Source organism: Coturnix japonica, chromosome 12 (genome assembly GCF_001577835.2).
Source record: "Coturnix japonica isolate 7356 chromosome 12, Coturnix japonica 2.1, whole genome shotgun sequence".
Lineage (NCBI taxonomy): Eukaryota > Metazoa > Chordata > Aves > Galliformes > Phasianidae > Coturnix > Coturnix japonica.
The window spans coordinates 16,031,956-16,104,044 of NC_029527.1; the positions used below are offsets into that span (position 1 = coordinate 16,031,956).

At 41.8% G+C, this 72,089-nt stretch overlaps 2 long non-coding RNA genes across 17 annotated transcripts; both read left to right on the top strand.

Annotated features, from left to right (window-relative positions):
* Positions 1-4,676: 4,676 nt before the first annotated feature.
* On the top strand, positions 4,677-11,335 carry LOC107319765. The gene is made up of 5 exons (XR_004308797.1): positions 4,677-5,083; positions 5,441-5,504; positions 5,708-5,757; positions 10,421-10,545; positions 11,105-11,335. It is a non-coding gene; the product is annotated as an uncharacterized LOC107319765 (long non-coding RNA).
* A 34-nt stretch (positions 11,336-11,369) lies between these two features.
* Positions 11,370-52,881, top strand: LOC107320017. Of its 16 annotated transcripts, none has more exons than XR_004308807.1 (16): positions 11,370-12,903; positions 13,598-13,701; positions 15,518-15,630; positions 15,722-17,597; positions 18,877-19,063; positions 21,067-21,210; positions 26,571-26,675; positions 27,929-28,073; positions 34,089-34,196; positions 37,906-38,044; positions 39,638-42,145; positions 44,375-46,883; positions 48,153-48,232; positions 48,585-50,211; positions 50,356-51,617; positions 51,961-52,881. It is a non-coding gene; the product is annotated as an uncharacterized LOC107320017 (long non-coding RNA). The 16 variants fall into 16 exon arrangements; XR_004308808.1 differs by having other exon boundaries at positions 48,153-48,213; XR_004308810.1 differs by lacking the exon at positions 44,375-46,883 and having other exon boundaries at positions 11,371-12,903; positions 39,638-41,195; positions 41,767-42,145.
* The last annotated feature ends 19,208 nt before the right edge of the window (positions 52,882-72,089 follow it).

Here is a 72,089-nt window from a genome sequence, read left to right on the forward strand (position 1 = left end):
TTGAAACACCTGCCAAAAACCACTGAGTAGAGATGAAGCCTCGTGCTATTCCAGCATTCCCCTTTGTCAAGCATTCAGTTCCCTGTTTGATCTCCAGGACCCAAATAAATGAGAGTTTACCTGTTTTATCCAGTATCTAAATTAAATATGATGATTACAGATGTACTCAAACTGAAAAATGAATGCTGGTATTTTTTCATTGAGATCTGGATTTATAATGAAATGATTTATTACTTTCAAATTAGGAGAATTAGAAGTTACAGTGTTTGTACTTGTGATTGCTACCAACTGCTTATATTTGCATCTCATGTTTTTAACACAAATGCCAGCCTTCTTTTGTAGAGAATTACTCTGAGTTGACGATGGTACCCTTCTGAGGTTTTGTTTTCTGTACCTTTCTGACTGAGCACAATGCATAGGGGAGAAACTGAGGTTATTATGTCATGTTTCCAATTCTAGGAACTGATCAAAATTTGAAGTCTCAAATGCCTTAAGATTTGGGCTTGTTTGAGCTGCCTTCTTGCCTATAGCTTTAATTTCTAATGCGTTTCATAATCTCAACGTAACGTTTATATATACTTTGATATTTTTCTTTTTGATAATATTTTTTAGTCATTTCTGAGGCTTAGAACATCTGGGGAAGCCTTTAGTGATGTTCTTCCATCCAAATGGTTGCTGATAAAGGTAGGGTGAAATGATAACGATCTGCAAAAATCCCCATTCCTCTGAGAAGAGGGAATAATGGAGAAAAACTGCCACCTGGTAAGCAGGGCTTCATGTACTGCCACTGGGATAACCAAGCAAGGGAATCATAGAATCACTCAGGTTGGGAAAGGCCTTATAGATCATCAAGTCCAAACACAATCTAATCATGCTACTCTAACTAACAGCCCTCTGCTAAACCATGTCTCTGAGCACCACATCCAAACAGTTTTTAAACACATCCAGGGACAGTGACTCAACCACCTCCCTGGGGAGCCCATTCCAGTGCTTAACAACACTTTCTGTACAGAAATTTTCCCTGATATCCAATCTAAACTTACCCTGGTGCAACTTAAGGCCATTTTCCCTTGTTCTGTTACCTGCCACCAGTGAGAAGAGACCAGCCCTGTGGTAAGCACCTTTAAAATGAATCACTGCTCAGCTGCTTTTCATGGTTCTTAAGGCAAGAAAGCATTGAGGCAGATGATCTTTAAGTTCCCTTCCAACCCAAGCCGTTCTGTGATTCCATGGAGGAAAGAGAAATAGTTGCAAACAGTGATGGAAGATATTCACTTTGGTGATTCACTTCGTATGCAGAGCCTGGAACAGCTGAGTGTGAGCAGAGCACAGTGGCAGATGGAGCTTTGTTTCCTGGAGATGAAGCAGAATAGCAGAGAAGGAAGGCTGTTTGTAGGCAGAGCCCCTTGGTTAGAGTGTTGGCTGCTACTGTGAGCCTTTATTTTCTTCCAGGAGACCTTGGGTAAACTGCAACCAGAGTTACTGGCAGTAGAAAAGACTTTGCAGGCAGGTTTGTCTTGACTCATGCACGTTATCTTCAGTACTGAATAGATATTTGACAAATTAATGAAAGGAAGAAAGAGATCTTGTTCATTTGGTTAAGACTTCTATATATAGAACATCGTATTAATATGGGGGGAAAATGTCTGTCATCTTTATTGCAGGTTTACCATAACCTGGCATAAGAATAATGTGCAATATTAATGTGTTTATACATTAGTGTATCTTGTTAAACTATTTAAAGTTAACTAATGTTTGGCCGTTTTGAAACTTTAATTAGCATTTAACAAGAAAGCAACAGTATAGCCAATTAGAGATCTAAGCAATAACACACACACACATACTTCAATTTTCTAGCAATTAATTGATAACTAGTTTACCGTGGGCTAATAATTAAATGAGAAAACATTCTGAGCAAATTGAAAGCACTGATGCAAATGAGTTCTGCATTTATTCCTTTCAAATTCACTGACCACATTATCTAATCTGTCGGGAACAGAGAAATCCTGAATTATGCTGAGCGTACGCTCGAGCTGACTAACCAACCCTTACAGCAGCGCTCGCCACTTTCTGGAAGCTTTCATTGCCCTCCTGAAGGAAAGCCTTGTAGTGCAGCACTGAGGCTGACAGGGGAGGGGAACATGGATGCTCAGCTCCTGCCTCTGCACCTTTCCCAAGGTGAAGTCATCCCAACCGTGTCTGAAGATGAAGGGATCACCATCTCAGATGCTCTGTGTTGGCAGCACCTTCAGTGTTCTGCCAGTAGAGAAAAATAAGTGACAAATTTGACAGAGAGGAATATAATCCTGCAGAACAATTTGGTACACTGTCTGTGAAAACTGAAGACGTTTTTCTGCAGACTGCAGCAGTGATCATTGGGAATTGCTCCTTACAAGCAGGAAACGTCCCCATCGTTCCTATGTGAAGCAGAGCAATCTCCAGCATGCAGAAGATGAAGGCTCGTTTTGTCCCAAGGTTCATCTATTTGTGATATCTCCATCATCTGGACAGGCAGTGAGGTGAAAATGTCTAAGCTCCATTAAATTTAAACACAAGCCATCTGCTCAAACAGAACGTGCCCAAAGATAGTGGTTCCCAATTCCACCATTGCCCTGAGCACTGTTAAACTGCCAAGTCAATACACTCAGCTGTAAACTCTGAAAACTTCAACTGCTTTCCCAACAATGAAACTGGAAAAGAAGGAGGTATTTTAAGAGGCAATTCTTCTTCATGAGATATGAAGCAATATATTCATTTGTTTACCTTATTGAAGTTAAGAGGTGCTGTTTTATTAGTGTGAAATTGGTACGTGTGGGGTGTCATGGCATTGCTTAAATGAGTATAGTGTAAAATAATTTGTGTTCAGATTTTGATGTAGTGTGCATTCACTGGTGGATGTAGGTTATGGATGAAGAGTATCTGCTATGTTCAGTTCCTCCTTGAGAGTTCGGCTCCCACCTTCCATACATGCCCAGCCTCAGGAGAGCAATCATCCCTAGTGCCAGTAGGGGGTTACATTAGGAAATACCCGCTTTAAAAGCTTCCAAAAGCTTTTACCCAGCCTGAAATAGCTCAAGCAATAGGAGGAAAAGCAATTTGACCTGTTGTTTGAAGATAATCTCACCTTTAGGGCATCTGCATACTTGGAGACTTTCTAGTATTTGAGTGTTCTCTTCTTCTGGAGCATCATATGCCTTAGTGTTGGGCTTGGCACTGCTAAGGAATAAGGGCAAGGCAGACCTTCCCCTTACAAACTTCCACTCATTCCCAACAGCTGCTGCTAACACAAATATTATCAACTTATATATACATAGCTATAACATGAAGTCATGCATAGTGCCAGATTTTACTGGCATTTTCTGTACAGACATAAACAGAGTTAAAACTAACAAGAAAATAAAACAGTGAAAGGTTCATATCTCATGTAGATGTCAGCACTAATGCAAATTTATTTTGGTCTGATTAAGTATTGAATATAATTATTAAATATGTAGTTTCATGAATAAGCACTTCATGATTTAGGATCTAGAAGAAAATTATCAACCAGGAAAAATGTTATTTATTCAGTGGGAAATAACTATATCTGGCTATTGAGAGGGTTATAAAACTCCTTTTCAGTTATAAAAGGAGTCCAGGTTTCACACTGAAAAGTCCTGGACATTTCAGGTTAGAAGGAAAAACTTATTCCTCATTGGATAAACTGGAAGTTCTGAAATTTGACATCATGGTGATTTTCTGTAGTGATCGCTAAGTGATTTTATTTATGGAGTTTCTCATCTATTTGTGATTGGTTCAAATCTCCCACTGAAACTCCTGGCTGTGTGGGAGGAGTGGATGCTATGGCTGTGCCTCCTGCAGCGTTGCATCTCTCAGGCAATGACCTGCATTCAGCTCACTTATCAGTGTGATAACACTGCAGTGGCTTTTCTGTGTTTCAAACTTGCTCATTCCTCCTGGAGTTGTAATGGAGGCTTGGGATAGTCACAGTGCATGGCACTGTTTTCAGGATCCAAATGTGTCCCTCAAACATTTCCAGGGAGCATCTGCGGCAATTAGGTACTAAGTCGATGCCAGGGGTGGTTTCTGTTGGGTAGCAGTGAACATGTTCTTTTATTCCCTGTTATCAATAATATGATTCCTGTACTGTCATTGCTATTTTTATTTATGGCTGTTCTGTGGCTTTGGCTGTTCTCCCCTTCTACACCCATGGTGTATCTGGAGAGCAGCCTTATGGGGCTGAGGCACCTGGAGGTTCCCAGCCTACCCTGCTGCAAATAAGAACAGTATGGACAGCTTCTGCCTGGAGGTATTCAGCAGCAGGCTGGATTTGATCCATAGCTGTGAAGCTGTAGGTGCTCTTAAAAACCCACAAAGCTGTCAGATGTTGTGAGCCTTGCAGAACCACCTTTTCATCCTGTGGAGTTTCATCTAGTTCTGTTTGAAATCAAGGATGGAGTGCTTTATAGAGGCTCCTGCCAAGCACCACATACTGCAGGTGTCCTGGAGAGAGTGGCGGCACTTGGTAACTCCGGGGCACTGCCAGAGCTGGCTGTGATTGATGGTCCTGGGCTTCCTGACCCCGGCTCTGAAGGAAAGCAGTAAATCACCACTGCCCGTCCTATGGAGTAATCTTCTCTGGTTCTTCTGCTTTGGAAGTCAGCGTGCTGCGTGGCCTTTTCTGCATTCACACCATCAATGACTGATGTACAGTGTGAGCTGAGAGCAGCACTACACTACATGATGGTCAATATGTGTCCATGCTTTTCTTTCTGGTGGATCAGTGGATAGCTCAGGTTTTTGCATTATGCTAAGCCAGACATTTCCAGTATTCTCTGTAAATACTGATTAACCTTTTAGTTTGCAAGGACTTAACTGTGATCTTTCCTTTTATTATTATTTTTAACTTTCCTGAAACCTGGCAGGACTGGGAGCTGACATGGAGACAAACTTTGCCGTGCCAACCTTGGTGCTGCCATATACACACCGGGTATGAAACTGCTTTGTACATTTGCATCTACCTTCTGTTTCTCACCACCACCCAGATGTTCCATCAGATCCCACATTTCAGTGGGTGACTTTTCAGGTATGTTTGGTGCAGCTCACAGCAATTGTTAGAGCAGCGCTTGATGTATGTGTCACTTTGGGCTGAAGGAACAAAGCCAGGCAGGGCTCCCAGGTGGGTGCAGTACAGAACTGCTCCTCGTGCCCACCCAGCCTCCACTGGTCACTCCCTTCCTCCCCACTTGCAGGATTTCTTCCTTTCTTCCAGCAGGGTGCATTGCAGTAATGCTCTATGAGTCGTGACGCTAACCCTGCTTTTTGGGGGGGTTTGTTTTGTGTGTAGATAGTGGTGTTGTTTTTGCTTACTTGTAGGGTTTTTTGTTTGTTTGTTTTGCTTGTTGTTTTACTTGTTTGTTTATTTGTATTCTATTGCATTCAGGGAAATAATTATTCAGATGATATTACCCACGAGTGAAGAACAGGCAGACTGTCCTTCCCATAAGGTACGTACAACATAATCACCTGCAGTGGGATCAGCCAGAGCTTCTGCTGCCTCAGCCAAGAGGGGGCCTCAGTGGGGGCCTATGCTGCTTTTGCAGAGGAGTGGGGCAGAGCTGTGCCCTTCATTGCTGCTGGGAGGGGAGGGCATGGTGTGGGGTGCAAGAAGTTTGCTTGTTAACTGATAGTATTTGGTGAAACTTCCTAGATTCCATGTCAAAGGATATCCAGCAAGAAGCAAGGACTTCTCGCTTTCAGGTAGGATGGACTGATATTTCTGTACTTGTTGTGGCATTGATGTATACTTTGACAAAAGCTTTCACCTTTAAGCAAGGAGAGGCTCAAGGTCAGCTGCTCCAAGATGCTACCCTAAGAAGTGCTTTTGGAGACTTCGTTGTGCTTTAAGGCTTCTTAAGGAAGAGCCTACACCTTTGGTATTCTGGCCTGGATCTTATCAGATACTGTAATGCTGTGTACAGTGAAATTATTTGTCTGATGAAAATTGTGTGTGCTGAAGTGCTCTGTCAAGCTGGGGCCAGCAGGAGCTGGATCAGGATAAGCCTCCATTTTTCTGTCACCTTTTATGTTGTTTTTATCAGCTTCCAAAGTGAATCTCAGTGAGAATCTCTTGAATCTCCCCCGGCCAGCGCAAACGTATATTTATCCCAAGTTTCTGAGGCTGTTTCTGGGCTGTTCATTTAAGAGCCTTATATGAGGTGCTTTTCTTCACTCCAAGGGTGCAATGAATTTCCAAGGAGTGGATTTTTAATATGATTTACAGATTTGTTTTCCACATCTTCAAGTTTTTTGCTTGTCACTCGTTTCTGCATTTATAAACATGTGATTACGTGCATTACTGTCCTTTGGTATTTCCTCTGGCAATGCTGGTGAATGATAAATGGCACTGAATAGGAAGAGCTAGTTGGGTATCCCCCACCAGTCTTTGAAGTTGATCTTGTGGGCTTCATCATCCACATCTCATATGATTTTTCATGCTGCTTAGTGTCCTGTGCAGCCACTATGGCAAAGCAGGAGCTGAGGTTGATACCTACCCCATGCTCATATGGTTGTTTGATTTAGGAGCTTGGCACACAGTCCGTGTGCCCAGTAAAGGTGATGAACCCACCTATGCCTGCAAACACACATTTGCACACAAAAAAGATTGTATGAAAGAAGCTTTGGAGCTGCAGCGCAGGTGCTGCTTGGGAATGGCTGTGTGCAGCTGTGGAGAAGGCAATGTCTGCAGCTGGCTTATTTTGCAGGCCAACTTTGGGAAGTCTTCCATAAAAAAACATTCACCTCATTTATGTTGCATTTCCATTGTTCATTTTACAGGGAGGTCAGGTATACATCAAGCAAATAGCTTGGTAGAACAAAGCTGTCAGGCAGCTATAAATTAAAGAGTTATAAGTGCGGTTTATGGTTTTTGCAACTTGTAATACACCTTGCAGCCTTAGCATGGTAGTCTGGCTCATAGTAGGATAACAGCTGATAGGAATACATTTTATCTTAAGAAGTATATATATTAACAATCCCATTTGCTGCTCTCTTCTCCTTTGGTTTCTGTCTCGGAAACAGATGAATGTGAAACTTGGCCTTCCTTGAAACTCTCTGGGCTTTGCCACCATTCACTCACTTCTATTTTCCTGTCCAATTTATGTCACTGTTGCTCACCCTTTACCACTGCTGCTTCAGAAGTGACATCTCAAGGTTGAGTGTGAGGCTCTGATGGCACCGTGGGGAATATAGGGCCAGGCCTTCTGTGTGGGAACAAATGAGTGCCAGTTGCTTCGTGGATAAGATAAAGACCAAAGGTGAGCTCAGGCTTATTGGAGTCAATCTGGTGCTTCTTAACACAGCAGCGACAAAAGTGTGTAGCTGACAGCTGGGTCAGCTGAGGTCAGCCTGAGACCCCCGAGCTGCTGTGGCATTTCCTGGGACATTGGTTGGAGCACAGCAGAGGGGATAGGAGCAATTCTGGCCCCAGCTGCTTCCAAACTAAGACTGACACATATGGCTCCCTGTGGATGTTAATTAGTACCCCATGGTGTCTCCCAGTATAAAAAATAGCTGCTCTCATAGTCCTGGATTCCCATGAGAAAATGCACTTCAGAATATTCTGAATTCTTCCATGTACTCAGGTTTCTGTATATGGATTTTTTTTTTTCTTCCAGTTTTTATTTATTACTATTTTTCTTGTTCTTGAATCGTGTTTGTGCTGGCCCTTTGATTACAGGCAGTGGAGGTCACTAGAACATGATTAAAAATGATAAATAAAAGATATTGTGGAGAGAAAAAAAATCAATATAACTGACTGAAAATATGGCAAAGGAGAAATACTGTGCCCCAGTGCTTTGCAAGTTGTTATCGGCCAGCACTCCGGTGAGATCTCTTTCCTACTGTAATTGTCTCCTTGGCTGGTGTCTACAATGGATTGTCACTGGGTTATCTTGATAATGTTTTTATATTAATATAAAATAATATATGCTCTCACTGAATTTACAGAAGTTTAGAAATAAAAGGTCCTTGCATTTCAGAGATGTTCTTTATCTTTTAAGATGAGATGAAGAGCTGAAATGAATAACACTCTTCTCATAGTGATTCCTGCAGGAAATGTTTAGAATCTATACATTGGATGGTACAGGTGGAAAGGATCAGACAGAAGCAGTTCCTTTGCCGTAGGTTGGACTCCATGCTCCTTCTGGGTCCTTTCCAATGGAGATCAGATCCTATGCGTGCTTCCAGCCCTGATGTCTGCAGGGATGAAATGAAAATGCTGGTGGAAAATTCACAGCAGTGCCTTCCCCTTCCCTAGCTGCTACTATTGGTGAAGATGATTCTTTTGAAGCTCAGGAGTGAATCACTAGCTGTGTACTGGGAAGTGGGAGAGAAGATCATGGCCGTAGCTTGTATGGAGAGAACCGTCTGGTTGCTTGGCATGCTCCCATTCCTGTACTATGTGCTTTATTTCAGCAGCTGTGTGCATCATGGAGAAATGGACCTATCAATTGCTGTGGGCGTTTATAGACCTCCTTCCATTTCTGTAATATCTACTGTATTTCAGCCGTTTATGAACTGCACTAAAACCTGGTTTGTTCAGGAAATACTTTTGTTATATCCTTACAGCGTAAATTGCAGCTGATATAGTTATAGAAGCACAACCTTCTCTGTAAACTTACTCAGCCAGGAGTGAAAATATCTTTTCAGTTTAGCTCAGAATTTTTTTATTATTCTACTTTTTGAAAAACATCTTAGGATGGCTAAAATCAGCCAAACCTGCATCTGTACCACATCCTGACTGCTCACCTTGAGTGCCACATGGCTGATAGCCACAGTCCTACAGCCCTGGCTGTTTGCCTGGCAGGGCTGGGCTCCCTGGGCTGTGGGAGAGCAACTGCTGGGTGGTGGGACTGCTGCTGTGCTGTGGGACTGGCTGCCTCAGTGCTGTTGGAGTTTGGTATTTCAAGATGTTGCAGTACTGCCCTGAGATGGTGTTGAGTCTTGTCTTGCTCCCGAGATGGGAATGATTATGGAAAAGCTGCCAGAAGTTGAGCAAAAGATGTCAATGTAGGGTCAAAGAGATCCCAGTGAAAATATAGGAGCTGAAAACGTGTGGGTCTTGAAGCACAGCTATGAGAGAGGAATGAACTGCCTAAGCTTTGTTGTTTGCCTGTGCTGTGCAGCCCTTAAGATGTTGTCTTTTCAGCAGCTCTGAATTATGAATGACCTTTGCTTTTTCTACCTTGCAATTCAACAAAAGAACCAGGAGAATAAAGGGTGAGAAATCCCAATGGAAAGGGATAGGACTGCAGCACTGCGGTTCTCAAGACAACACAGTAGGCACATTTCTCTTGTGTTCATTAGGCTGTTTGAGTTGCTGTCAGCCATCGGCAGTGTCCATGGGCAGCAGGAGCAGTGCCCTGCCCTGGCAATAGGGCTCCTTGGTGCCCTTCAGCACGCTGCCCACCAGGTGCACACAGAGCTCAACAGCTCTGCTATGCTCTTTGGACAGCTGAGCTGCAGAGGATTCACCAAGGGAAAGGCAGTGTAAGCTGCTTACCCTTAAAAAAGGAATCCTTCATGATAGGAATGAAATCAGTGTTAGCCTTCTGTCTTTCCTTTAAGCTCCATGCCTGCTGCTGAATGCCTCCAGGATAAAGGATGCTCTTAAGATGAAGCGGAGAGAAGCAGTACATAAAAGCATTAAAGCTCATCCTCATGAAGCTCAGCAAGAGCCAAGGGATCTTTTATCCCATTCAAAGTGTTCTACTTAGTGAAAAAGTGACGAACTTATGATTGAGATCTGTACTGTCCCCAGTGAGGTTGCTGAAGGTACTGGAGTGCTGGTGAGCCATGAGTTGGGTTGCTTTGGGTTTGGCTGCTTCCTGAAATGCAGCAATAACAAACTTGCTGCTGTGGACATTTGAAACAGTTACCACGGAAGACATTTAGAGACTGTACACTCAGTCTGAGTGCCCCTTGTAATGCTAAAGGCAATCAGACCTCTGGCTTCCTTGCCTGTGCTGTGAATCTGCTGAGGTTGTAGGATTTTCACTGGCTGTAGGATTGTTGCTTCTTCTCTTGAAGGCAGAAGCCCAGTTGCACAGTACATGCAGGGTGCTCACTGGGGGTAGCAATATGCATTGGAACAGTTCCCCCCATAAGCATGTTTGCTTGTCTTCCACCTTGTTTCTTTGAACCTGATGTTTCCATTTATCCCTATAGCATCCACAAAACTGCATGGAAACTGAGAATAGCTTAGAATCACAGTGATAAAGATGATATCTTTATATTTATGATATATATGATAAAGAATCACAGATGATAAAGTGCTCTTGATGAAAAATGTGGAATGTAGTAGCAACTTGTGTAAAATACAGAGGTGTGCTCAGGTAACCGTTTTTCTCCTCTGAATACATAGAAACCCACCTGTGTCACAGTGATTCTCTGGGAAGCAGAACAAACCAAGGGCTGCCTGTCTTCCATGCCTCCCTGGTCAGGTCTGCAAGAAGGCAATTATAGTTGATACAACGCAGCAAGGAGAAGGTGGGACTTCTGACAGTAAATTCTTCTTTACTCTTATTTTGCCTACATCTAATTATGCTATTTTGTTGTGCAGTGAAGCTTAAAGCATTTTCCGACTCTCTGGACTGGTGTTGTCATGTGCTTCCTTCTAAGACAAAAAGAAATGTATATTTCTGATGCTGCTTCAGCTCATGTGAAAGCAGTAAGCTGTTAACATTAGTTCTGGAGCTGGAGATGAAGCGCAGTGAGCTGGCCTTCAGCCAGCAGCTGTATCCAGATGTAATGAGCATTAAAGCCCTAGGACTGCAGAAAACTAAGAAAGGTTCAAAATGGTCACCATAGTAATAGAATGTACTTCGGCTTTAATTGAAATAAAAGATGTATTAAACTAAGGGAGATTCATCAGTTTCCTGTACTAATATTTAACTAGAGAAATAAATTTGTTCAGAAATGTGTGTAATTCAGATCCTTCTGACAACCCTCTGCTTCTCTTTCAAAGCTGTTTCAAAGGCTTCAAGAACTGTAGTTAATATAATGTTTTTCCAGTAAATCACACTCTGATTTTTGGCTTTGAAATTAGAGGACATTCCCAAGATCATCCAATTCTGAGCAAAACAAATGTTTGTTCTCTGCTTGTGAATGCTGCACCTGAAAATACACGGAGCCATAGAATGGGTACCCATAGAATGGATAGCTTGGGAAGGATTTTCTGCCAGCTGACTGTTCTGAGGATATTGGCCCCTGTGTGTAAGAGTAAATATGACTGGAAGTGGAGATATATACATATGGCCCCTCCTGAAATGCCAGTGTGTCTTCTGTAAGTACCGATTCATTGCTCTTCCATACATTTCTTATAAATCAAAGGGAATGACTGTGATTCTATACTTGGATCTTGTGCTAATATAGGACATACTGTGCCATTACATTGCATCAACTTTGTTTTCCTGCTGCTGTAATTTATAGAATCAGGATTGGGGAATGGTCTGGGTTGGAAGCAACCTTAAAGATTACCTGGTTGCCACTCCCTACCATGACTGGTTCAGTCATTGAGTCTATGGGGGCAGTGCTTGGGTGCCTGTTATCTGCCATTGTTCTGATGCAAAGCATTCTGATCTTCTGACCCATCGAGCATCAGCTCAGCTTCAGTTCCAAGAGCAGCCCCGCTGATGTCTTAGAGTGATTTTCAGCTTATGCTTAATTGTGTGGAGTCATACGTAAGCAATCCTGTAGGTCGTAAATAGTGAATAATTACTAAAAAGTAATCATGGTTCTGTAACAGAATCATGGTAATGGAAGATCTGTATATAATTGACCATTTTAATCTCAGGCTGTAGTATAAAGCAGTTGTTCTTGTTCTATGGTCCACAAAACAAATGTCCGTTCTGTTTTCCACTGTGTAGAAAAATAAGTGTAGCCCTCCACTGGCTTGACAAGAATGGAATTATAATTTTATTTCCCTTAGACTTTCTACGTGCTATGCTATAGGTGTAAAACTAACAGCTATTTGGTTTACATTCACAACTCTCACAGTGCCTATTGACTTCTGGGATTGTTTTACTGGAGCGTGATATTATTTAGATCTGTTCCAATCTGTTTCTGATTCTACTGTCAGTCTCTGAATGGAGTATATTTGAGCTAAAAAAGAGAGAAGGAGGAAGAAAATAATTCCCATGGAGGATATAATGCAGAACTCCAGAAAAAACAACATTCTGCACATTCTGGTATTTCCAGTCTCTCAGAAGATCACTTTCCAGTGGTAGCTGTTGGATTGTTAAGACTATAGTGATATTCTATAGCTAATTTTGTTGCCTCAGCACAATTTGCTGCTTATTTCCCCAATATTTGACTTCTACTTGCAAGACGATGGAACAATTTTCTCTTAAACAGTAGCCGAATTGTCTATGATGTGGTGCATGTCAAACAAAATCTGTAGGGAAAGTTTTGATCTCAAGAGCTAGCTCAGTAGGGCTACCTCCTGGCATGTGCAGCTTGTACAGAGGAGGCACAACTCCTAATATATCCCTTTCAGGTAAGCAGTTTTCTGAAGATGAGAGGGAATCAGGGCACATCTAGAGGAGATGCTTTGCTTTGAACACACAATGCTCAGATTCTGTTTTATTAATTTATCCTATTATTTATTAATGTGATCTTCCATTGGAGAGATGCTGATTTTTGTAGTGGTGGATCACAAATCTTCCTGCACAACTGGCCCTTTGGGCAACCTGTGGTTACTCTGAAGTCTTTGGAGTCCTCTCTAAAGCCATCAGTTGCCAAGGAGAATGGTTCCATGGGTGAAGACTGTAGTCCTTACCATGATTGCCTGCCCTTGTTCTACTCTCTGAAGTCTTGCCAAGCCAAGTTTCTTTTATAGGGTTAGAGGTGAGTGATTCTCAAGCTCTGGGAAGCCTGAGGGGCTCTGGAAACAGTGACAGGGCACAGGTGGGACCTCAGCTGGTGACCGGGGCCAGAATGCCTCTTGTGGCAGACTTTGGCCTGTGTCTGCACAAACACTGCATTAATATGGTTCTATAGTTACGGCATTAGCATCTCCAAGACTGCTGAATGGCATTCAGTAAACACTTTTCAGAACTAGCAGCTTTCCTCTGCTTGGAGGCTCTTTCTTTCTTTAATTTTCCTTCCACATTTCATCTTTTCAGTCTACAGGAAAAAAGAAAACATTGAGTTGGATAAGTCTGCAGACTCACCATGTTCCTTGTTTGCGTTTGTTTTATGTTTTGTTTTTGTGAGAGATGAATAGGGTTGAGCTGCGTAGCAGAGGAGAGAAGTCTGGCACAGTTCACGTTGGTTTTAGTGATTTTGCTTTCCTGGTCAGTCACTTAGAAGCTATCAAGCAAGTTGCACCACATGATCTGTATGATCTGTCACGGTGGAAAATGTGGCATTCCATTGGTATTCTAATATTAAACTGTGATATGCACTGATAAACCATACCATCTCCATATGTATTTCTGTGAAGCATACCTTTCAGATCTGTTTGATATTTTCTATGCCACTTTGAATGCATCATAGTCAACATTCTCATAATAACCTTGAACAATTTTTTTCTTTGCAGTACCTTGTTAACTGGTAAAGGCTGTGTTTGCAGAAGACCAGATGGGAAGACTGTTCAACACTGCAGGTTTTGCTCTGACCAGGAGATGACTACTGTATGCACAGGTACTGGTTTCATTTACGCTGTCTGAACCTGAAGTGATTTAAGGGAGTTACTGCAGGTCTTCACCTTCTTAACATAGAGCTGCAATTGCTCTGAAGTTCCAACAGTTGTGAGAAGGCCGCCAAGTTCTTTGCCACAGAGGGAAATACAAAATACCAGCAGTACCATATAGGTTACAGCAATGAGTCATGGTAAACAAAAGATATTTTTACGCTTCTCTATATCAATATTGCTTTAAAACCAGCCAAAATTTAAACAATTTTCAGTCAAATATGTCTGTGAGAAGGTAAATGTAATGTAATTATCGAACGTATTTGCTCTGTCTGTCTGCCTCCTTCCTGAGGCTTTAATTGGCATTCTCAGCCTATGCACCCTGCTTGGTAGGGTGATGGAAACCTCTGCTGGCAAACCTGAGAAAACCTCTTTCCTTGACAGTGCTCAAAGATACATAAGCTATATGCTTTTGAAAGAAATGTAAAAGGAATCATCAGGAATTCCTGTCGCATCCAGAGGCCTGGAGGAAACACTGACTAAAACTGAGGCAGGGTAACTGTGGAGTAGAAACTGGAAGAGAGAACCTCTTTCTGAAGGGATGTTTGCACCCAGTGTAATTTGCTGAAGTATATGAACAGGAGCAAAGTGCTCAGGCACTCACTCAATACTACTGGGTGCTTTATGGAACACTCCCATTGATCGGAGCACATAGCTGAGTTTTATGAATATTAATGTTGATTTTCAGTATTACAAGAGCAGTTGACAGTAATCACATATGTCATGTGATTGGTATACTCAAGTACTTACAATTCATACCAGTGTCACTATGGGCACTTCAGCTTTCAATCTGATTTCATATTTTCTTTATCCTCTGCTGGTCAGTGAAAAGTAAATTGCTCATGTGAAATAATTTAGTCACTTAGTCACCCTTGAACACTGGTCTCTCTATAACCTTTGTTTTGTAATAAGGAATTAATGTCATCTTTGCAGGTAAGAACAGACACCTGCATTCTGGCCTTGTTTCTGTGCAGCAGATCTGCTAGCATATTCTGATCTTTGGCTAGCACTTTTTAAAGAAGAAAAGCCAGCAAAAATATCTCTTATCAGAGTTGTCTTAACAAGTACTCCTCTTGCTGTCAAATATTTCAATAAAAAGAGCTTTTCGTACTGGAGTCAAAGGCTATTTTGGAGATATTGCTCTTATTTTAAGACATAAAATGTAGCAAAGCAAGATTTCATGATGAAGCATTGATGGATGGAGTGGATTCTGATCCCTTCTGATGACTGAAAGGAGGAAAGTACCTCATTCCACTTTCTGCAGATGTGCCCTGGAACGCTGAGCTGTAGCTGTAACACACCTGCAGAACTTTTTCCTGGGGTCAGGATCTGGCCCAGCAGCACAGAATGAAGGTGGTGTGCAAAGGAAGGGCTCACAGGTCATTGTTCAATCTAGGGCACACTTCTTCACTGATGCATAACCTGGGAGAATTGCCTTAATTCATCTCTGCCTCTGAATAGAGCATGAATGGAAGCATTGCTCTGCTAATCTGAAATTGAGTTCAATTGACAGCCAGAGAGCAGCATTGTTATTGGCTGAATATCATTAATTTTGATGTGACATATTTCTTAGTAATGGGAACATTTATATTATCTCTATTTTCAGAAAGCAGAAGGGGAAAAAATTCCACCACAACAGTATCAATATTTCAAGGGGAGGGAATGCAGTAGGGAACACTCTAGCATCTGTAACATTGCTTTTATTGATTACTATAGGTCTAAAAAAAACCCATTTTCACCTTTCTTCTCTACTTCTTCTCCCTCCAGAGACTGCTGAAGTGTGTGAAGAGGAAAAATAACACAATGAGAAAAAAATACAAAAAAGCAACCAGTGCCATGAATAATCCTGAAATATGGATGGAGATATGTATTTGGACAAGGTGAGTAGTGCTCAGCATAAAACCCTCACCAGGAAAGCAGAGCTTAAAGAAGACTTAGGGACAGCAATAGCTGATGAGCAGTTTTGCACAGGAATGATGTGATGGGTTGGATGATGTGGAGCAGAGCAAGCCAGGACAGCTCGTGTACTGTGGAAAACTGAACTGGGTGATGTGGAATGGTTCTGGATGGCACTGGTAAGAATGAAAACAGCAGTATTTGGCCCTCCAAAATGGAACATGTGATTCAACTAAGGCCTTTCCTTGTGATGCCCAGCAGCACAATGTGCTGAGCTCCCCTCGTGCATAGCCTGGTGGTACTGAGTAATGCGGTTGTTCTGTTAATGCTGGCAATGGATTTGCTTTGTGCTCTTTTCTCTTTAAGTGAGAGTAGGAGATGACCCATGAAAACTTTGAAGATGCTTCTGAGTCACCATGAGGAAAATGAGGATCAGTGTTGGGCTGGAAGGGGAAGGGAGCAGCTGGGTGAGGAGTACATCACGTTCCCTATCCTGTGAGACTGGCCTTCAGTGTAATGGAAGAGAATACAGAAAGAAAGCAAATCTACTGGAAAAAGAGGGAAGAAAATAGTGCTGGCTAAAATGAATATGAGCAGCTCAGCTGTGTTGCTCAGGGCAGCAGGTGGTGAGTTGGGGCTACAGGCTGGAGAAGGGCTTCAGTTGCAGTTGGTCATGTTCTGCTACACCTGTGATAATCAAAGAGTTAAAAGCTGCCCCTGGATAGCTTCAAATTGTCTCTTTAAATAAAATATTAAATTTGAAGGAAGGAAAGTAATGGGGCAACCAAAAGATGAGCTGGAGGAGCAGGGCTTCAAGTCTGTAGGGGTTTGGTAAGGTACAAGAGCTACCTTCCCTCTGCTTCCCTGAGAGAAAAGCTGTGTTTTATTGAAAGAAGGTTATGGGCAAGAAGATAGGTTTAAAGCTACCTATAAATCCTGGAAGGCAAGGATCTGAATTACTTTGTCTTGTTTTAGAAGTATAATTCCTGGTAATTGGTTTCTGAATTGAGAACAGGCAAATATTATACAATCAATCTCATATATGATACGTTTTTCTGTTCTGATTTTGCAGAGCTGAGGAGGGGGATAATTCAGTCCTACAAGTGATGTTTCAGCATGTTATTACTACCACAGTTTTTGAGATTTGCAATTAGTTTTGCCGGTGTGAGACATTTATTGCAACATAAATACCCCCCCCTCCCACCTCCCCATGTACCTTTTGCATCACCCTGTCAATGAGAAATGCTAGACTTGAGTTTGCAGTCTCTCCCAAACAGCATGGAAGCTTTCCATGCAAGAGGAACAAGAAGGGCTTTCAGGGCTATGTGAAGCCACAGCACTTCACATCATCCTGGTTGTGAGGAATGCTATTTTTTGAAGGGAAAAACCTGGTTGCTGGTGCTCAGCTTTGTGCTTCTCACATTTCCTTCACTCTTGATGAACTGCATGTACCAAAAGGCCATTTGTGACACCACTTGAGGAACTTCTCCTGTCAGAGATGATTCTGTGTTGTGAAAGTCTTCTCGGGATCATTATGCGTGCCTTCTCTTTTCTTCCACTCACAGCTCACCTATCTTTGTTTTTATTAAATAATGATTCTGAAATGTGCTTAAGAATGTAATTTTTAAGAGACTGTTATTTAATTATTGAAAATTTTGAAGAGGAGATATTAAACCAATTATTAATTTAAAGTTGATTATGAATCCCAGAGAGATAATTACTGAGGTCCGGGGCAATTTGTCTTCTATTCAAAATAGATTTTCACTTGATTGCATTGTATTTGTCATTTACATTTATGGTTATTACTGCAAAGGACTGCATTATCCTGCAAAGTACAAAATGTTTCTCCACAGTTGGCCATGGGCAAAAGGTCAGCTGAACTTTTCATGTGGACATGCTGTCTCTTGGAAGGAATCCATCCTTTCTCCCATCACCGGCAAAATTCACTCCAGTAAGTAGTAGTTCTATCACAGCAACAAGAAAGAACACTTCGTATATGTAACAACCACACTAAAATGTAATTTTGCTTCCAAAAGACATAGGTTATATTGAACTTCATCTGTACATAGAGTAGTGTAAGTAGTGATACTTAAAAGCTATAATGGCAAAAGACAACATAAGCGATGTCAGCTCTTAGAAGGAATTAATATTCAGTCCTCAAGTGTGATATCTTTTCCAGCATATATAGTGGCTGTAGAAATTTTAACCCTTAAAGATATAAATGGATCATCTCAGTAACGGGTAAATTAAATGCACATTAATGCATTAGTCTGGATTTTGTGTCTGCTCTACTGCAGAATGCTAAATACAAAGGATTGGTGAATGCTATGAATGCCTGTGCTTAAGCATGGCTGCAAATCATCTGTGAAATAGCTTTTTTGGATATTTGAGTCATAAATTCCACTTTAATTACTCTGGAATTGGAAGTAATAGTGATGCACTTCATCGTCAAACAGTTTCAGGAGGGCTGGAGCCTGTGGGTACCCAGTGGTGTGCTGCACCAATGTGGGTTTCCTTTCTGTCAGCTGCCTGCTTTCTGATGAAGTTTGTTGAGGGCATTGAGGTTCTTTTCTCTTTAATATGTTTTGAGAAGATGAAAATATATCCATGTCTTCTTTAAAGATGAGGTGCTCAGTGCATCCACCACAGAGAGGACAAATGCTCCCTGCTTCTCTTCCTACTCATGGAAAGACTAGCTTGACAGGAGAATGCTGCTGCTTGTGTTCAGTCACTTTTCATCTTGGAGTTCAAAGAGCATTATTTATCATCTCTTTTTTTGGAAAAGCATAAAAATGCTTAATTTTCATTGCGGCTTAATTTTCTTTCAGTGCACCTATAAATATGGTTAGGATGCCAATACTCCCCCTATTATTTCTCCCCCACCCTGAAAAACAAACAAACAAACAAACAAAAAAAACCCACCTGAGAATATGAACATTTCCTACAGGAGCTGAAAGAATTGCTATTCTTTCACTCTTACTGAGTGAATCCCCAGGAGGCCTCCCTTCATTGAAAGCCTGTATGAGAAAGTGCACTCTGTGTTTGGGTAGGAGGGATAAGGGATAGCAAGACTTTAATTTCTTTAGGTATTTCTGAACTGAACAGAAACACTGTGAAAATAGGGCTTACCTTACATCCAAGGACATGCGATGTCCAAGGTGATGTATATTTGAGTTTATGCGCCTTTCTGAGTGTATACGATGCGGTAATCTCATTTTTGTTTTCTTTAGACGCTGAACCCTTTGGCATGACACACAGCCATGGCCTCAGCCCCTACCCAAGGTCACCGCGGTGGGCAGGTTCCACTTGGTGGGCTCTGCTCTCACAGCTCTGCAGCACAGAGCACCAACAGCGCTCAGCTCCCACGGCAGTGAGAGGCGTTTGCTAATTAAACCTTCCCTCATCTGTGGGAGGGAGGTAAATATTTATTGTCTCATTTCGGAGTTGAAGCAACATGAGATAAGGCAGCACAATGACAAACGATGAGCAAGGGCTGCAGCAGTGCCCAGCCAGGAGCGAGGCCAACACAGGGACTGGCATGGCTCCCACCCAGGCTGAGCTGTGTAGAGATGGGTCCCTGCACAGGGCTCATTCACCTAATTAGATGCTGTTTGATGTTTTAAATCACTTTTGCAAGCCTCACAAAAGAGATATGAGTAACAAAGTACCTGTTTTGTAAATAGCAGGTTTTGGAAACACAGGTGTTTCTCAGTTTGCTACTACATCTCTCTGCTTTAGAAAGAAATCTAACTCTTCAGTCTTCACTGGATACACAAGGCACACTTTGAAGCAAACCTTGAAGGAACCATTCTGATGTGCCATAAGAGCAGTGCCCGTCCAGGTGCAGCAGGAGACTGTGCTTTACACACGCTGTGCTTGCTGGGGAGGGCTATGAGATTGCTTCGAGGGAGCCCCCAGCTTGCAGGCTTCTCTCTGAAACAGCAATTGTGTTATCATTAATACCATCCCACCCTCCTCTCCCCTGCAAATCTGGGCTGAAATAAGGCTGGAATTTCATTCATCAGTGCTTACTGCTCAAAGCAGAGCTGCTTTCTCGTGGTGTCCCCACAGACATATTCTGCTTTCCTGGGGATAGAATATTGAGCAGAAATTGCATCCAATCTTCAGTAAGACCGAGGTGTGGGAATGGGTCTGTGCTTTGGCTGCTTTCGCACTACCAGCTTATGAAAAATAATAAAGCGAGCAGCCAACTTGAGGAAACAAATAGGATATTATATAGTTTATTCATATGTGCTGCCTTCCATCCCATTTGTCACCATTTCATCCCACCTGCTGCTGAAAAATATTCTGTGGCGGAGAGATGCCTTCAAGGCGTTGTTGGCGCTCTCATGCTACAAGTGAATATCAATATCTGCTTTGAATAGCCTAAATGTATTTTAAACAAGGCACTTCCAAATTATTGCTGTATGACTGTGTGTGGGCTCTGCAGAACACCAATTAAAAGTCTGTCGACATTTCAACATGATCCACTGCAAGAATTTATTCCAAGAAGAAATTTGGCGTGTGGTGACCAAGACTGGGAATGCTTTTCCCCTTTTCTCTCCTTTCCTTTCTCTTTCTTTTTAGTCCCAGAGACAATATTTAATGCTCTAACTGCTAAGTAATTTAGTCAAAGAATTGCTCTATGTGAGAGGACAGAGTAAGGCAAAGGAATGGGTGTTTCATAGCTGCACAACAGCCCTTTGGTAAGTGTTTGGCACAGCTCAATGAAACGGCATTCAGAGGAGGCTTTTGAGTGTATAAAGGTTCTTAACGAGGTCAACAGATGCTGTTTGGAGGATTAGAAATATCTGCAGTTAACCAGAGCACCAGTAGCTCATTCTAATGTTTTCAGACCTCTGTGCTTTCCATGGGATAGGCTGTGAGGGAAGACACAACTGTGTGAAACTCAGTTTGTGTTTGGATAGTCAGGCCAGCAATGAGGGGTGCTGACCCAACACAGCCCTTCCATGGTGTGCTTCCCCCTGAGATTGATGGCAGTGTTTTCATCTGAGGTCTGCACTGTTTACCTCGAGATCTACTGTAGGATGAAGATTGTTGTGCAAATATGTATGCATAATTTAACATAGAAGAAGTCTCTAAAGTCACCGAGAGTTCAGTGCTCTTCAGTGCAGTGGTAGCTGTAAATATGATGTATTTCTGGGAGTCTGAGAAGTACTGAGCTCTGTGCAGGCAGAAGGACCCTTCTCCTGACTACTGGGTAACTCCAGAGGTGTTAGGGGCTGTAAATGAGAGGAGCTCATTTAACAGAATGAATAACCTCTGCTTAAGAAAAGCAAAAGGGAAGCACAACCTCTCATGGAGGAAGGCTGGTGGTTTTCTACTTGTGTCTTTATTTTTGTGCTTCTACATTTTATTATTATTATTTCCCTTTCTGTTTCTGTTTGCTTGATTTTCAGAGAAAAATCACAGTGGAGAAGAAGTGAACAAGGTGTGCTGTGTTCCTCTAAGAGCTGCCAAGGACCCTATCAGATGATTTCAGCCTTTGAAGGTACAGACTGAGCAAAAAGCTAAGGAGTAGATGATGTTGTTCTCATTTTAAGGTAAGAACTTCTGCTCAACTGTGCCCATCAGTGCTCTCCTGAAGCTGCAAGACTTCAGAGCAAATCACAGAATGTCCTGAGTTGGAAGGGACCCACAAGGAGTGCTGAGTCCAGCTCCTGAACTCCAGTGCTTTTTGAATGATTAAAGGAACCCTTATTTGCCCCCAAACCCATTCATTACCCTTTTCATTCTTTCTAACCCCAAGCACATCAAAATACAAAGACTGCTGCCTCCAGACCTGTGCTTTCCCAGATTCCCCAGCCAGCTTAGCAAACTGGTTAGCACAAGATGTTGCTCCTGGATTTGTTCATGTTCTCCTCACTGTTGAGTGCCTACCAAAGCAGCAACCAGCACCAAGAGGCCAGCGCTGCACTGTACTGGGGATGCTGACCTGGGAGCCTGAGTGCAGCAGGGCTGTCCTGGGCCGCTGCATGTCAGCCAGGGGAGAAGGATTCTGAAAGATTGCCTCTGAAATTTTCCTTGTGGTGCACTAACTGAAAGGAGGAGTGCTGGCTTGCAGCAAGGTACAGCAGCATAATGGAAGGCTGCTAGAATCAAACAGGGAGTGCAGATGCAACTGGAGCTTGTAAAGTGGTGTACTGTTATGGCCAACAGTACATCTACAGTAAGTGTTTTATCTGTGTTGTTATAGCTGTGCTGCTGAGGTTGTTATACATCTCAGAATCAGATTTTGTTCTGAAAGCTGTGAAGTGTCTGATTGCAAGTGAATTAATATTGAATGTGGATGAATACTGACATTTGTGCTTCTAGAGGTGAGGTACATCTTTGAGAATACTTCTATGGAAGATAAAGGAGCTTGTGTAAAGTGAGAAACTAATGTTAAAAAATACAATTCCCCTTCCCTTACACACCAAATTCTTGTTTTGTTTGCTAGCAATCATATGCATTGTAGTCCATAAATGCCACAATCAGCGGAGGACTGGAGTTCCTGATGTCTGCTTTGGCACTTATCTCTCAATAGTTGGCATTCATTATCAAGATGATAATGGCTGTAGAGGACTGACATGTTTGGGTTTTTCTTTAACACATCCGAAATGCCTCCTGCGTACAAAGAGCCTTTACCCGCATGCTCCTTTGAAGACTTGAGATATGCAAAGGATGTAGCAGAGGTTTGTGCCAGGTCATTTGGATTTCTTCTTTCTGTGATTTATGCTTGTTGACTTCAAATGCTTGCCCCACAGAAAAGCTGCATCATAAAGCTATTGAAGTCAGGCAGCTTCTTTCTTCTACCTGACCCTCCAATCACATGGAGGAATGCAGAGTGCTGCAAGAGCAAGATGCTGAAAATGAATTGCTCTGTGCTCACTGGTGTGCCCAAGGACTGCGAAGCAGACAGTGCAGATGTGGTTGCCAGCACCCATGTGCTTACTGTTCTGGATGTTCATTAATTTGGTCTCAAATTGGCTTTGAAATGTTGTCAAATGATTCCTTTGTGTTCTTATCATAGAATCATAGAAAAGCCTGGGTTGAAAAAGACCACAATGATCATCTAGTTTCAGCCTCCCTGCTATGGGCAGGGTTGCCAGTGCCCAGACCAGGCTGCCCAGAGCCACATCCAGCCTGGATGTTCTTCTTTCTGATGTTCCTCTTATTGTCTTATAAAGTGCTGGTAATGAATCAAAGCTCTCCTAGCTGCAATGGCTGAAGACCCCATTTAACCTTTACACTCTTGAAGCCATTTCATAGGGATTCAAAATGCATTGGAATAAAAGGGAACTCTTCATTTCCTGGCCATCTTTCTCAAATTTGCTATGCCACAAACTGGCATCATGCCATATCAATATTGCCCACCTGGCAACCATTGGCACTGCACATTTCTGGGAGGACAAAGGCAGGTGTCTCTTGTGGAGGGGGTAGGTGATGTGGGGTACAGCATGCAGCTGAGCTGCTCCAGGGATTGTGCTGGGGGCACAGTTCTTCTCTGCATTTCCACTGCTGCAAGGCTGAAGCTCCTTCTAGCCTGCCTTTGAGTCATCTCTGTGTGGGGAAAATAAAAGCAGTAGGTGGTCACAGAGGAAATAGAGATTTTAGAGGAGAAAACAATATAGATTTTAGAGCTATTCACACTTATTACTTACACAATTTAAATATCAGATTGAATAAATGGGAGTTGTTGCAGGAGGTATTTCTCTTATTTAGGGTAAGGATTATGTAAGCTTTCTCCCTTTAGGAATGCGGTAAACATCCAGATAAATGTATTATACTTAATGGTTTGGAAAGTATTGCGTACATCCAAGAGGGCAAAGGAAAAAGAAAACAGAGACAAAGGCAATAAAGCATTCCGTTATATAAATGTTTGTGCAGAGTATCTAAACGGTGTCATTTTGAGACCTCCAGGTAGAAAAAGCATTTATTATCCGGTGTCAGCTTCTGCTTCTGACCTTGGCAGAGTCTCTAAGTCCAAAATTTCCCATTGTTAACAATCTTCTCTAAAAAAGTATCTGGTTTCATGTTTGTTTTGCTTTCCTTCCCTTCAAAATGTATTTGTTTGTTTATTTATTTAACTCAGCTCACTGAAGGGAAGTCTTTGTTTCTTACTGTGTTTGTTCAGGGCAACATTAAATGCACAGAGGGTGTCGTTACAAGAAATGGAACGGAAGAGCAAATGGGCTTCAGCCTGCTCTGTCTGTGAGGGCAATTAGGGAAGCAGTGAGTGTCTCCTGTTGTGCACACAGAACTGGAGGCAGAAGGGCTGAATCGTGACTTGTGCCTTGGAAGGCAGGGATGAAGAGAGGATGTGGCAGAAAGATGGACCAAAGTCTCTCATAGATCTCATTTCTGTCTCTTGGAGGAGGCAGTCATTAACCTCCCACTGCTAAAGTGTTGCCATCATCACTTATTTTGACATCCCTGGTGGTGATGAGGAGGTCCTGGCAGCTGGCGTTGGCCTGGCTGGGTCATCCAATGGATGGGCAGCCCACACAGCAATGGGAAAAGGATATTCATGTAGGATCAAATGTGAGACACCATGGGGAAGGGTGGCAGGAAGAGAGAGAGCCTGGCCACCATGATTTGTGTAGCTTCTCAGGACAGTCATAGAATCATAAAATGGTGGGATGGAAAGGCCTTCAAAGATCATCTAGTCTGACCCCAGCTGTGTGCTGGGTGTAGTGGCATGATATCATGGTCTTAGAACCTCTCTTTCTAAAGCATCTTCCACCTCAGCTTGGTTTGTTGCTCCTCCATGCCTGGCATCTTGGATGGGTCTGTAGGCGCCAAGGAGGTTGTGACCAGGTGGAACTTTCTCTCCCCAGTACCTACGTGATTTTGAAAAGGGAAATCTTAAGTGTGGAAAGGGAGATTTAAAGCAGTTCTGGTTTTTATGTATAGTCCTTATGTTAGTGATGTTCCATTTAGAATTCAAAAGGCAAACCCTTCTTTTCTAGTGTAGCATTGCAAGCACAGCTGTAAATTCACTTTGACCCAGAATATAAGTTTCAAAACTGTTGGACCTCTCTGTTTAAAATATGCTGGCTGCTTCTCACAGATCACTGGGAAGCTCTGCTCTGGTGTTGTGTCAAAACAGATTTTAGACGAACAAATCAAAAACTCCTCAGCAGTGCACTGCATGAAAAAGTAATTTGAAGGGCTAAGGCCTATACTGTGATGCTCCATAATCCTGTCCCACTGCGTTTCTCTGAGTAAATACTCTTGTAAAAGGCACGTCACTGTTCTGGTTTATAAAGCTTTATAATTACAAAAATGTAATCAATAAAATATATTAAGTGGTTGCTGAGTAGAAAGAACGATTAAGGCACAAGATGCTTAATTCACAGATACATTTAGAGCAATTTCCAGAGTGAAGAAGAGTAACATTTTCATGGAGTTAAATTCTAATCTGTTACTCACGAATAACTTTCCTATTTCACTTGCTGGCTTCCAGTCAGTCACTTGGGAATTTCCATGTTATAGCAAAGAGGCTTTGTGATAAATCTGTGTATCTGCTATATTTATATGTAGATTCATTATGTCAGTGCATTGCTGTCACTTTGCCCCACACAACGGTATGGGGAGGGACTGCATATAGACATATGTATACTGAGTAGCAAAGAGTATTCTACAGAATATTAAGTTCAGATGATGCCTTTTCCCTATTCAAGAATGAAAAAGGAGTACAGTTTGTTGTCTTCCTTCAGGTTTGTGATTTGCACGTTCCACAATTGTGAGTATTAGCTCTTGTATAACACAGGAGTATTTATTTCTGAGCAAGCAGCATGTGTGTTCTAGGGAAGTCGTTATATTTAGAAGGTCTCATTATTCCTGACAATGATATCACAATTAGGAACCGTTCACAGAAATTGCATATTATTTCTGTAATATGGTCTTTCTGCATTGGCAGAAATACATTTTGGGACAAGCTTCTCATTACTGACATGTAGTTATACAGTGCTGCTAAGTAAAATTTGCTCGAGGTGAGAAGTTGGGGAGTTGTTAGCTGGTAACAGGTTGTCAGCCCTTATCTCTGACAGACGTAGCGTGCTATTTACCCTTCAGTGCATGCAGAAGGACTCAAATTGGAGGAGGGTGGAGATGGCTGCAGAGGTGTCTGCTCCTCCAGTGGAGGCTGTTCTGCTCCCTCAGGTCAGTGCCAGCTGCAAGGCAAGGAAGGGGCTCCAGGAGTGGGCCTGGACCTCAGTGTGTCAGGAGAACACCGCGGCTCCTCTGTAGTGCATGTCTTTGTGAGCCTACTTTATCACACCTCACCTGTTCATACAGTGCTGTGGGTGCATGCTGGGTGTTCTAAACTGTTCTGAGTGTCTGACAGTATTCTTCATTCAGAAGATGAATTTCCAGCAGAGCCGTCCTTCGCCAATGCCCTGATAGCTGAATGTGAAGGAGCTTTATTTTGCTAGGCCCTCATTCAGATACTGTGCTTCTCGTTGGTACAATTGCTTCCGTAGGAGCTGTACTGCTTCATTCATCCCAAGGCCCAGCCCAGAGCCATTGCCTTTCTCCTTGGGTGTTTCTGCTGCTTCTAATTGCTGCTTCTAACATCCCTGCAGTGCCATGAGGAGTCTGGAAAAATGAACTCAGCAAGGGAAGCTGTTTGTAAGGCTGTGTGGTGTTTCCACATTCATTTAACTTCTGCGGGACATGCAATAAATCTGCCACTCACTCCTCACTGTTGGGAAGAAGCCCCATGCCTGCGTGTTGCAGAAGTGTGAGCCTTGCTGCTGCTCCGTGTGTTACATGTGCTGAAGTAGTGAAGCGGATCCTTAAACCAATGGGCTGCCTTCTGATTAAAGATTACGATAGTTTGTGGTTAGGGTCAATTAGCTGAATTATTTCTTATGGAAACAAATACCAGTTCCCATTTCCTGAATTCTTCTCTCCCCAGGCAATAGTCCCATGTTAATTTTGAGGGCTGATTGGCAGAGGAACGTGCTGCTGTGACCACATGGACTGATGGATCTGAAGATGTGATGAATGCTCTTAAAGTCAGGTACTTTAGGCGATGTTTCCCATGTTACCGTTGGTGTTAATGCTGTACTTATGCTAAAAGTAACGTTTTATTAAGCTACAAGTGTTTAATGGATTTTACCTAAGCTTTTAAACTTTAATTAAATTTATTATTTGAACTTGGCTACATAGATAAGCTTTTCATGGTGCACTAATTGTGTAATGCTTTTTCATTGTCTAAAAATCCCATTTCCACCCTCTTAAAAATCCTATCAAAAATACCTTTATTTTCTCTCAGTCCTTAAATAAAACTGTGTGTACCAGACAGTTTTTCTCACTGCTCTGATTAGTTCTCTGGTAATGTGAAGGTTAGATACTGGTTCTTCAGCCTTCTATCTTTTGAGTTGCCCAGTAGGAGAATGCAAATGTAGCACACATAAAAAGATCTTTCATCTTAATTCAACCCAATGTTTTCATAACAGTATAGTTATTAGCTGCTTGGTTTTTATTGCCTTCTGTAATAAGCAACCTTAACCAACAAGTCTGGGGGTGTTTAATAACAGCAGAAATGCCTTCAGTGCCCATCTCCTGGGTGTGTTCCCAGATCCAGGCGAGATGCTTTCTTTGTGTTGATGGAGAGATTTAAAGTACAATAAAAGGGGATATCAGCAAAAGCATTTTTGATCTTTAAAAAAATGGAATAAAACCCTTCTAGATATGAAAGGCTTTCCAAACCTATCACAAATGAGAACAGAAGAGATGTCTGCATTTCTGTTCAGAAAAGGGATATCCACCTTCACACCTCCTGCCTGGTGGAAAGCTGCCTTAGATCCCACCTGCACCCTGTCACCAATAGTCACTGCATGTGTTTGCTGCTTAGGTCTGTGGACACTGAATATGAACAATCATGTCTCCATCAAATGTGAGCTGGAAAATTAATGGACGTGTTATGGAATGTTACTGCAGGCTGTTTCCTACTTTGAAAGCAACATTTGGGGTTTGTCCTGATACTGTTTTCTCATTGAAGCCTGAGCTTGACTTCAGCCACAGTCTGTCAGGAAGAGAATATTGTGTTGAACAGCACTGCAACCAACAGATGGTTTTTCACAAACCAGTTCTCAGCTCTCTGTCACTATGCCCTCTCTATACACCATATTCACACGTTACTATTTATACATTATGTCACATGCTAATTTATCGCTCTTTATTAACAGATACAGAACAGGACAACTTCAATGGTGAAGTCAGCTCCTTTTATTGGCTTTGAGTTTGTTGACTGTGATCTCTATTTTTCAGAGAAAAGAAAACAAACCACGGATTTCTTTCTTTTCTAAAGCATTTATTAGTGTGATGACCTCACAGCTGAGTGTATAACCTAATGAACAATCCTTCTCCAGAACGTGGTAGTGGGAATGAAGAACTGATCTACAGAACCCAGTGAGTAAGTACCAGGTACAAAGTACCTTTTTACAGATCTACATAGAGTCAGTTCATGGCCTCCTTGCAAAAGCTGCCTTGCAATTTAGTGAAGTAAGTTATGCTTAGGGGTTGGTTGGAATTGTTTTCTAATTTCTAATAGCATTATATAATTTTTCTCCTTGCTATTTCTCCCTTCCCTTATTAACAGATCAATACATTATTCTGTGATAATCGTTTATATCTCTAAAGGACTTTATCTGCCTCCAACCTGTGCAGCAGCCAAGCACATGGCATGCTATCTGTTGTATTCAGAGGGTACTGCTGGTAATTGATAAATGCACTGCAACTCCATGGTTATGCGAATGTGGGCTTCTTGTCAGTGGTCCAAAAAGTGAAGAAAAAATGTTCTTTGTTTTTCTTTTTTCCACATGTGTTGGAAATCATAAAGTCTACTTTCAATCAGTTTAGCACAGATTATTCCAAAGGTTGTTGAGATCATCTGTAGTTTTTCATTGGTTTCAACAGGTTATGGATCCTCCTAAATCAAACCCCACTGACTTACACAACCTTGAAAGGTTTCTGTAAATTATAGCATCGTAGGGAGGAAACACTTAACTCTTACTGTAGGGTTTTATATCTGATTTATTTACCCTCTCTGGAGAGTCAGATACGTACAATGACTTTCATTCGCTCTTTGAAACAAGAGAGATCCCAAACTTTGGATTGTTTTGCTTTTTACATACTTCTGATTATGATGGCAAACATTTTTAAACCTGCCCATGTCTCATGCCTCTTATCTGATGAACACTATTAGTTGTGTAATAAGGATCTTGGACAAACTCTGTTCTGTTGAAAATTTTGGGCTGAGCCCACTTGTGAGCCACTGCTACAGGTAGCACAGCTTTCAGTACCACTGGGTTGCTCGTTCTTTTGATTTGACATACATTGTTGAAGTTGGCCATTGTCTGTAAACAATGAGTTGCTATTAGCATTTACTCATTCTGCTTTGTGGTTGTGGTGTCCTCTCCTAGTGAACAGCAACAACTCTTTTGCCTTCCTCATTGGAATCATCATCTAAAATGTGTTGTTGTCCATGGGAGCACTTTCATCACCACTGGGAATTCAGGTCTTTGAAGTGGCTCCTAGGTATTTCCCTACTGTTTTCATGTCTTAGTGATGAAATATGGGGCCTTGATTGTAGTTATCAGTTTATGGCCTTTCTTTAGTGGTTGAGCTGCTTGTGTTTCTGAGGTTAGGTGGAGAAAGTTGGTTGTGTGGTAGAGATTTGCTGAGTATATGAGACAATGTTCCAGAGGAATCAGCAATGGGAGATGGGATCTGTGTGTTCAGAGCATTTCAGAACAAGAATAGCTGATCTTTCATGACACTAATGGAAATCCTATGAAAAAATACATTGGGTAATTCTGGGTAATTCTTCTGAAACACAACATTCATAACAATGGTTCTGTGTCCCTTTCTTCTTATGTGAGTTTTAAGGGCAGAAAACACCAAAAATATGGTGGATAACTTGGTTCCAAATATTTAATGGAATATAAAATCTGTTCCTATAATGTAGTGCTATTTTAGAAAGCTTATTAACATTTTATATAGTGTACAGTGTATGAAAGTAATGGTCCAATTATTTATGTGGCAAGACATCCCTAAAAATGTTCATATCCATTCTGAATGTTTTAATAAGGTACTAAAAATTGCCATAATCCACTGACACTAAAGCTTTTCTTGGTAACAGTCCTCAATTATATCCATACTACAGTTTACTTTAACATCCTCATTAAACCTACTTTTTCATGTTTTAAGCAAGTAGTCTTAATGCACTTAAATGACAGTGTTAAATCATATATGATTTCTAAACATTCACTATCACAATGAGAACTTCAGCAACATATCAGCAAATGACAGAGACATGCTGAAGATATTTCTGTGTGTGCTAATATATACTAAATACCTACATCCATCTATGTGCTAATACAGAACATATATTATATAGTTATATGCATGTATGTATGCATGATAATGTATCTCTGAGAGGCATATTTATCCACTGAAATGAGTAAATTCTGGATTTGGCCAATTTGGGCCATGTATTGGATTCAGGGCATTTTTGTGTGGTAAACACAAAGAAGGGTTTTGGGGGAAAGTATCCATATAATTTCCAGCAGCAGCAGTCTAACTTCATTGAAATATGTGATCTTCTCTGATCACACACAACTTTAAGTGTTTAAAAATGAATACCACTTTTAAAACAGTACTTAAAAGTTAATCAGATAGCATTACTTTGGTCTTCAAGATCCAAAAATGAAGTGCACTAAATAGCAAAAGTGCAGATGTCAAGCAGATATGGACCCACCTCCAGCAGGTGATGCCCAACCTTCATTTTTACTCCCCAGCTCCATAGAACTCCCCCATTTTTCAGATGTCTGCTGTTTTCATTGGAACTTTTACGAATTCAGCTTCTAGCACTATAGGGGGTGTTGATTGATTTGGATGCTAATCCAAATGTGAGGCAGCTGTTACACCCACTGGCTTCAGTAAAGTTATTCCAACCCATAAAAGCCTGTAAAAAGCCAGACAGTTACATTGCAGTGTAGGAGGGATTTCCTGTGGCAAGGTGATCACAGTGCGGGGTATCACCCTTCTGTCCAGCACTTCCATGCTGTGCTGAGCCAAAAAGGTGGGAGGCATTAATAGCCATGCTCAAAATCTGATTTGTTCATATGAATGTTGTATAGAGCAGTGGCTGTGCTGTTATTAAAGACTCATAGCCGTAGGGGACAGCTTATACAAGGTTATTACACCTCATAGTCATAAGTCAGCCCCAGCCACTTCCCTGCAATGGATGGCAGCATTCCTGCATTTCCTGAAAAAGGCGCTGTGATTACCACCAGCTAATTATCGCTATCTGTCTCTCTATAGGACATGAGCATATCTGTGAGCGTGGTCCTTTTCAGTCCATCTAAATGCACAAGCATTCATGTGAGCACATATTAACTGCCAAACACAATATTGAACACAGAATTTGTTTCTTCATTTAATATATGCAACAGAATTAAATTAAACCTTACCATAAGCAGGGCAGACTTTAGTTATTAATCCTCCCAAGAGCAACTGTAATTATTTTTGCCAGCACTAATTTCATTTGCATACGTATTGTTAAATTGCAAATCACAGTGAACCAAGAAGAGTTTCTGTATGCTTAGTTAAATTGAGCAGTGTTGCTTGAGTACATGGACTGTAGTAGCTAAAGTGCTAATTTTAAGGGGAAAAAAAGCAGCAACGTGCAGCATAAAAAGGCAAATGAACATCTCTGAGTGTTTTCTGTTGTCTCTGTTGTTTGCAAGAAATTTCCAGAGAGAGATTGCTGCCCCAGACATGGCTTGAACAGCTGGGTTTGTCCTACAGAGCACAACTGAGCGTGGCTCAGCACACTGGCCAAGCCTATAAAGAACCATCACAAAGCATGGGTGCCCCCCTCCTGCCCTGCTCAAGTTCTGCAATAGCAGTGAAACATTCAGGCAATTTTCTGGAGAGGCCTGAGTGCTAAGTTAACATTAATCTGCATGAACTCTGATTTGGAGATCCTTCCTGTAGAACAAGCTCGCTAATAACCCCAATTATTAGGTGTCCTGCTTTTATATTTCTATTTCCCCTTCAGCTGCAACTGAAAAATAACTGTAATAGGACTTTGTCTCGCATTCTGTGCATGTTGTGTTTTGTACTTATACACAACATGCAACTGTCAGGCAAAAGACATGAGCAGATAGATATTTTGCTTGGGCTAGTTCCCATTACAATCTATTACAAAGCTTTGTTCTGTCTCTTTATTTCTTATTGCAAATGATTATTTTGGCCTGGGCTGAGGCAGCGTGCCTTTTTCCTGTTGGCAGTTGTTCTTGTTGGAAGCCAAAAAATAAAGATTTGGCATAAGAAATCTCAGATGGTTTTTCCTTTCTCTCTTGTTTCGGGACTTAGTGTCAGTTTTAGTATTCAGAACCATCAGATATGTATTTAGAGGCTGTTGGATGGGACAATGCGGACTTTGGATTTGCCTTATGTGTTATGCAGTTTTTCATCATTTTTGTAGGGATTTGCTGAGAGAATTAATATGTGGTGAGTGATAAAGGGACAATTCATGAAGAAGATGGGCTGAATCCTATCTGTTTGTCTGGGCTAGCGGCAGTGCAAAGCCAACTGCTCCACAAATAACTGGGCACTGTTTCACTGCCATTCTTCACAGAAGAAATAATTGGCCTCACATGGGGTGTGACAGTTGGCCTTCTTTCCTTCTTTTCAATGGACCCATGAGACTCACCTGGGTGTTTCTTCAGTCTTCCTGATGATCTTTTTTGACAATGAGCACTTAGCACAAGGATGGCTTAAAGCAATTAGGAGGATAAAAAACCACCATGTGCTGAAATGAAGATGGCTGGGGTTTGCCGCTGCAGTGTGCATAGCAATACATTGCTATTGCAAAGTACCCAGCTGCATCCCTGGGAGACTGTTAAACTGAGATAATTTAACCTTGAAAAATTATGAAAACAGACACATTAATAAAGGAAAAGTTGCCAAGAAGTAGGGAGGAGAAGGAGGATGTGGCAGTATCTCAAAGCCACAGCTGGGAACTGCACAAAGCTTTTCTCCTTCTCAACAGGCAGAGTGAAATAAGATGGTTTTATTAAAGAAAAACTGGGGTGTTTTTGTTTGTTTGTTTGGTTTGGTTTGTTTTCCCCATAAAAGGGCTCAAAAGGCAGAGAACGCTAAAAAAGAAACGGTCAACATGATTTCTTAATGTACAGCATTTAAAACTGGTTTCTCCTTACAAATAACAAACTGAAGTAACGTTCAGTTCTGCTGAGAGCAAGTTTGTAAGTTGCATCCTCAATGATGTTGTGCATGTAGTCAGAAATGGTCCAACTGTTTTGTGTTTGAATCAGAGCTCCCCAGCGCAGTCCAACCTTCTAAGCTTCATACTGACCTCTTATTTCCCAGGTTATTTCTGAGCAAGGTTTACCTGTTCCTTTCAGTTACTTACATTAGATTTCTATAAGTTACTGAAAGCATTTAACTTATATGTGGTGTTCCCTTTTCTTACTCAAAGAATAATTTTGCTAGTGAGAAAAGAGCACAGTTGTTTTTTTTTTTTAATGCAAGGGGTATAAAGGAAAAGAATCCCTTTGCTCCGTGTCATATTTGTACTGTCTGTGAAGTGCTGTATGTCAGATTGACCTTGGGCTAGAATGGGTGATGCAGAGCAGTTATTAACAGCGTGGGCATCCATGTAATCTTTCATCAAGAAATAAAGAAGGGAAATAATAGTCCTTGTCTTAGTAGGGTTTTATAAACACAGATTGCACAACTGCCCTCTGTAACTCCACAGATAAAAGCAAGTTAAGGAGGACATCTCATGGAGGGTTTTATAACCAAGCAAGAAAATGCTGTAAGAAATTATGTATGTCAAGTGAGAGGTGTGTGTGTTTCCTCTAACTCTGCCAGCAGCTTTGCTGCAGACTGCTTGGGAGGAAGAGGATGAGGGAATGCCATTAAAAATACGTTGGATTGCAAGGAAAGCAAGAGAGTTGTCATGGGGACACAGGTTTATGAAAACCCACAGCCATGAGCAGCATCTCCTCCTGTTCCCTGGCTGGTGATGGAGGTGTCAGTCAGCCCTTCAGGGGATTACAGAACAGCAATGGGAAGCAGTCCTTGCTCTGCTCGCCCCTTCTGTGACTCCACGCCGTGGTTTGCAGTAGTGCTCAATACAATAATCACAGGTATTTGTCAGCATAATGGGAACTTCTGGAGTGCTTTATTTTAGCTCTCTAAGACAAATATGAATGTAATTTCTCACTGGGTATCTTCTGCATGATCCATGCTATGTGAATTCTGTTATTTGCTCTGGGATGACAGTACCACTGTCAGTGTCTCCTGAGTGTATTTAAAATTTAGTTCGTCCTGGAATCTCAAAGGTGAAATGAAACATTGGAGCCATATGGATTTTAAAGCACTGTTTCTTCTCCAGACCAACTGCAATGGAAGAGATGGAAAAAAGAATCCATTAGCAGCTGAATTTGTGTCTGTCACTGCAGAAGGAGCTGCCGTTGGAGCTTTGCTGGACTCCTGCTGCTCTGTAGGTATCAAGATATGGGGTTGGAATGAGTCATTTTGTGCAGTTTCCCAAATCTGTAATCCTCAGAATCTGAATGCAGAACACTTCTGTTGCTTTTATCAGTTCTGAACTTGCTCACAAGAAAAAGCTGCTGCATGTGGTACTTGTATCACATTCAGTCCCACAGTGTGACCTTCTTTCTTTGGAAATGTCAGGGATAAGACTGCAGATGTCTTCAGCCCCACTGCAAAAAACAGCTGACAAAGAGATGTCCCAATCTGTTGCACAGCCTATGAATGAACAGCACAGATTGTGCTGCAATTCCTGTGAATGGAATTCTTTCTTTCTTGTTTCTGATTCAAAAAGATGAGCTATAAGTGCAGGTGTTGGGATTATTTTCTTTTTCTTCTATTTAATTTTTGGTTAACTTTAATACTAAAATACAGGGAAAACATATGGAATGTGTATAGATGTATATATCTATTGTCTTGTGTCTTTGAATATATGGTCAATGAGTTGAATGAATGTACTTCAAAATTTTGGTGAATAATGCAAACTTTATTTGAAAAAAGAGCATCCCTTGAATCAAGGCCATGAAGATGAGCACTTGTAAAGGGGAAAAATAGGGACAATTGTTTTAGGAGTCAAGCATTCAAAATAGGAGAGAATGTAGGTTGGGTGTCAAAGGGCCATGCTGTTTGAGTCCACTGAGCTATGAACTTGTAGCTGCCCCGTGGACAATGGAAGGCCCCGGTTGGAAGAGGTTTCAGTAATATCTTTATCCCATCAATTTGCTCAAAGAAAAAGGCTTAAGGTCTGGAGAACCTCTGTTATTTAATTAAATATCTCTCCTTCTGTATTTCCACATGTAAAGCAAATTCAAAACTTAAAAAAAAAAAAAGAAACTTTAATCTTGTCCCAGAGCTTTAAATGGTTTGTAGAACCTCTGTCTTTTAAGTGTTGTGACACTGGGGAACCAATTAAACATCATTAACCAATGTGTTTGAATGGCTCAAACTGAGCCTTGCTGTGGGACGCTAAGCTTGGCTGAGAGCAGCTGAGGTCTGAAGGAAAAGAGGAGTTAAATGCTGGTGTAGAGTGCTGAGTTCCCCTCTCAGTATTCCCTTGCTTGGCTTCCTACAGGTCTGACTTCAGAAGTGTTCAGGTACCTGAAAAACCCAGCTCCTTCTGAACACAAGGGAAGCCGATTTGTGTCTTAAGCTTTTGTGCATTTCAGGTGTTTAAGTGTTTATATTCATGGGCTGCTGGCACTATGAGAGGTTTGCCTACACTCCTCTGCCCCACATAACTGGCTGCTCCCAAGCAAACCTCCTATAATCCCAATTGCTTTGGCTGTACAGCCCACGTGCAGTTGTGTATTTAATTCCCATAGCAGTTTGCTGAGTGGAGATTTGTTCTCATTCTGCTCCAGAGAGGTCTCAGTGCTCTCTCTTCTTTTTTACCCTGTTTGCATGCAAAAGATATTTCATAGGTAAGGTGAAATGTCCTGAGCTGTTTGTGAGGAGTTCTGCAATAAGCAGTGTGCTAAGCAGCCATGCTGTGACATCGCATTGCTCACAGTGACATTAGAGCAAAACTTTCCCTGACAAAGGAGCCAGGCATTCTGCCTGGATCAATTGTCCCAAGAATCACTAAATACATATTCAAACACTGTGGGCATTGCTTCAACCATGGGTTGGAGCTTGAGCCCCATTCTGAAGAGGGCACAAGATGGCTCTCAGCATAAGCAAACTGCTCGTCTGACAGCTCTTGGCCAGAGCCACAGTGCGAATATGCCTTCCTTGAGGTGCTTGAAACCTCCACCAGCCATGGACCAGCTATAGAGGAGGCTGTAGTGTGTGGTCACAGTGATTTAATCCTCCCACAGTAAAACAGAAGGTCTTTTAAAAAAGATAAAAGCCTTTGATCTGGCTGAAAGCTTTGGTTTGAATACATGGTGCCTCCAGATGAGAGGCTGCATGTGTATCTGCTCTGTTTATTCCTCCGGAAGGTGCAAAAGCCCTTTTTACTTCTTAAATTGGATTGTAAATGACAGGGAAGGTGCATCTTCTGTTGGCAGGCCAGTATAATCCAAAAGGAGCCTGAGTTTAACTGGCGTACAGAATCCACCCACAGTGGGCCCTTCCTTGCACAGCATCCCTTCTCCATCTGCTCCTGAGGGAGGGGATGGCTTGGTGGTTGCTATATTGCTGCGCTGCTCAGAGCTGCAGGGGGTTGGGCTTGGTTTGCTCCATCATATATGTTCCCCTCTCACAGCAGATAGAAGTCCTTTTCTTCTTTGACATCTGGGGTTTAATAGAGGCTCAGAGACAGAACGCTGGCTACCCGCAGCTGTGGGAGCACCATCCTGATGGGGATTCCAGCATTCCCCAGTGGGAAATCCAGATGCCCATATTGGGCTGCATACGGGTGGCAACTTGGTTACATATGAACATGCAGACTTCCATCTGCCAGCATGGCATGCTGCCTGGTCAGTAGAAACCCTCTGCAGTTTTGGTCCTGAATACTGGGATTTCTAAGCCTCATTTACTCTCAGAATGTGATGATTTTGTCTGAGGAATTTTTTTTGTTGTCTGATTTCCTGCCCTGTTTGTGGCTTTTCTGGTTATTGCAGCACATTCGGATGTTATCACTTCACAAGTTTAAATTGGTGACGAGTAGACTGAGGGATTTCCTCCCACCTGTTGCTCTGTTAGGAAGAACAGATGTTGCTATATTCCAGGAATATAATTCTAGAATGGGATTCTTCATTTCTTTGCATATTTCCGTGTTCTGAGAAATGAAGTCAATGCAATTCCTAATGATCCAAGTGCTTATACAGGAAAAGAATGCCATTAAACAACCCAGTGCCCCGAGACTATGTCCTCTTAATTGTAAATACAAACTAATATCTCTGAGCAATGGAAGAACTGTGCAGTAATTGCAGTGGGCCAAGAGGAAATATTATTGCTAAGTGCAAAGCTGTAAAGCTGTCCCAAGTATTATTTTTTATACCACAGAACCCCTTATACTCCATTCAGGAACAGAGAAGCTGAGTACCCCAAGGTAATTTAATTGCATATCCCAGGAAACAGAAATCTTATTCTTCTCTGTATGCAAATAGCATTTCTATTACAGCAAAGAGAAATGTGTTTTGTTGTGGGTTTTTTTTCTTCTCCTTTTAGCTGATTCAGAAAACAGTTGTTATAATTGGACAATTGATGTAATTGCTTATGCAACTGTAGTAATTGCACATGCAAATAAGGGATGATTTTCACAGTTATAAAACTTCTGTGAGCAGTTACAGTGCATTCTGATGTTGTTTGGGCACTTCATTGTATGAGTGTTTTGCACCTCGGAGTTCCATGCAGCATCCTACCCACTTATTTATTTGGTAACAAAGCTGTTACCTAAAGGCTGATATTTTTTACAAGGCTAGCAATAAAGATAATCAGTTCCTATAATATTCAGGGCTGAGAAAACATTATTTCTAAACTGCGGTGTGTTTTATTTTATGGGCAGAGAAAAAAGAAACCTCTGTTAAAGGTGAAACCTCATTTAAGCTCCAGTTATTTTGCAGCAATCAAGGTGCAGATTGCTTTGCCCACTCCCAAAGGAAACACGCTGAGCAATTGCTGGGTGTGTTTCTTAAACCTTTTGTTGCTAATAGTACAATTTCTGTTGTAATTTTGTTTTTGTTTTTTCCTCTACCCTCTTTACCTCTTTCCAGTTTTCTTGGGATTGAGAGGCATGGCCTGTGGACAGATGGAGTCCATGAGTCAATGAAAGCCTTAACACTTTCCAGCCACAGAACTGCAGTGTTCTGATTGCCAGCTGCCTGGCGGTGCAATGGAACTGCCTGCACCCAGGTGAGGTATCAGTGCTTCTTAATTCCTCCTTGAGCCCATTTCTTTCCTCTGTGCACTACGTAATGCAGTGTGCACATGGCCACGTTTTGGTGAAAATTTGATTTATCACTTAATTATGTACCATATCTGTACTAAGAAATTATTTACCATTAACTGCAAAGAAATTTTATTTAGTTCTGAAACTGGTGGCTCTTTTTCCCTCCTTGGCCAGGTTCTCTGCACAAAGATGTCACCAAGATTTACTCCATGCTCCAAATAGCATCCTACCAACCCTAGCTGTAAATCCAGCGTTGGGATCACATTCCACCCTGGGGACTAAATCTGACCATTCATACAATAATTGCAGGCCTGGGGGTTTCTGTTCAAGTTCTCAACTATTAATGTGTGAAATGTTAAAAAAAAATGTCCCTCATACCAACACTATTGCTTTCTTTTGACTACAGGCAGTAAAGGGTGGAAGTATAAATTTCCTCACATATGGAAAAGCTGGAGGGTGTAAAAGTTAAGTCCTTCTAAAAGGCTTATTAGGATAAAAGAATTTAAAGTATCCCCTGGGCCATAGGAAGACTAACTTAAAATCTATAGGCCAGATTCTCAGCAGCAAGGATCAATATAGATCCATTGAAGCATAGGAAATGTACTTATTTATATATATCAAGTAAACATCTGCTCCTGTATTCATTTAAAATACTTAAGCTAGAAGGATACTTGGTAAGATTAAAAGTATCTTATTTTCAACGACATTCTGAGGGGAAGAAAAAGAACATAAAATAAAACACTTTCCCATTCATAAGTTTATGGCATCAGAAATTCACCTGTTAGAGTAAGCCATCATTTTGATTCTTCTGATGCTCTGGCCACTCGGTGCCATGGATTGCTCCATGGAAGAGGAGAGCCTACTTTTCTTTTCTCACATATAAAGCCCTGTGTCTGGTTCAAATGACATCTTCCTAATCTTGGGAATATTACTGACACTCTTTTGGGACAGCATTTAAAAAGAAAAGGGGGAAATTTGATTCCCAAAGCTTGTGCTTCCTCATAAATTGCTGTGTACACAGGGTGGTTTCTGTATCAAACAACTGTACGAGTTGCTGCTTTGAAAATGTATTAGCTCTGGTATGCTGCCAGTAGCTGGATTATCTGGGTTTTTGGCGTGATGCAGCCTGGCGAGTTGTACTTTGAAGCAGTGTTGTGCAAACAGCAGGGGTGCACACAGCCCAGACAGGGGTGTTTGCTTGGCACAGACACGGAGATGTTTGCTGTTGCTGAGCTGTGCCGGGTGGGTGCCGACTGGTTGGGTTTCAGCAATGCTCTTCCACCATCTGGATAAGGGCAGGCGGTGACACTTCCATGTCCCATTTGGAGCGAGTGGCTGTTTCTGCTGACAAGACCCATGCACTTGGCTTTGCTCTCAGCACAGTGTGGTTCCAGGGCTGCCCAGTGCACATGAGCATCCTGGCAGGCCTGGCAGGCTCAGCCTCCTGGTTCTGCACGCCTGGCTGCCCAACCACTCCATGACTGTTGCAGGAGCTCCCTCCCCTAGCTTTGTTTTCACATCCTGTATGTGTTCTAATTGCCCTTTCTGCATTTCAGATTCATGCAGATGAGGTGGATGCCATCTTGGAGCCATGAAAATGGTAAAACCAGTGCTCAAGTAAAAGAAGTTTTTCACTGGGGAGGAATCCACAGAGCTGTGGGTTGCTCAGTGGGACAGTGCCCACATGCAGGGCAGTGGGGGAGCTGGAGTGACCATGCTGTGGTTCTGGTCATCCAGGCAGGGCACGGCTTTGTCTCTGTTAGTCCTTTGAGTCTGACTGCAAGGAGAAGGAAGCTGAAGAGCAGTATCACATGGATGTTCTCTGCTTACCCATTGTGTGAAGTCACAGCAGGTGTTACTGCATTATGGATATTGAAGTTTGTAAAGGGGCAAAATGAGAAAAAGTAGATTGGTAACAGAAATCTCTTAAAGAGAGGATATGGAGTGTTGATGGTTTTAGTCAAGTTACAGAGGAGTTCAAATCATACTGTTCAAAATGTACAATGAACTGCTTATAGCTCAAATGAAAAAACTACATGTTTTTGCAGTAAATACAGATTTTTAAAGAAGAAGGTAATTACAGCCCTAAGATCTTCATGGCATGGAACAATGTCTGTATAATGATTCCTTGTGTGATATCATAGCTCCTTCTCTGGCCTGCTGTGCTGTCCCATTTGATGCAAGGAGAGGATGCTGCAGTAAGATCTGTTTGCAAAAAACCCAGAGATAATCTTTGTATTAAAACCAATCCCCATATGGTGGCAGCCTTCTGAAAGATATGGGGAAAAAACACCCTTCAATTTAATGCTTGTTTTAATACAGTCAGATGAAAACATACATAATGTGGAATGGATCCTCTTAATTTGATGGGGAAAAAAACAGTAATCTGTAACCTGTAAGAGATCAGTGTAAAACAGTGCTAACAACCTTATTTCAAGCCTAGGCCTTACTTCAACAGTTGACTATTTTTAGTCATTCCCAAGTGCTTAAAATAGACACAGTTTTGGATGAATAATACATGCCCGGCTTTGATCACCAGTGCTGGTACATGATGGTGGACTACATGGAGGCTGCCAGAAGAACTTGCTCCTCTACTCTTCTGCTCCCATTCAGCCACCTCCAATGCCCAGTGCTCAGCAGAGCCCCTGCCAGCAGAGGAGTGATGGACACTGTGCTCTGTGCTCCACTCTGCTGGCTGCTGCTGCAGAGGATATGTGCATCAATGCAGAGGGAGCAGCAGGCAAAACTTGTTTGCCAAAGATTTAAACGGTAAACTCTAAAGCATCTCTGGGAAATGTGGGCTTTAGCTGCTCATTAGACTTGGCTTGTTTCTCATTAGAGTGTCTGGCTGCTGAAGAAAAGCTGTTTTCTGGGGAGCTTTGCCATCACCAGATCTGGGTGCTTCTACACAGCTGGCTGGCAAACACTGCTGGGAACCAGAGAGGGTTTCCACTTTCTTCGGATGGATGCGGTACAGAGAAGGCAATTTTTCTCTTCCCTTTGTTGGTGCACAGCAGTGCTGGAAGGCAGGAGGAAACCCTGACACTGTTTGTGTGCTGCAGGAAAGTGCAGCCTTTCTGGCATCCAAGTGAAAATGTCAGCTACTGAATGCAGGTTTGGAAGTTGTGTTGTTAGATACCCTTTTGTCTTTCTTACTGCTTAGAGTAGGACTGCTGCTCTGCCCTGCAATGACCTGTTTCTGCAATATTTTCTGCCCAAGCAATAATAAAACCAGAGAGAGAGGGAGAAATGTAGGCAGTGATAAATGCATCTTAGTAGCACAGATAGTATCTGCGGCATCAGATCCCTTTCCAAGGCCTCTTGTCCTGCAGCTTGCCCACTAGGAGTCCCTCTAGGTGGGATCCCCACCCCTCTGTGCTGCCTGCTCCTGCTCTGCATTGGACTCCAGCTGCCATTTCTGCTGAGCATAGGGTACCCTCCACTCCCCTGGCAAGGGGCACGTTTTCCTTGTGAGCTCTCCACACTTTGCTCATGCAAATGAAATCATTTTATTCTGACAGAGGGCTCTGAGCTGCAGCCAGCTTATTGTTTTAGAAATAAAGATATTAGTATGCAAATGACTCTGGAAGGTGTTTCTTCTCATTAGAGAATGGAGATCATTTGATAAAGGGTGCAGTGCTCTTCATCAGTAAAAAGGCTCAGCAAATTTGTCTTGTCTCAACAGCATTCTAACAACAAGACCGATTGGATAATGCAGAAAAGAAAGCACAGGAGACAAATGGTTTATGACACTCCGGTTACCTTTACTGTGCAAGGTGGGCGTGAAATTTTTTATGGTGAGACAAAAAAGATGATGGGCAATTAACTACAAACTCTTGCAGCAGGTTTATCATATGCTCGGCTCATCCATCTGTGTCTCAGTCTCCGGTGGACTCATGAGTTTCATCAAGAAAACCATTTTCAAACCAGCAGACCAAAACAGATCGTTTTCGACTCCCAGCCTCATCGAGGCTTTGCAGTAGTTTTGCCTCGTGTTTACGATTTATGGATGCAACAGAAACACAGAGCAGACAGGAGTGGTCCAGAGATCTCCCCATTGCAGGGTATGTGCCTTCAAACACTGCTTATTCAGGTACAGGCTCTGCAATACTTGAATAACTTTATACGGGTTAATTCCATTCAATCCTTAAGGGTGAGATGTTAAACATGGTGTGTAACTGCATTTAAATTCCAGCTTCTATCTTGTGATGAGTGGTAGAATTGGTTCAGGGAATTAGGGAAGAAAAGATGAGCTGGCGGTTAAAGCTCCAAATTGGCGCTGAAAGCATTGGGGGCCCCTCTGTGCTCCTGCTGCAGACTGTGACCTTCAGTGAATTGCTGGGGCAGCGGTAGTTGCCTTCATTTCCTCATCTGTTTGTGCCAAAGCTGTTAATATTTGTCTATTGCCCTTCACAATATTAGTGCGCCAATGTGCCAATGCACTTCTTACCGAAGACCTTTAAGAATTAGTCTTATTTGCTTATATAGTAATTAGTTATATAGTCTTGCCAGATTTGGTAAAAAAAATAAAATAAAAAAAAACCAAAAAAAAAAAAACCAAAAAAAAAAACCAACAAGAAAGAAATAGATTTTCAGACTGCAGGGTAATTATTTCTATCCTATGAATTCTCAAGTACCTCTTCTTTTCGATCCCTCCATCCAGCCGCTTCTTCACAAGAGATCGCGCTGGGGAAGGAATCAATACAGCCAGAGCCCTGGGACTAATCCGGGGAGCTGTCACGCAGCCCTGATGTGATGTCTCTGTCTTTTCTGCCTGGAAAACATGGGGGGGTGCTAAACCTACTCACATCCTGATGACTCTAATAAGTGTTATAGAAAATGAGGCAAAACAGAACCACCCCCAGCCTGACCCAGGCCTTAATGGTGCTGGAGGACCAGTAGCTGTTCATTTTGGTATAAAAGTTATTTATTTCCAGCTCTTCCTTTCTGTGCCATTCTCTCTTTTGATTATATGAGGATGAATATTGCTTAAAGGAAACAGTCCTTAATTTTTCAGATAGGTATAAATATCTTATTGCTTTACTGTTAAGTGTTGACATAATGCTACCCTATGAGGCTTAAGAGGGGAAAATGCTTCCTTTACATTCCTCTCCCTTTACATTTCATTCTCTTTACCTTTCATTCCCTCACCACTCAACACTGCTGAAGAAAGTGAAGTGCTGAAGAAAGATATAGGCCTTGTGGTCTTTCCTGACAGTCAATAAATTGGAGTTTTGTCAGGCCGAAGAGATGCCATAAAGAGGGCAGATTAAAAGAGATTAGTTCTGCCAAGTAGCCTGAAAAGAGAATTTAGTGCTGCTGTGGCCATGGGCAGAGCCAGCACCATGTGGTCAAGGGCAGAGGTAGCCTTGTGCTACTCCTGTGGGGCTCCTACTCTGCTGCAATGGCACTGTCTGGGCTGGAGGAGAGAGGAGGGGAAGGGGGGGGGGGTTAAGAGACACTTGGGCTCAGTTTTCCATCTCTGCTCCATCTTCAAGAAGCAAACCTCTGATTTCTGCATTCCCTTTGCTCTGGTTGCTTGTTGCTGGTGCTGTTGAAGTTGTATAATAGAACACAAAGGCAAAACAGTCACTTAAGATGCTTTTAGTGTCCGCTCAGTGCAGTGGGGCTATTGCATAGTGGTGCATGTGCCAGCATTCATATTGGTGGGACTTCAAAACAAAAGGCAAAATTTGCAAAAGAAACTCTTCCCCCAAGACCAAGGCATGGGGCGTGAGGGGAGGGAGAGGAGGTGGGGAGCTGGCCAGAAGCATTGGACTAAACTGAATTTAGTCCAAAGTATCCAGGGCTGCAGAAGACTGTTGTGGTACCACTGAATATTCAGATACCTTAAAAAAAAACAAATACAAAGTTCAAGTTTACCTTCTGATAGGTCTGAAAACATAACAAGTACAGGCATCATCCCAGGGGTTGTGCTGGCTGACAGAAAGTTACTAATCCTGCTGTTTGTGGCCCAAAGCATCCCCTGCCTTCAAACAGCGGCATGGCTGAGTGCACCATAAGAATACACAGGTCGCACTGTTGGAGAAGCTGTGGTTCGAGACAGGAATAAAGCAGTGGTGTCTATTTTGGAGAGGGAGAGCTTTTACCAAGGAAGCTGGAGAGGGACTGAGAGGTTTTACTGATGCAGTCGTGTCCATGTTCTTCAGCTCCTGAAGGGCAGAAAAGTGTTAGTCCTTTTCTTCAGACCAGAATGCAAAGAGCCAGGATAGAGCCATTTCTTGGCATACAGGAAGACAGAATGTGTCTTTATTGTCCATGTTGTTCCATAGAAGGAAAGCAAGACACCAGGATTTGATGGCCAAGAATGACTTACATTGAACACAAGGAAGAGTAATGTGTCTGCATGTATAAAAGGTAGAGTTAAATGAAACTACTGAATAATCTGGCCTTGGTTTGTCACAGGTAGGATTACTTTTGATGTGTTTTTCCTGGGTTTTAACAGCAATTTCTAGTTTCTGTTATAGATGTAGACATTCTGTAAGTATGTCGGTGCAAATATGACTTTCCTGTTGCCACCAAATGTTTCCTCTTAAACCCTTAAAAATCCCTTTTTATGTTATTTAACAAAAGGAGATAAGGTGAGGACATGGAGTTTAAATGCTTGGAGTTAATAAAATAGATATAAATGTCAGAATCTAAATAGAAATGTCAGTATCTAACCCATCATTTTAAAAATCGGCTGTATATTTCTCGAATTACTTTGAAATATTTTAAGATAGAAGATATAAAAGGAAGAATATTGCATCCATGAAGATGATTCAATAACACACCTTTCCTTGTGATTTTATTTGCCTGTGGAGGAACTATCCTACAGAGAATGGCTCATCTGAAAGCTTATTTTTTCTACTTGATAAAAAGGACACTGGTTTACTTCCAGAGATTGAATGTTCTGGCCCCATTTGTTTCACTTGAGAGAATTAAATGCAAAATAAGCAGGGAGAAAAGCTCAGTAATAGTAAGATACATGACATATTTGTTTTATGTATATCTTGCCTGCTTACCAAAGCCTTCAAATGGTCCACCCAATTTATCTTAATGTTAAAGTAGATGCTTTTTCATTCATAAATGATTATATGTGCAAAACCACTGACACAAAACAAAATACAGAAGGTTAATTTCTCCCCGTGAAAGCCTGTCTGGAAATGTGAATCCTGTAATTTACTTTGTGAAATAGTAATGCAGGGGTTGTATTTTATTTGTGAAACGTGCTGTGCATGGGGACTGCTATGCAAGTCCAAGCACCACCACAATAAAGTGGTAATAGATCTTCCCAGTAAGTAATGGAAAAGACCCCATGCCCATGGTGCTGGAGCTGGGGACCCAAACCTGAAGCCATAGGAATTGTTTACAAAGGTTTGTGAGGTTGCCTTGCTCTACTTCAAAGCCTTGGTCTCTGCTTAGTGTGCTAAAGAAGCAGTCATCCCATTCTCAAGCGATCAAGTGAATCTATTGAAGTAATTAATTGCCAGGCAACTTACTGTCCTGTATAATAAAATTCCTGGAGGTTTTGGTTGCTGTAGTAAGGTCCTGAATTTTTGTCGGTGTTTGTGTAAAATCTGGACAACCTAAGGTAGGTCCACAGCTTACATTAGTATACTGCACTCAAAGAAGTGCTCATAAATCTTTAAAAAGCATCCTCTGGCACTGCTTCAGTGAATGAAGGAAATGAAATGAAAATCCTGAAATTAGTTTTTTGGGAAGCTTAATTAAAATAACTGCTAATACAAAGTGCTAGGAGATAAGACCTGTATGCAACAAAAACAATTAGAAGGCTGAAAAACAAACTCTTCTTTTGAAGCAGTCACCTCTGAAAAATGAGTCTTTCCCATCAAATATCCAACAGAATTTTAAACTATTTTGCTGTGAAGGGCACTGCGTAGATTCCAGCTGGGCAAAACATTTCAATGTGATCCTAAGTTCTTTGTCAGCTTCTGCGTGTCACACATGAGTTGCAAAAATACATATCTAACAGAAAATGAACTGTGGGATTGACTGCGGCTCCAGCAGTAGGATTGCTTTCCATGAGTGAGTGATCAGGGGCAATGTCTGAGATGTCAACAGCCGCAGCATTAAGGGCATCCAGTCCAAATGGGCACACTGGTTATGGCTTTCCGTCTTCCTTTCCAGTCCAAATGGGCACAACAGTTGTGGCTTTCTTTAACCCGTTTGCACTAACCACATCCTGCCCAATGATGTGTAGCACAGGTGCTAGCCATTGCTCAAAGGATGCTTGTATTGCTATGGAATGCCATGCATGAGCCCAGCCCCAGCTCTGCTGACAAATAGTGATTCCTTCACTGATGGAGCACTGGCCAGATGGAGGCCCTGGGGTCTGCCTTGGGGAGGGCTAGAGCTTAGAGTGCAGAAATATTAACGCCAAGTCTGGTTATTTTTCAAATCTGAGCTTTGCTTGTAGACATACTTGGATATTTCAAAAGCTTAAATTAGCATTCAAAGACCTGCTGGCAATTTTGGGTCCAGATTTTGGTCTTATTGCTTTTGTGAAAAGTAAGAATGTTGAAGTAGAAATTGGCACTGCAAACAGGACAGATTTTAGCTTGTTTAAGCTGAATTTTGAGAGTTGCTTTGCTCTTCTTCAGGCTGTGTGAGCTTCCAAGTTGGGTAGTTTTGTCTGGAGGAGTAATGCATCCTCTGGGCACTGCAGGTTGAAGGATATCACCAGCTCATCTCTGGGCAATTTCCATGGTGAAGTCACGAATCTGCTCTGATTGAAGCCCAGTTCTGCATCACTTCCATCAGTCTGGAGCTTTATAGCAGGTACCCTCATCTGTGCAGTTTGGATAGATCCAGGGTGCTTTGTGTGCATTACACCAGCCTTTCCAGCAATTGCTGGCCACACAGTAGCATCTTTGTGCTGAACTGATGAAGTACAGCTTGTGGCACTGGCAGCCAGATGGACTTGCTGCAGTCTCTATGCTGAAATTCTGCTGTGTTTCTTTTCTTTTTTGCTATATTTATTTACTTCTTCCCTATTCTGTATATGGTCTTGGAAGAAAGGTAAAACCTTTGCAAGCAAAACTAAATGGCTGAAGCAGGAAAAAAAAAAGTTGGAATTTTGTAGCACATCACATAAAGAAGTGACAGGTTGAGGCTTTTGCACTCTCCTTTGCATCTTTCCATTTCAGATTTTACTACAAGTGTAAAAGAGGAGCAGAGACCTGTGGGCTTTGCATTCCGAGGGGCTGGCTTAGGAATAGATGAGTGCATGCTTGGTTGGCATCAGGAAACCAACAGAATAACCTGTGGGCATCCACAAAGTTTCTGAGTTACTTCCACAAATGTTTATGCTTATCGAAGTTATTCTCTGCACTGTAATCACTTATGAATACCCTTAAATTAACAGTTGCAGCTCTCTGTAATAATATTGACTATATAGAACACTGTTTGCAAATTCAGGGCACAAGTTTCTGGGGTAAATTTCTATTCTGATGTTCCATTCACACTGTTAAGCTTTCAGAAGATTACAGAAATCTGGCTAGACCGCAGCTAAAATGAGCAAAGCGTAGAGCCATTCTGTTTGATGTTTGTGACAAAAAGACTGGGAAGAGCAGAAATATGAAAAATCAATACTTCGAAATCTCTGTCTTTCACAAAAGATTTAAGAACAACCTCCTCTCTGCATCTTCGTTTCAGTTTTTGCTGAAAGATGCTGTTTTCAGAGAGGCTATTTCCAGGAGGAAAGTGCGGAAGAAGCTGGAAGAACAATGAGCAATTTACACAGTTGTTCTGCACATTGTTGGGTGACTCCAAAGGCCAGGGGGAAGGCAGCAGAAATGCAGGCATTTATTTCTTCCTGTAAAGTCTACTGACACCCACTGCATGAAACATAGCCAGCTTTTATTTAAATTAATCTATTTGTTTGATCTTTAGGATTGTGGGCTTCACTCTGACAGCCCATGAGATGAGGCAGCCAGAGCTCTGCCTCTAATTTCTGCAACGTTTAATTAAAAGGAATGAAGAGAGGATTTTTTTCTTGCCCTCTGAAGTCACTGTGTCTTGCATTCAACTTTTTTTTTGTTTTTGCAGTGACCAGTAACCATGCAAGAAAAATCAGCAAACAGACGTTCCGCTACAATAGGAACAAATGGTAAATGATGGCATTAAAGGTAACTTTCCATTACATTTGATGATGTGAACCAGAAATACTTTTAAATAATGACTGACGCTGGCAAATAAAAACAGAAATATGTATCAAACAATGAGCTGTAATTGCTCTGGTTTTGCTGAGTATTGAGACCTCCTATAAGAGAGAAATGTGGTTTTGAACATGGAGGAAGAAGCAGGAGCTCATTTCAGGGATGAAAACATCCTTTTGTGGATCTTTTCTCCCTGGCTTTCTGCAAAACTGGGTTACTACACTTGCTTGTTGTCAGGGCGCAATTACATCAAATGGAATTGGAGATTAAAAGTGTGCGTCCAACACTGAACCCTTCACTTTCCTCTGTCCCTTCCATGCAGTTACAGGGCTGGGAGCATTTATTCCAGGAACACTTGGTGGAAATATCTTGAGTATACCAATGTCTGGGAAGGGAACATCATATTTTCAGCGTTTCTTCTGAGTCTCTGACCTACCCCATGCCACCAAGGATGGAGCCAACCACTGACACTGCTGCCAAAGCAATGAATTCTTTTATCAGCTCCTACGTGCCATCTGTACTCACATGTCATACAGCCTCATCACTCCATGCTCGGCCCTAATGTGAGTGCTTGGCTATTTGCAGTGCACCAAAATCACTAGGCTGGGAATAAGTCACGTTTACTTGTGCTTTGTTTTTGCTGTGTAGAATTCTCTTCCACAAAAGGAACTTCAGCTCTGAGACAAACAGCTGTTGCTGACACACTTTAATTAAAACGGAAGGCTGGCTTGAAGATTTCTTCCATTTTAATATGCAACAATAACAAGATGGAAGTAAAAAAGCACAGATAAGTTGGGAGGAGAAGGGAGAAATAAATGTTGTCTGTACTGCTGAAAATTTGCCTCTACATTAATTCTTGGAGACAAATTCAATTTCACTGGCTTCAGAATCCAGGCAGGTTACTTTGGAAAATGTCCTACCTGAGAAATTCTTTGAAGGTACAGATCCATTGGAAGTGCTCTTGTAATTACTGTAATATTGTCGCCTCTACGCTGGAGCATGGGGCTGTGTTCACATCGTCATTCATCATGCTGTAAGTTCAATAGTGCCTCCATGTTCATTAAAGACTATTTTTAGTTATCTCAAGGTTGTTTTAGTTTTTTTTTCTCCAGCAATGTCTATAATAAATTGGATGTGAATCAAAACAAAGCCATTCTTATATTTCAAGCCTTATTTTTCCGTTCCTCCTTAGAAATGGAAATCTCTTACTGGCTTTAACTCCAGAAGTGATGCTGTTGGAGATGGATTTTATGGGACTCCAAAACAGTAGTTCCTTCTTACTAATGTCCCAGAAATATTTTACATGTTCTATTCTGTGTTTTATTCCATTTTCCCATGTTTGTAACTGTCTGGTTCTCAGTCTGACACACTCCCTATCTGGGAACACACTCTTTAAGCTTGTGGATGATAGCCTAGTCCTCAGAAAAAAAGGGCTGCACATTGAGTTAGGAGCAGCTGTAGCAGCACTGAATTGTAAGAATTCAGAACCATAGGGTGTGAAGGGAGCTGGATTGCCTTTGTAGTTTGGGGGGAAAAAAATGTATCTTGCAAACTCTGGTATTAGCAGGAATTTAAAGTATTTATGTGATGTGACTATAGAAGCCATTTCCATAAACGATCAGTGACCTCTTATAACTCAAACAGTATTGAAGCCAGGAAGCATCACTAGAGACTTTCAAAAAGGTCAGAAATAAGCATTTAAGATGATGTAATCCCAGCTGACCCACTAGAATCAGTACCTATGCAAGAAGATTTTGGGGAAATTTATTTGAATTGTCACCTTTTATGACCGCTCCAGTTCCACAGTGAGATTCCTGACTCCTTTCCAGGCTGTGTTTGCAGAAAACCCCAAAGTAGCACAATGAAACCAGTTTCTCCCACTGAATTGAATGCAGAAGGCTGAGCTCTGGGGATCTGGAGGTAGCACCAGGCATAGAAGGAAAGCAGCAGTGAGTATTGCCCTGTGCCCCCATCTCCTCCTCCATTCTTACGAGCTGAAGTGTCCACTGAGAAGTGCACACAATATTTCCACAGGGTTGACCATAAAGTTATGTGGGCTAGAACTGCTTTTTTTGTCTTTATTTTCCTTACAGATACTCCATGGAGAGCTAGTGCTGGTGGAAACCTGCTTCGTGATGGGTATTGTAAGAATAATACAGAGCTGTTGTAAATGCACTGGATGAATATAAATGTGCAGTTTTTGAAAGTTTCTTGATCAAAAGAGCTTATCCATAAACCATTGCAGAAGGGCTTTCATTGATTTAGTGGATAATACATGGGATTTATATAAACACTGATATGTATAGTTTGGTCTGAAGCCAAAGGTTTCTCCAAAACACATTGTGAAACAGAACAAGCCCTCAGCTCCAGGCAGAAAACATATGATTTCCTAAAATGAGAGATTCAGCAATAAAAGCACTTAAACACAAAATAACTCTTCCTTTCCTGTTAGAATAATAATGATAAAGATTTTAAAAAAAGAATGCGTGCAGAAAGCAGCACGGTCTGTGAAAAAATGCTGCAGAAGTAATTATTACTTTTTAAGAGGGTCTTTTCAAGTAGGTGTTTTTCCATGCAAATACAAAAACAGAATGGCATTAAAGGAGCTTAATTTCCTCCAATTCCTTACAAATTTCATGTTTTTAGAAGTAAGTGGTAACAGTGCCATAAGGTTATGAGCTGTATTGTTTTCCCTACAGTAGTTGTGTTTGGTGGCCAATGACCAGCAGTGTAGCAAGGACCGGTACCACCATGGTCAGAGAATGGAAGTGCCATGTGAAACATCTGCCCAAATCACATCCATTTATATTGTGTAATCTTTGAGCCAGGATCCAGAAGGCTGATGATAATCCAGGACTAAATATGTACCTTTTACACAACATTAACTGACTTTCTTCTAGCTTGTCAAACAGCTTAGGGATTTATTATGTGTTTATTGTATGCCTCACCAGTTTCTATCTTGAGGACTGCATATTTATTTGTAGCTTCCATGTCTAAGCACTGAACTTTGCTTAACGAAGCATAATTAATCATGGATCTTCATGCTATGAGGCTGCACACTTTGTGTGTTATTTCTAACAGAGGGATACAGGGGGCCTGGATTGCCGACGCAGGCAAATTCAGGAATAGGCTGAAGGAACTGGAGATCCTCTGCTTTGGGTTTTGTTTATTCCTTTGGTTTTGCTTGGTTTGTTTTCTTCCTAACTCCTGTCTTTTTTGGGGCTAACAACTTGATCTCTCCTTGCAAACCAGGGTTAGCAATGGCCTATAACAGAATTTACTGGTGTAATCATTTACATCATTTCTCCTGCAGAAGTCACTGTGAAGGCAGACATATGGACATATGGCGTGCTGGGTAAGTTCCTGAAGGAAATGCTAAACAGAAAATCAGTGCAGTGTGTGGATCACTCTTCTTTTTGATGCAAACACAGATACAGACTTTGGCTTTTTTACGGGTTGTCATAAACTATAGTGATTGAATTATGCTGTTTCCTATCACTTTAATTAATATTGGATCAGATTCTGCTGTGTTGGTTAAAAATAGCAGCTTTCACGAAAGGAGAGTTTGGAAATATTATTGTCAAAGCAACTTTGGATTAAAATGGGGTTGATCAGTATTGAGAGAGAAGAATTTTGAAGTGCCTTTGTGCATCTCTGTGTAGAAAGGATGATCTCATTGTATCTGTCACATATTTTAGATGTGCTGACACCCATGAGAAGAACCCTCCATAGGAGGATTCCAGCCCCGGGCAGCTGAGCAGAGAACTTGTGATGCTGTGGATAAGCTGAAATAACCATTCTGGCCAAGGCAAGCTTATCTAAATGAAAACCTGACTTGCAAACCCTTTGGAGCCTTTCCCATCACTACCACAAAAGCCCATATTTAAGGAAGAAGATGAAATGTTTCAGCTTTCAATTTCAAACAAGTGCAGTTATTTCAGCTCTAAAAAAAATCAGATGGCAGATTATTAAAAACTGCTGCACTGCCCAAAAAGACAACTTAGAGCAAAATTCTGTGTGCTACTCAAACAAAAACCATCCACACCTTTCTGGGATGAAGTGGTGGCAGTGCCAATGAAGATGTGAAGTCTCAGTTTCCATTCTCCAGCAGCACGGCTGCCTGTTGAGTGCTGAGGCTATGCAGGGATCACACACCGTCATTCTATTTAGCAGTCTGAAGATCTGGATGGGATGCTCAGTTGGGACTCTGGCAGACATCAGCCCACCATGCTTTGGGGCAGCCCTACACAGTGCCAGGTTGATGGGGGAGAGCAGCGGGGTCATGTTTCCTGTGTGAGTCATGTCAGATTTATCTGCGGCGGAAACTGGGGCTTGAGCACCCAATAAGTTTGCTATAGCTCTGCCTAAAGTCTCAGGGCTTCATTTAGCCAACACTCTGAATTAATTTTCCTATCAAATGGATGCTTTCTTAAAATACAGGGAGAAAATCTTTTTCACTGATAGGATTGTTCTGCGAACCGTTCCTAATGAGCTGCTGTGTCATTCCCTCATGCTTAGGCTGCTCCAGAATTAAGCATTCTGGTCTTCTACTTCCCATTAAGAATGTTTTATTTTAGCTGGGACCTTCTTCAAATAAACTTCAAAAGCTGTTAGGAAAATATTTTATTTCTTTATTTAGATTCCCTTTTGTTCAGGTGGGTGGAGGATCTACAGGGGTTATTCACGGCTGACTGAAGGTGACTTCTAGGGATTTGAGCTCCTTAAAACATGGCTGTGATTATGAATTTTGTTTGGCTGAGGATCTTTCACTCATGTTTTGTGGGATAACCCAGGTGATATATTGCAGTTTATCTCCATTCTGTGATGCATCTTTTCCTTATCCTGAGAGAACAGACCAGATTTTCAGCATGGTACTATGGCAGCTCCCTTCTCTTTTAAACCAAAGTCCCACCAGGAGGAACTGAGTAAATTAGAAAAACTATCCAAGGAAGAGCTTTCTCTCCATAGACCAGGTAATGCCATACTGGTATTTATCTGTGGAAAGAACTTTCACATCTCAGTGATTCCACCTTTTATTCTTCTTACGCTATGAAGTATCATAATGTTGTTATTTGTATCATAGTGTTGTATTTTGCATTCTGATCACCTTTTCCTTTCTCTTTGTGTTTTATGTAGTTGGGAGTCTCAGAGCCTGGAGTCTGTGCTCACAAAGCTGCCTTCTCCCTGCGCCACCGTGCAGATAAAGCAGCACTCATTGGGGGTTTCTCTTATTTCACACAAACAGTGCAAACTCAGTGGTGTAAAGAATTACAAAGTCCTGCATGTAACACACATTCTCTTTACATTTTCCATTATCTCCTTTGCAGCCCAGTGCATTTGTCACTGGTTCTCTCTCCTCTTGTCTTAATGAGACTCTTCTTTTTTTCAGATGTGCTGTTTCTCTTCTTAGTATCTAATCTGTGCCTTCTGTTTCTTGGAGACAGAGCTGTGTTTTGCTGCCCTTGCAGTTCCAGGCCTGACCTGGGCTGAGGCACAGACTCGCTGTCTCCTCTCCCACACCAGGAGTGCCAGGAGCCGAGGCTCACTGCTCTCTCCTCCCACACTCTGCTGAAGCTCTTTGGGATGCTCATACTGTCGATTTTTGCCTTCTGTAATTGGAGGAGGGGGGCAGAAAGCTGAGCTGATGGCTCCAGGACATTTCAGAAAGGGCACCTGAGATGGAGAACATCCAAAGTGTGATGCTTGCCCCAGGATGAGTTTATCATATGCATACAGGTACTGCAGGTGCTCTCAGAAGGAAATGCCTTGAGACATGTATGCAATGCTGGACCCCTCACCATGGGATGCCACATGTGCTTGCTTCAGTTCTGGCTCTGTAATGGGCCTCACAGCTCTGCCTCAATAGTGGTCTTCTCACTCAGCAGAACTAAATGGAGGGCATTGCAGTGCCAGGCAGGGCTGACAACCTATTCTTTTCTTATTTTCAGCATTAACCTGCTGGCTTCTCCTTGCTTGGTACCTCATCAGCTCTCAGTGCTCCATAGGGAAGCTGGGCAGGTGGGAGCACAGAGACACCTGATGTGCTGCTCTGGCCCAGCACCTAAGGTGGAGAAGGAAAGCTAAATCTGATCTGGGGCTTGCAGTGATGCTGTACTGCAGAGAGATGCTTTGGTCTGAGGCACATTCAGGTACACCTTGTTATCCTGCAAACAAAGGAATATTAGAGTGGGAAGGGACTGTGCATTCTGAAACTTGTGTTCTGATCTCTCCAGCCCAACTGGAATGTTTAAATCCAAAGGGCCAAACTCAGAGAAACCTATTCTGAGCAGATGGGTAGCAATCTGTTGTACATCCCCTGTGCACTTTGCTCCCCACAGCACTTCTGTGCTCTGTTGCTGTGACCGGTGTCTCTTCCCTTGATGCCTTGTCTCCTCTCTTCTGGTTTTATAAATGACCATTTTCAGCCCATTGTGCACTTTGGCAGGGTGGGCTGGAGGAGTTTTGAAGAACAGCAATGTTTTTCTATGGAGTTTCAGTCTCTTATGCTTTAATTAATGCTCCAGCTTGGTGTGTTGTTTCTTTCCAGAAAGCTGCATTGGTTCTTATCAGCACAGGGCTGCACACAACTGCTGCTATGCAGAAAACCCAGCTTCAGATTTTTCTCACTTTTTTAGCTCAAAATCCAGATTTTTGCTCTGCTTTACTGGGGAAATATTGTGTTGTCTGTGCTAATGGAAGAAAATAATAATAAGAAAAAAGAACCTCCCATCCGTTGCGAAGAATGCAGAAAATACAGAGGAAGGGGAGTAGAATGCTGAAAAGAAAAGCTCTTGTGTTCCACCTAAGAATTTTCCTGTTTATTTTAATTGTGTCTCCTGAGGTTCTGATCTCTTTGACTCCCCATTTAGCATTCCAGCTAAGGGCAGCTGCGATTCCTTCAGTCTGGTTTGTCAAACAGGTAGATATCCCTTTCTTGTCTTTCAAAGCAGTGCGAGGATGCATCGCAGAGGTCATCTGAGAGTAAAACCGTTGAATCAGAAATTGTTTTCCTGCATTCATAATGTCACCATGAACAGTGTTTTTATATTTTGGAAAGCCTTTGCTTATTTAATGGTGGATTTTTCTTTGTTTGAACAGAGTTTATTGCAGAGGCTGTTTACTCTCTTGAAAAAAAAAACAACAAATCCAAAAATGGTGATGGCAAAACAGGTAGAAATGTTGTGTTTCCATAAGGAGTTGTAACATTTCTGTTATGATACAGGTTCTTATGCTGAATAATTGTGAACTCACCACAGTTTGTTCTCCTTTTCCTCTCCATCAGGTAGGAGAGTGTTGTCCTCTAATTCTGACCTGTTTCTTTACCACCCATTGGCTCATGATTTTGAATTGGGCTTTTAGTGGAATATGAACAAGTAAAGTTACTTGGAGAAATGATAGATTTTATGCATCACAGTATCCTAAGTGTTAAAGAAATTCACAGGAAAGTGAGTTTAGGTTTCCATGTAACTGGAGAGAGTGGCTTTGAGTTTCTAGGTTGACATATTGTGATGAAAGGGGATAGAAGGCAGAAAGAAGAGAATCAGAATATTGGGAATGCAATTTCAGTGTAATTAATATCACCTGAATGCTGGTATTTTCCTGCCCACAGCAGGAAATGCAGCATTTTCCTGCCCACAGGAAGGAACTGCAAAAACTCCTGCTGTGTTTGGAAGGAAGGTGAGCAATGTTGAATGGCTGTAATGGAGATCAAGCCCAAGGGAACAGCCCGGAGGCTGAGCCACTGCCATCTATGCCAGTGATACAACATGAGGGCAGTCAGTGCGCTCTTGCTGAAGGTCTGACTGAGTGATCTTACACTGACTGCAGTTTCCCTGCTAACTTTTGACTCATCCTGTCAGAAGTATTACCCATATACACTGACCTTGTTTTGCACTTGATGTCAGGCATCCCAGGTTCCTGGCTGCCCTCCTTGCAGAGCAGCTGAAGGGGTGACTCAGCTCCAGCAGTTTCCAAACATGCAGAACATGCAGCTTCTGGCAACATAAACCGCAATGCCATTCCATTAAAGAAAATCAGCTACCAGGCATTTGCATTAAGTATGTTTTGTTGAAGCTGAGAAGTCGGAGTTGGAAATTACAACTAATTTCCCCCATTTTGTTAAACAACAAAGATGATTTTTTCCATGTGATTCTTAGTGTCCCATTTTTGGTCTCAGTGAGACCTCCTTAAGGCTCTAAGCCTTTGATGTTCCATCTTGCACTTTGCAGAGAGTCCTTGTCTTCGAGGAACATTTCTGCTTGACACACACTCAAGCACACGTATATATGTGCTGTCAAAATATTATGTGTGGTCCTAAATTATTTGGTAGCAATGGGAAGACACCTGCTTGCTGAGTACATTTCTTCCTTTCAATTATCCATAAGAATTCTTCTGGAGATGTATTATTTAAAACAGTAATGACAACCTGATGTGAAAAATAGGTGACTTTTTATTCTTCGTGCTCCCCTGCTTGACATTAGGGTACATTGCTCTCTATCCCATTTAATCATGTGCAAATGGCTTTTGCCAGGTGAAGTAAACAAATACTATTCTTCAAGCTTTACATCCATGTTTCAGGAGTTTCTGTGCAGCAAATGCTGCCTTTTAATTATAAATACACATAAAATATGCAAAAAGATAAAGTTGACGTGAGCAGCGAGGGAGCAGGAACTGGAAATCTGAGCCTTGAAACCTCTGTGCTTTTATGTGTGGTGGTAAGTTTTGGAAATGAACGGGTATGATAACGGTCCCTGGTATATTTCAGCTGCCTTCCTTCCTCACCAGACACCTCACCAGACTAATGACACCCAGTTAACTCCAGAGATGCCCTTCTGCAGAAAAAAAACAGCTGCAAAGCAGGGCTTGTGTGGAGAATGGGAACAAGGGCAGCTCCAGTTAGTGAGAATGGAGATGTTTTTATGACATCTGCTGGTCATAAATTCACAGCCACTGAAAGTGGAAATGGCAACTGGAAACCTACTGGAGAAAATTCTTTGTAAGACATCTGTATGTACCCACTTATTTGCACCTCATGTGTATACATTCGTATATACATAGCTACATGTTATTTTGGATTTGTATATTCCCCAACATCTGCTGCTTCTGGTCTTTCGCATATTTACTATATGGAGTTGGGGTTGACAGTATTCAGGGAAAAAAAAAAACACAAAACCCTATAAAATATTATAGATGGGGAAAAAAGTATTCTTTATTCATTCAGGAAGTGAAATGGAAGCCAGTGTAAAACATTTCACATGAAGATTCCTTAATTTGGCTCACTTGAGAGCCACATCATCATTTCCAGCATTTCAGCCCAAGAGTGCCAGCTGTGTCACTCCCATACCTTTGTGTTCGCTATCCCAAAGGCTTTTAACCAGAGGGAATCTCTCCATAGGCTGCAGGCAGTGGGATGGAGATGTGGCAAGATTTATTTTCTTTATTACCAGCCATAGAAAATGCATACACGCTATTGCACAGTGTGATGTTCTTTAGCAACTGCTTTGGATGCGGGCTGAAGAACTGACATGGCTGGTGCAATTAAAAAGAATAGCTTGTAAGGCTTCATCCAGACTAAAACAGGTGGAAATATTGCAGTTGGTCTCAGCTGGCTTGGATTGGGCTCATTTGATATCACGTTCTGTATAAAACCTCACCAAAATCTGAAGTCATTATAATGACCATTGCAGGTTATTCTATTTTTCTTTTGTCAAACAAATGATATTGTTAGCTCTTGCCTGACCTAAATTATTATGATAGTAAGAAATGCAAAAAACCAAGTTAAATTACTCTTTAGCAGAAATTTCAGGCAATGGACACTTTTCCATGAATATTTCATACAAAGTTATAAATAATTCTGTTGGATTTTGAAGATCAGAAAGTGACTACTTGGATGATGTAGGGCATTTATGTAAGCCTTATTGCTTTGTGCATGCTGGAATAGACAGATTCATTCATGGAATTCAAGTCATGTGTGGGTAAAAGTGACGTTTTTTTTTTTTTCCTAAATTTCTTTTAAATATCTATTTGTTTTAGTTATTAAGATGGAAATAGACAAACATAATGCTGTCATTTTCCTTTGTTGTTACCTGAGCTGCACCCGCTGAAACATTTTTCACATAACTTTCACATTCTAAGGATGTTTTATTCATTATTCTAATACTAGTGCAGAATATATCATGCTCACATGTTGGTTGGGTTACTCAAATGTAGGTCTCCCCCCAATCTTCACTCAAACCCAGCTCACATGGATTGAATTTGCCTCCTTCTGCATTCTTCCCTAAAGATGCAGGGACAGCAGCATCCCATGCACTGTCCCTTGCTGTGTCTAGGCCAGATGTCCCATGGGTTGTTCCAGGACAGGGCTTCCTCTGCTTCCCAAGGTTTTTGGTAGTGGGAGGATAGAATTTCTGCTCTTGGGTCTCCGTAAGTGCTGGGTACTGGCAGCATTATTAAAACCATCTCATGGAAGAAGCTAGCAAATGGGTAAATAGGCATATTTCTAATCTTCTGTTCTCCTTCTGGTATGTGTTATTTGTTCAAGCCTGATCCTGCCTTACCATGCATAATTCTCAGAAGCTGCAGCGGTCACTCCATCAGCTATTATTTTTTCCTCCTGCTTACATTTTTTGCTGTGGTAAAACTAGGATCCTTTACAGCATTTCCAAGCTGTATTTCATTACCATTTTTCTGAATTTATATGATCTCCTTTATAATGCCAAATGTGCTCCCAGAACATGATAAATCTGTACAGCAGTAAGGAACTTTTCTGTTTCTCTATTTCTTACAGCTAATCTTTTAGTATGACAGAAAATGTTACTTGCATACTGATTTAATAGATACCGCAAAACGAGGATGAAGCAAAGCAAGCTAGCAAGCCAAGCAAAATCACCAGACCAGAGTCAAGAAGATAATTTATGTGAAACAACATTCTTGTTGGTGTGAGAGCACACCAGGTAATGAGATCAGCCATGAGGTGTTTGTTTGGGTGAGCATGGATAGGGGGTGCAGAGGAGTGTCCATCCTTCTGGGTGAAGTCAGACAAGCGCAGATCAAGACAATAGCACAGCACTGAAAGGATCTTCCCAAGTTCATGAAGGCTGGCACTGCTTCGAGGGATGCCTGCAAGTAAGTGGATTGAGTTAGCAAGGTGCGATGTTGCTTCCACTGTACAAATACCCAGATTCATATTCTTTTAAGGCACAATGCAATTAAAATATTTGTTTTTGAACTATTCCAGGAGAAGGTTATGGTACCTTGCACACACCTTTCTGGCTTTATGCAATCCTCTCCTCTCAGCCCTTTGGCATCTCTGTGTTCCAGAACTCTGCGCTAATTCTCTTTGCCTGTATGGACATTTGTTCCGACACAATTTCACCGTCTGAGTAATTATAGTAAAATTTCCCATCACCTTCTCAGTACTTTGGTGTGAACAAACCGGTACTAAGTTGAGACACTTTCTACTCTCAGCTCTTCTATTAGAGCATCAGCTGCTGCATGATTGTCCATGTCGCAGCATCTATGTCATTTGCTGTGAGCAGCGCAGCCCAACAGTGTTTTTAATTTACCATAGAGCTTCATATTCCACACCTCCTATTTTGTACGTTGGCATTTAACCTTTATCGACTACTGGCACAGAAGGCCTTGCATGGCAAGGGAGCATAATGAACATCTTTACATGCCAGCCATAAAATGAGGAAGAATGTTTGAATACTGCTGTTCTCTTTCTAGACTTACTTTCATTTATACCATTCATAGCCAAAGGTAATATTGCAATGGGTTCTTTTCTTGCTTTCATAAATTGAACTTCTAGTTTCCTTTTGGTTTCCTCAGGAACCTGTGAGTGAAGTCATTTTCCTGCACAATACCCCAGGTGTCCATAATGGACAAACAAAAAGCACTCTATGACTTTCTGGGATGGGCTGGATGCATTCCTAAGACTCATGGAGCAAGGCCGTCTCTATGACAGCCCACTAAAGGCTGACGTAAGCAAGGTAGATCTCCCATCCTCTCTTGGGCTTCTTGCTGACCTGTCCTTCCTGCAAGAATGTTTTGGTCTCTAACTTATTTCTGACAAACTTGTTCTCATAAGGAATTTGGTTTTTTTATAAGCTTTTATCCAGAATTAGGGTGGGCAGGTTGTTTCTTTAATGCTGCTTTTCTTAAAGCAACAGGTTGCACTTGCTGGATGACTCAAAGGGCTTCAAATTGTATCCGTTTTGAATCTTAACTTTTTATTTCAAAATGAAAAGTATTTTTCAGGCTCCTGTTCTTGTTGCTCTGGCCATATTTTTATGCCAGGCTTTGCACATAAGCAGTAGCCATTTGGGCATCACGCTCTGCAATGAAAACGCTTCATTGAAAACATTGCAGTTGTTTTTGGGCTTAATGGTGTAGAACCACCATTCCCTTTTCTTCACACCAGGGGCTGCTGAAGGAAGGGCCCAGAGTGTCCACAGCTGTGGGGCCTTTTTCCTGTGAATTCACACCTTTCCAGCTCATTTTTATCTCTAAAAGTAGTTACAATTTTTCTCTACACCTCTGTCTTTTCCCTTTTCTCCTATTCCAGGTTTTTCCTGTCTTTAATCTCACTCTAGCTGAGTCATTTTGAGAGAGAAAATGATGCTCAGACTTGTTCTTAGCTGCTTACCTCCAGTGTCAGAGGCAGCACAGTACCCCTCGTGTTTTGTTTCCTATTGTATATTTAATGAAACAGCATACTGAAATCACAGCTTTGAAACTGGTATTTCAGAGATGAATTCTCTTCTGCCATTTAAATACAAGTGAGGTGCATCCTAATTTTTAACAGCAGGTAAATATCAAATGTACCAAAAATACAGTGTGTTATGGACAGGTGAGTTAGTTTGCTGTGTGTTTCAGCTGCACATCCTGCATATCCTGCTGGTTTACAGGTGAAACTGTGCTATCCTCTACTCCGTGCTTTGCTGGGACAGAAACGCACCAGTCTGAACTGTTGTGCTGGACTGAGCTAACAGCAGCACCTGGGGCCTCAGTGCAAACAGTAAAAACTCAGCCCCTGCCTCAGATACTTGTATTAAACATATTGCTTCCCTCTCATCTAAGGAAATACTCCATCAGGGGACAGGCAGCATCAGCGCAACACAGCACTGATGTGGGCAGAACGTCACCACAGTGTATTGCAATTTGGAATAAAACATAGAGGATCCAAGTGATGAGGGGATAATATCAATTATTCCTTTATAAGACTTACATTGCCATAATCCAAGGGGGCAGGGAACCAAAGTTTGGAGTTGGTTTCAGCTTTAAGCGGCTGAAAGAGTTTCTATACTTCTTAAGAAGTCCATAAAAAATGAACGTGTTTTTTTATTTTTCATATAGGTATAAAATATTCAGAGCAGAGAGCCTGTTTCTGCATGAATGTCAGAGCAAAGAGCTGCTTTGGCACCTTATCTCACCCAAAACCCAGAAGCCAAGCATTTATCCCTCCATCAATGCCTGCAGCCCTTTACAGCCGTCGCCCTCTGGTGAGATGTGAGGGATAAGCTGTTGGCAGGAGTAGAGCTTTCTGGTTTCCCAATATATCCTCTGAGCCCTTCCAAGTAATGCTCATCTCAATGTGTCTGCCAGCAAGCAACAGAAATAAGGAAGGACCATTTCTTTTTTGCATGAGGGCTGGAGCACCTCTCCTATGAAGAAAGTTTGAGGGAATTGAGCTTGTTTAGCTTGGAGACGAGAATGCTCTGGGGAAACCTCATCACAGCCTTCCAGTACTTGAAGGGAGCGTATAAACAGGAGGGGGAATGGCTGTTTATGAGGGTGGACAGTGATAGGACAAGGGAAATGGTTTTAAACTGAGACAGGGGAGGTCTGAGTTGGATATTAGGAGGAATTGTTTCACCCAGAGGGTGGTGACACGCTGGAACAGGTTGCGCAAGGAGGCTGTGGATGCCCCATCCCTGCAGGCATTCAAGGCCAGGCTGGATGTGGCTCTGGGCAGCCTGGTCTGGTGGTTGGTGACCCTGCATATAGCAGGGGGGTTGAAACAAGATGATCTTTGTGGTCCTTTTCAACCCCAGCTGTTCTATGTTTCTGTGAAGATCTTACACCATGGCAGACCCTTGGTACTGGCACATCCCTGGATTTCTCACCTCACCTCTTGGAGGTGTCAGTGTTGCAGCAGGGACGGTGCTGGCGGCCTGGGCTTCTCACACCTAGGAAGCCTCTGGAAACCAGTCCTGGACTTAGACCTCCACTCTCAGTGAGTTCCTATGCGACCATATCCATGGGCATGGTGAGAATGGGCTGATAGCTGGGCTTGATGATCTCAGCAGCCTTTTCCATCCTAATGATTCTGTGGTTCTGTTTTGTTGAAAGGGTTACCAGTTCCCATGTAGGAGAGCAAGGAAGACAAGAAGAAGAGAATTGGCCACTTTTGTTCTTTTTCCATTTGTTTCCTCTTGGTTCTGCTTTCCTGGAGTGCATTATTAATAATCCTTTGTCAGGGTGCCAGGGACCTGTCATCCCGAATGCAGCATAATGAAGTGGGCAATATCTGCAGAGGTGTACAGACATTAAAACTGCTTAAATGAGAGAAAGCCAGAGAGGAAAATTTTGGAAGGTCACTGAGGAATTTTGTTTTCTGCGTGTCTGAAAGGACAAAAACCTTGAACAGTAAATACCAGCCACAAGATCTTGCAGGACAGAATGTACTTTTGAAGTACTTTACTTTCTATTGCATCCACTGCACGGTATTTGTAAACCATCACCTTGACTTTTTGTATTATTTTTCTTTTTAGTCCCAACTATAAATAATAAAAGGGAAAAAACACGAGACCAACAGATTGGAGTCTGATGAGGAGGAAAAATGTAATTACATGGACAGCTTTGCTTGATAAATGCAATATCAAGGTAACAGAAGTTCTGCTTCTCATTAATACAACCTTTAACATCATCTGTCAAATGATAAACTAATTATAGAGCTGCCTTAGCTGATGCAGCCCATTATTTTCTCTGGTTTTGAACTAGATGTGTTTAAATTTAACTTAAATATATAGGTACAAAATATCTGCAGTGTGGGTTTTTTTTTTCGGATTATTGCCCTATTGAAAAACAAAAGGTGCACGCAGGCCAAGAGAATAGGACATGGATACGACAGTGAAGCAAGGCATTCTGCTCTCAGAAAGCCTGGTAGGTGTTTGGTATTGATTAGGTGGAGGTGACCTATACTGATACAACCAGCCCTTACGATCTCAAATTCAAAGTAGCTATAGTAAATAAAATTAATAGAAGCAATTTGCTGCTCCCAGGTAACACTGTAACATAACTTCTTATGGCTGGTACACATTGAAAAATAAATTAAAGGCCAGCAAAACACAATGGGAGTACAGGTATGATTTCCAAAGCAGCATCCTGCCTTTAAGTCCTTTCCTAACTTGAAGTGTATGCACCAAATCATCAGCTGATACAAAGTGACACTGTTCTACAATATTTAAAGAGCTGTCACAGTTTTTTTTCCCCAGGATAAATTTTCATTCTGCTTAATCTGAGTGAAAAGTATTCTCACACTTTACTGTTGGAAGCTGCCTGTCTTCCAGTCTTGGGAAACTTGCTGTCATTCCCCCCCCCGGTTTACACTTATTTCCTCCATTCTACCAGATTTCAACACCTCTCCAGCTGTTTATTAGATCTGGAACAATGTGCACAGCTTGCCAAGCAACCAATTACATCCTCTATAAAAAGAATATGCTACTTATGTCTAATTAACTTCACTACAGCATGTTCAACATTGTGGGAGAGTAACCTGTCGAGTCCAGGGCAGAGCTGTGCTAGACTGAAGCTCTCCCAGATGACTGCTATTGGGGAATAAACAGAGAGGGTTGGCCGAGTTGATGGTAAACAGTATATCTTAATGCATGCGCTGCTTGGATAGACGATGTGTTAGCTGTTGAATGCTCATTTTGCATATCGGCAGACCATTAAAATGGCCCTGGTATTTTCAACTACATAATCATAGAAAAATGCATATTCATTTTCCACCTCCAAGAAACCCAGATAGCACTGAACCAGTGTTTAATTTTAGGGGACAGTGTGAAAACACTGAGAAATGGTGATAGAGAAGCCCTGCAGGAGAAAGGCAGAGAGCTGCCTGCTCAGGCATATCCTGTGCAGTGCAAGAAGTAGCACTGAGCACGGGGCTGCTCTTTCAGCTCCACATCCTTCTGTACAAGTTGAACACAGGAGGGTGAGCCTGTGTGAGGTCAGATAAGTACGGAATAACAAGGATAGTTACTGAGCCAGCAACCACCATGTGCATTCAAATGCGACTTCAGGCTTAGGCTCAAAGCTCCAACTCAGGGAATAGACCATCGTGGTACCCATCTTTCGTGCTGCGCTTCCCTCAGGTTTATGTCTGTGTTATATAGAGGAGAAGCGCTGGGAAGAGGCAGCCAAATTCCTGCTCAGTGCTTTTGACAGTATTTGTGCTTCAGCTTAAAATTACAACTTCCATTTTTCGTTTTGGTCTTCCAATTTTGTTTTTTCATATCAGGTTTGAAAAGATGAGTCCTACAGACAAGCTGATGTACATTCACCCAGGAGAAACAGTTATCTTCATAGGCAATCACAGGTCAAACACACAGTTGTGGAGGCCTTTGTTCCAAGGCATGAGAGTGTTCTATCTGTTGGTTTCGGAAAGGTGCCTGGAAGGTGCCAGGGACACATCTGGGGAAACTGAAAGACATCCATTTAAATAAAGGGGTAGAAGGAGCAGAGATTGTTAATTGTATACAGTGTGGAGGAAAGTTATTAATGCTTTTTACTTTATCTCATATCATATCCTATAGTCACAGAAAGAGATGACATTCAGTCATCCAGAACTGCTGCTGGAGCCCAGAATGGTGACAAACTCCTTAATAGCAAGTTCATTAATGTGTAGTAGGTCTCCTTTGGAGATGTAGTCTGTGACATCGGATTTTGCCACAGAGTGGCTGTAAGCAGAGGATCATATCAAACATCTCCCAGTACAAAGGTTGCAGAGGACTAAATAACAATGCTGTGGTTTAGGGCACTGATTGTGCTCACAGTGCGCAGAGTACAAATGAAGTTAAAGTGCTTTGGGCACAGTAATTACCTCTTTTGTCTTTGGTGTGCCAGTTCTATGGAGGTTTTCTATTGCTGAAGTTCATAAATCATTCACCAGCAGTGCAGCATGGTGCTCCTTGCACAACATAATTAACAGGCTAAACCATCACTGCAGCAAGACCAGCTGCAGAGAAAGGTGTTTAATTAAAAGTGGGATGCTTCCGATGACTTCAAATTGTTTCAGGTTCCAATTTCAAGATTTTAAATACTGAAACACCAATTTGGACTTTATAAACTGGAAACTGTTGTGAGGAGCATAAAGCCCTGCGGTCCCAAGTTAGTAATGAGATCTCCACTTGCACTTTTGCTGAATGCTACATTTATTAGCCTTATGCTTAATGCAGCATCATCCTGTCTGGGTAAGAAGCACTTCTACACAAACCTCCAGTGCAGTTCCATAGGGAGGGGCAGTGTTCAAGGCAGCCCTGCTCGTGCAGCTCAGTCTGCTGTACAACAGGTCCCATAGCTGCATTTCTGCTGCATAGAGCTCTGTGTGACAAATCAAGGCTTGTATCTGTGAGCTGGACCAGGATGAGCAGCTCTGGGTTTAGGAGATGTGGTCTAACAAACATAGCCATGCCAGATATTCCAGCTGTGCTCTCTACCTTTCAGCATTAGGAAAACAGTTTGCTCTTTCCATCGCTTGTAACAAACAGTTTTGTTCTGAACTTAAAGAGGCTGAGTTATACTTTGTACAGAAAACCTTTTCCTCTTGATCCTGAGCTTCCAGACTGCTAAGGAGAAGCTTGAGGAAAGGCTCTTCCATGAGCTGCACATGCTTTGGTCCTTCCTCCTCCTCCTCTCATGGTAGAAGAGAAGCAGCCAGGTGAGTACCAAGCAGGTGAACCCAGCAGCAAGTAAAACTCAAGGGTCCTATGGCACCAGGACTACCACAGAACTTAGAAAGCCCCAAGAGTTCCTTCTTGTCAATACATCACTTTCCCACCAATTATTCATTGTCACTGATTTTATTTATCTGAAACAACCCTTCTACAAGATGTGATATACAAGCTGTTAGACAGTAAGCTATTCAAAACAGTAAGTTATTGGGGAATTTGTAAGAATCTATGTGAAAAAGTCCTGGGGATAACACAATGGTGTCTTCTAATATATATATATATATTTATGTGAATCTTATTTATATCGTATCAGTGAAGAAAAGATCAAAAGCGTGATCTTCACAGCAACAACTCAACTCCCTTGTTATGAAAATCCTTTTGGAAAATAGTGTATTTTCTCTGGCCTGGCTCCAAGGGCTGTTACACCACCAGAGCAGGTGCTGTGAGCTGCCTGCATGCTCTCACCATGAGTGTATTAGAAAGCGCAAACACAGAGCTAACACGTTAAACTTTACCCAAAGCTCTCATCTACAGGTCACTCATTTAGATTTTTTTAATTTGATTTTGTGTGTTTTCTTGCATTCTCCCTCAGCATCCCTGCTTCCACAGCTGCAATTATTGAGATTAGTGATTCTACACATCAGGTGAGTTAATGTGGGGGAGGAGAGAGGCTGAACAGTTCAATTAATTAAGCCGGGTTGTAGCACACCCTCATCATTTTTCAAGGTGTCAGCTGGGGAGGTCTCTAGGAGTGCTACATATTGCCAGCACCTCCTAGGAACTCAGCATTGTTTGCAGCCCTACTGCTTCAGGGCACCTAGGAATGGTGCTCCTCAGGTTAATGGCAGAGCAGCCCTGTGTTGCCAGGCTAGAACCTGGCCATGTAGAGAGGAGGGCTCTGAGCAGGGATATGAGGAGGGGCTTTGGGATGCCATGAAGCTTTGGAGCTTGCTGGAAGGGGGGGTGGAATGAAGGTCTGGAGGAGGTAATGTTTTGTTTTGTTTGAAAAATGTTTTATTTTTTTTTCCCCTTGCATTTTTTTTTGCACATAGAGAGTCTACAGAGAGTCACACTATTCTAGTTTTTCTGATCTGACATAAGCGCTTGGAAACTTTTTGATGTCTTCATAGGAAGTTCTGGCTGTCTGCTGCAGCTGACTTTGAATCCCTCCACAGTGAGTTTTTATTAATTAGCCCAGAGTATAAAGATTGGCTTCCCCACCCTGAGGAGCGCCGTGCTCATGCTTGAGGGGATGCTCTTGCAGGGAAGGAAAGCAGGCTGCTGCACAGCAGCTTCTATGTGCATTGGGCACAGGCATCAAGTAGCTCTTGCCTGCACCCTGCTCCCATCAGCTGTGCTCCTCGCTCTGCAAAGCCATAATTTGCTGACCTGTAACTGAAGGTGCACGCAATGGTATTGAGATGAATGAGATACTCAATTTGTGGAAGAGGATAAAACCAATAAATTGAAAAAGGCGGGGCTGCCTTCTTGAGGTGTTACTGAAAAATCTTTTATGATGACATACATCAGGACAGAAATACAGGTAATTGAACACAACCTGTTTGCTTTGGAGGAAAAAAGCCTTTTGTAGCTGATTGCATGTTTGTTTTAGAATGATATATTCAATACAATTGAGGGAAATAGTTGGTGAGAACCTTCATCTATCAGCCCAGAAATGGCTCCCGGGACAGGAAATTGTCACTAAAGGTATTATTTCTTGGTTTATCATCAAGAAAACTCTAGTGTTTTTGCTTGGTCTGTAGCTCTAGAATCTCCATCCCTCCTCCACTTTGATATGTAGTTATGCTGTTTTTTCTATTCCTTCTTTTTAAGGATAATGTGTTTACAAACTCATATTTCATGTATGAAAGTAGCTTGCATCTAAACAAAGTGGGGAAGGAATGCCAGGGGCTGCCCCTGGCTCTCAATGCTCAGCACTGTGGGATGCTGTGCCCTGGACCTGAGCACAGGGTGTCATTCCTTTCAAGGAACACTGAAACCTGTTCATGCAGCTGGTTCAGTTCTTCCTTCCTTGGGAGAGATGCAAGGTTATTCCAGAGCCTAACTTACCTGATTTCTGGAATGTGTGATTTTTTTTTTTTTCCAACCTTGGTTTTCAACTGAATATGTTTTCTTTCTCTAAGTTTGTCTTATAGAATCACTGTTTCTTCCCCAGTTTATTTACTGGCACAAAATCTAGCTAATTTGTGAGGCTAAATAGCAGATTTGTTTTGGTTTCATGCTCTGTTCCCATTTCTTGATCATCCAGGCAGCTCTCTGCAATATGGCTATACATTATACTATACCTGTATACCAAATATAACGCATTCTTGTCTACTGGAAAAGTGATGTGAAATCAGATTTAACTTTCACTTTCAAATAACCATTCTACACAAAACATGCTTGGATATCTTATTTGTAAGTGATGAATTCCTGATGTTTAACAGGAGTTCTTCCTAACTCTGAAAAGCACTGCTTTGCACCGTGTGTAGGCAGTGACAAGGAGCCCATTTTTTTGTTCTTTGTTTGATTTTTCTAGCTTGTCAGCATACAGATATGCCTTGTACAGGCTCTCGTGAACAGCTAAATAAGGGGTATTTCATTAACTCAGAGCTGCCTTTGTGAAGCTCTGCCCTAACTTTGAGCACAGCATGATGGTCTCTCTATTTGCCATGTAGACCTACACCACCGACACGGCTGGCCTGAGACTCAACCTGCAGATTGCACAGGTTTGTCCCTAATATCTGCTTCAGACAAAATCTTCCAGCACTTGTCAAAGTGGGAAAAATTCCACTCCCACAAACTTCTTGTCATGCTGGCAAAATGGAGGGGTATGGCTGCAGCTGTGTCACAGCAGCCTTGAACACTGTGCTGTCAGATACTGCTCCTGTTGGTATGGGATTGCTCCCTGGCTGCAACTCAGCCTGGCCAGATCTGCTTTACTTCATCTGTAGCAAACTGCATCATCCAGGTACTTATTTACTGACATGCTGCATGGTAATTTTTGCCCCTTAATATTCTGTTGGCTAATTGCAGTTAATAGCGGTTCTTAATCTTGCTAATTACTGTAAATCATGCTCTGCCAGCCGTCCTTTCTTTCAGCAGCAATAAGGCCTTTTTTCTCCTCAGAAGGTGCATGTAGTTTAATATAATAAAAGCGTCTCAATAATTAAGATGTATTGGTGAGGTCTATGGAGTCTGCAAGTGAAAGGAGCATACTGGTTTAAGAAAAACAAAGGGAACAGAGGAATCAGAGCCTGTATAAAGCTTTATTGATGCAGATGACAGTTGGTATAACTTCAGCCAGCTTAGCTTAGACATTAATTACAGGTCTTATGTTTAATTTTAAGCTACTGGAAGCCTGCAGTGTCTCTGGTATAGCATTTAGCAGGTTGAATGCTACCTATGGGCAATTAGCACTTCTAGCAGTGCTCTGGCAATCCCCATGGTCCTCCTGGAGATGCCTGACCTCCTGAGACTGCTCATGCTGAATGCTTCTGATTTCATGGTTAATTGGTTGGCCACATCATTGCTTCCTGTTAATGCATGTAAACCCGGTCAGCTTGGGTTTGAACTTTTATGTTGAGCATAAGCCTGTGTAAGGCTCTCCAGATGAATCGAAGCTTTCATCCACCACAGATTTCTTTCTGCATATAGAGCTTGAATGCTGCCTGAATGGTTTTGTACTTGCACATAAGTGCTGGTGGTGGAACTGGCTCTGAGGATCCAGCTTCATTCCCATGAGGAGGGAAACACTTTGCTTGGAGGGAATATTTAACTGGTGTGCTCTGCAGAATGCAGATTCACAGCATAGCCTTAGGAAAAAGAATAGAAATAATTAAAAAGTCACCAAAAACAGGTTCTTTGAGTTTGTGGCTGTGGAAGTAAAGGGACTTGTAAGAATATGATTAAATTTTTGTTTTATAATATAGACTCCAGTAGGTAAGGTGGAATGTTGGAGCTGTCATTTGTGTCACTGATACTCCAGGTTCTCAGCCCAGAAACCTCTACAAAAAGCTGCAGAAGTCTGAGCTAAGCTCTCCATCTGACACATTACTTTAGAAGGAAATGTTTAATAATGAATTAACACCTGATGTTGACAGTCTCCAGGCATGTGATTTATATATGTGGCCGTGTTATTAATTGTGTGAGATAGCTGCAGAGGAGACGCTGGCACAGCTCACAGGTTGCTGTCCGGCTGTGCAGCATTGTTTAAGTGTGTCTGATGGTGTAACTTAGAATGCTCACTGTGCACCATGGTTCTGAGGAATCCAAAGACTGACTTGCTATTATTATTATTATTATTTTTTTTTTTTTTTTTTTTTTTTTGCCAGTTCTGGTTTTGTACAGTTGTCTTTTGTGTGTTTGAGAAACAGAAAAAGTAGGAATATTTTTAGAGTGGTAATTTTCCTTGCTTATGTTGATTTCAGCTCCTTCAGAGAAGAACCATGTGCTTTTGATTTCCAGTGACTGAATTTATTTTGCTCTTTTTTTTTCCTTCCTTTTGGATTTGCTCATTCTTGCATGCCCTGTTCATGTACCCAAATATGTTGTTCTTTATCCTGGCTTGCTTTTGGCAAACATTTCTGCTCATTGCATAAATAACCAGAGATATGGAAACGTAACTGATTCCTGTGTGAGATATGTTTCTGTCCTGCCTACAGGAGATAATAAGGATTGACAGGGGCACTGACATTTTGGCTAATTTGTCTCCAGGAGCTTTAGTCCATGTGAGCTCAACTGGTATCAAACCCAGTATTCTTGACTTATAAGGAGATTGGGAGAGGGAGATGCTGATGTGAGGAAGTTCTTGGTTTGCAGCTGCTACCCCTTCCCTTTCATGCTGACTTAATCAAACTATTGAGGATGATGATTATGGGAACTCCAGATCTCCTGGTATTTGACAGGTTGGGTGGGTGGGTTGTGTCATCAGCATCAAGGGCTTTCAAAACCAGGTGCAGGCATAGCTGAGCTGTAGAGGGCTGCTTAGGAGGCTCGTGTAGACATCTCAAAGAGCTTTACTTCTGTCTCTGGCTTGGAATTTGCAATTCCTTCTCTTGTCCCTTTTCTTGTCCTGTCATTGTATCTTTAGAAACAGCGCTGTTGACTTCAGCAGATGCTACCACAGCCCAAATGTCACTTCTTAAAAACTCACACTTGTACAAATGTATGAACAAATAGCTCTTTTCCTCATTCTTTGTCATCTCAGTGTCAGTTTTTAACAGTCAAAGGTAAATACATCTTTAACACAAACTTAGATCAGAATGAGGATTTTACTCCTCCAGTTCATGCTTGTTTCTAAATTTTCAGCTTTGTTTTCCTCTAAATTTCTTTGCTTTTTTCACATCTTTAAAGACAGATGACATATTTTAAATAATATAATGGATATTTCTTCACAAAGTCAGATGTTCATTTTGAATGCTTTAGAAGGAAAAGGAGATCCAGTCCTAACATACTTAATGCATTAAAGAGATTTAAGTGTTTTCCCTGGTAAATAAAACTCAGGTCATCAAATATATCTGGAGACTGACTGCCTTACAAGACAAGTTGGAAGATTCTAGTATATTTGGTAAAATCCTGCTCCTCTGAAGTGATCTCTGCTGTTATTTCCCTTAGTTCAAGAAGTCCTGTTAATGTGCTCTGAATAAATTATGTTAGTCAGTAGTTTGCTCCATCACATTTTTGACTTGACTTAAATTATAAATCTCTCTGCTGAGTTCTGAGAACCACACAAATGTCTCTGTCTTTTAGAACCCTTTTTTTACATTTGAGCTGTCAACCTTTTTTTATCCGTTTTTTGAACACATTATCTCGCAAGTCAGCCAACATAGATGTGTTTTGTCAAACACCCTCCTTTTGAGCACTGCGCC